Source organism: Trichomycterus rosablanca, chromosome 21 (genome assembly GCF_030014385.1).
Source record: "Trichomycterus rosablanca isolate fTriRos1 chromosome 21, fTriRos1.hap1, whole genome shotgun sequence".
NCBI lineage: Eukaryota > Metazoa > Chordata > Actinopteri > Siluriformes > Trichomycteridae > Trichomycterus > Trichomycterus rosablanca.
Window position 1 is genome coordinate 2731825 of NC_086008.1, and position 72089 is coordinate 2803913.

At 41.2% G+C, this 72089-nt stretch overlaps 3 protein-coding genes across 4 annotated transcripts; 1 reads left to right on the plus strand and 2 right to left on the minus strand.

The window, feature by feature from the left end:
• The first annotated feature begins 6141 nt into the window (after positions 1–6141).
• On the plus strand, positions 6142–10220 carry bmp10 (bone morphogenetic protein 10). The gene is made up of 2 exons (XM_063017929.1): positions 6142–6535; positions 7227–10220. Exons 1-2 carry the CDS (start codon positions 6142–6144, stop codon positions 8258–8260), a joined length of 1428 nt encoding a protein of 475 aa, XP_062873999.1. The 3' UTR covers positions 8261–10220.
• A 13765-nt stretch (positions 10221–23985) lies between these two features.
• ch25hl3 (cholesterol 25-hydroxylase like 3) lies at positions 23986–28341 on the minus strand. Its single transcript, XM_063018285.1, has 2 exons — positions 27902–28341; positions 23986–24343 (listed from the first exon to the last, which is right to left on the minus strand). The coding sequence occupies exons 1-2, from the start codon at positions 28339–28341 to the stop codon at positions 23986–23988; spliced, it is 798 nt and encodes a 265-aa protein (XP_062874355.1).
• A 15510-nt stretch (positions 28342–43851) lies between these two features.
• Positions 43852–71361, minus strand: erlin2 (ER lipid raft associated 2). Of its 2 annotated transcripts, none has more exons than XM_063018082.1 (12): positions 71299–71361; positions 69357–69466; positions 66779–66860; positions 64849–64895; positions 62352–62413; positions 62108–62233; positions 59152–59225; positions 54662–54720; positions 53616–53707; positions 52480–52569; positions 46132–46211; positions 43852–45994 (listed from the first exon to the last, which is right to left on the minus strand). In XM_063018082.1, the coding sequence occupies exons 2-12, from the start codon at positions 69458–69460 to the stop codon at positions 45827–45829; spliced, it is 984 nt and encodes a 327-aa protein (XP_062874152.1). In that variant the 5' UTR covers positions 69461–69466; positions 71299–71361; the 3' UTR covers positions 43852–45826. The 2 variants fall into 2 exon arrangements, with proteins under 2 accessions (XP_062874152.1, XP_062874153.1); XM_063018083.1 differs by lacking the exon at positions 71299–71361 and adding an exon at positions 70820–70888.
• Between the last annotated feature and the right edge of the window lie 728 nt (positions 71362–72089).

Here is a 72089-nt window from a genome sequence, read left to right on the forward strand (position 1 = left end):
AGGACTTCACATTTCTGTCGTGATCTAAGTATAAAAACTATTAAAAAGAATAGCAAAAATAAAAGCATTTATTTTGTGTTGTTACAAGTTAAATGCCACTCTGAATAGATGAGTTTTGAGAAGTGACTTGAATTTGGACAGGTCAGGACAATCTCGTAGGTGTTTGGGGAGAGCATTCCATAAAGATGGAGCAGCTATGGAAAAGGCCCTGTCACCCCAGGTCCGGTGCTTGGTCCTAGAGGGTATGGACAGTAGGTTAGCCTCAGAAGAGCGAAGGCTACGGGAGGGAATGTGCTGATGGAGCAGGTCGGTGAGGTAGGATGGGGCCTGATTATGGAGAGCTTTGTGAGTGAATAGAAGAATTTTGAATTGAATGCGTTGAGCAACGGGAAGCCAATGAAGTTTTTGGAGAACAGGTGTAATATGATCACGGGAGCGAGTATGAGTAAGGAGGCGAGCAGCTGAATTCTGGATATACTGAAGTTTTTTTAGGATTTTGTTAGATGTACCATAAAGGATGCTATTGCAATAATCAATTCTGGATGTAATAAAAGCATGAATCAAGGTTTCGGCGGCAGAAAAGGAGAGTGATGGACGTAGACGTGCTATGTTTTTTAGATGAAAGAAAGCAGTTTTGGTGATGTGATTTACATGGCGGTCAAAAGAGAGGTTGCTATCAAAAATTACACCAAGATTTCGGATGTTAGAAGACGGAGACAAAGTGTCATTATCAATGGTAATTTGAAAATTTTTTGTGGTTTTTGCCAGGGTTGTAGGACCTACGATGATCATATCTGATTTTTCACAGTTTAATTTGAGGAAATTAGCTTTCATCCACAATTTCATTTCAGTGATGCAATTTGTCAGAGTGGAGTGAAGTTCAGTATTAATGGATTTGGAGGAGATGTAAAGCTGAATATCATCAGCATAGCAGTGGAAATGTAAACCATGCCGACGTATGATGTCACCAAGGGGGAGTATATAAAGAATAAACAAAAGGGGACCTAACACTGAGCCTTGGGGAACGCCTTGGGACAGTGGAGCAATGGCAGAACTACAATTGTTGATATTAACAAACTGTTGTCTGTTTATGAGATATGACCTTAACCACAAAAGGGCAGTACCAGTGATGTTGACAGAGGATTCAAGGCAGGACAGAAGAATGGAGTGATTAATGGTGTCAAAAGCTGCAGTAAGATCAAGGAGGACGAGAATATTAATTTGTCCAGAGTCTGAGGAAAGAAGAAGGTCATTTGTGACTTTGAGGAGGGCTGACTCAGTGCTGTGCTGGGGGCGGAAACCAGACTGAAATGATTCAAATAGATTATTGGAATTTAGGTGATCTTTGAGCTGTGAGGCAACAACACGTTCCAGTATTTTCGACAGAAATGGAAGATTGGAAATGGGCCGAAAGTTACTCATAATGTTAGAGTCAAGTCCAGGTTTTTTAAGTATGGGAGTAACAGCAGCCAATTTGAGTGATTGAGGGACTGAGCCAGAACTAAGAGAGGAATTGATTATCTCTGTGATAAGTGATGAGATAACTGGAAAACAACCCTTAACAAGTTTTGATGGAGCAGGATCCAAAACACAAGTGGAGCTTCGCATCCCTGTTAAGATCTCAGATAGGTCCAAAAGAGACACAGGTGAGAACTGAGACAGAGGCTGGGTAATAAATTGAGATGAGATAGGCGGAGAAACAGAGATGACAGGGGAAACTGTCAGAAAATTGTGGATATTCTCAACTTTTGTTTGAAAAAATGAGAGGTAAGAGTTACACTTGTCAACTGTAAAGGAATTGGTAGTATTGTCAACTGGTTTGAGAAGTTTATTTATTGTGGAAAAGAGAGTCCACATATAGAAGCACTTTGTAGTTCTACAATTACTGACTGTAGTCCATCTGTTTCTCTGCATGCTTTGTTATCCCCTTTCATGCTGTTCTTCAATGGTCAGGACCCCCACAGGACCACCACAGAGCAGGTATTATTTAGGTGGTGGATCATTCTCAGCACTGCAGTGACACTGACATGGTGGTGGTGTGTTAGTGTGTGTTGTGCTGGTATGAGTGGATCAGACACAGCAGTGCTGCTGGAGTTTTTAAACTCCTCACTGTCACTGCTGGACTGAGAATAGTCCACCAACCAAAAATTTCCAGCCAACGGCGCCCCGTGGGCAGCGTCCTGTGACCACTGATGAAGGTCTAGAAGATGACCGACTCAAACAGCAGCAATAGATGAGCGACCGTCTCTGACTTTACATCTACAAGGTGGACCGACTAGGTAGGAGTGTCTAATAGAGTGGACAGTGAGTGGACACGGTGTTTAAAAACACTCATACCAGCACAACACACACTTACACACCACCACTATGTCAGTGTCACTGCAGTGCTGAGAATGATCCACCACCTAAATAATACCTGCTCTGTGGTGGTCCTGTGGGGGTCCTGATCATTGAAGAACAGCATGAAAGGGGGCTAACAAAGCATATAGAGAAACAGATGGACTACAGTCAGTAATTGTAGAACTACAAAGTGCTCCTATATGGTAAGTGGAGCTGATAAAATGGACAGTGAGTGTAGAAACAAGGAGGTGGTTTTAATGTTATATAACCTTTATATACACCAGTAAATACAAATCTAAGTTGCTGTATATTATGACCCGGTAGATTTGGTTATAATACCCGAAACCCAACAATACATTTATTTTTTAATAGTTTATGAAAGTAGTTTTTTGATACAGCAGTATGTGTTCCAATCATTCACAGAATGACATGGGAAACGTGTCTTCAGCTGTATGCACATCAGTGTAGGGAAGGCCTGAGAACACAACTGACCGATAAGCAAATGCCACCTTGGTTGGAAAGTGTCCCAACTCAATGAGGAGTGAGACACAAATAAAAATAATGGAACTTTTAATCACCGGGTTTAACATTCTTCCACCCATTCTTTCAAGAATCTATCATCACCACCTTTAACCTTGTGCGTCATCTCTAATCAGACACACGTTAGCCACCCTCTGCATATCTGACCCTCAACCTGCACCTCTGCACACTAAGTGTTGGTACAGTCTATCCCACATTTCTCTCTAATCTGGGAACAGTTTTAAGGCTTCTCAACGAGCACTTGAACACGAGAACATCTGTTCCCAGATCAGCCGAAAGTCACGCGCCGCCTCTCCGTCCCTCTGAGAATTTAAACTACGTAAAGCATCCCGGACGGATGGGGCTGCCTTTCACATGCCCTCACGGCTGCCAGGTCCCCGGACTGTCGCGATAAGTGTTTTCCAGCACTTCCGAAAGTGCTGTTTGTTTGACGTGTGGAGTGTAAGAGCAGAGCAACAGTTATCATGAAGGGACTGATACTTCAAGTGCCGCCGCTTCAGCAGCCAAACACTAACCGTGCAGAAATGTAACTGAAATGTACAGTACATGGGAGGATGTTTTCATGCTAAACTATGTCAATTATTTTTGCAATAATTCCACTGCTAATAAATCAACTAAACAAAGCTGCATATTATGAAACTAACTTTTTTTTTTGCTTGTGTATTTCTAACAAGTTCAGTACACTTAAAGCAGAACTGTAACATTTAGCTATTTTTAATAGTGTTCATAAAGTTCTATACAATGCCAGACCTTAAAAAAAGTCATCTCTGGCACTCAGGTGACACAGCAGAAACATCATGCTACCATACCAGTGTGCTACCAGGGCGCCAACACATACGGTGATTGGCTTGTCTGTTGGGTTAGATGCTGGAGAGATTCCTGGCTGGTCAATGACCCCTGCACATAAACGGGGAATAATGGAGAACAGTGCGTGACTCTACATACGCAATACTGATCAACATATTGATCCGCCTCGTGCAGGTGAAAAGAAGCGTTTGCATACTGCACACATGTTGCTCTCCTTGGTCAGGATCGGAGGTCAGCAGCATGAAGCAAAATGCTATCAGGTAATTGGATACGACTAGATTGGGAGGAAATTTGCAAATATTGTCATTTTTTTTTAACAAAGAAACAAAAATGCAAGTCGGTAACACCATGGTACTTGTTTCTTTGTGGGAATGTAAACAACCATCTAACTTAGCTTGCATTCCCAGCAAGTGAGCTAGTCCGTTTAACAGTAACAAAGTAAATTTACTAAAAGCAGATGAATACAAACAACTTACTCTTTACTGAAACTAGTGACTGAAGAGTGAAATTCACACCATTTTGGCTAAAACAAAACAAAAATGCTTATTTATGATTGAGCGCTCAGGTGTGCAGTGGTTAAGTAGACTAGATCAGCCAGTCGGGCATCTGCGTGGACAAGACTGACTAACGTCTGATGTATGTGGTGGGTGAGGGGGTGGCAAAAACAGCCTAGCCACTGGGAGGGTCTGGCTCTCACTGCCAGTCCCAAGCACGGATAGAAACAGGAGGGTTGTGTCGGTCTTTGTATGATGGAATTCTGTATACGTTACACTGTAAAGCGTCGGTGGCTCTAACATCCTCAGTCTAAAGAATAAATAATAATACATTGTACAAGTGTAATATAACAGTGCGGTATATTTACTACCACAAACAGTTATTTTTTTTTAAATAACATGTCCTGTAAGTATATAATTAATCACACAAATGTTTGTGTGTCTGCTGGTGCCTCTTTACAACAAATGATTTCCTATGGTAAGCCGCAGTCAGCCTGCAAACTTGCAGCTCATGTCTTAATAGAAGCACTGAAAGACTTAAACATGTAAAACAAAGCTGGTGTAGCTATAAACAATAACACACAGCAATATGTGCAGTGTTTTATCTTGCTTTAGCTTCATCCATGAAAATAAACTCTCTAAAAGTAAAATAGAAATTTAGTGCATTGTGAGAATCCTGATCTATTCTTCAGACTGCATTCCATGGGTGTGTTTGAAAACCTAGTGAGCTGCCTTGCTGTCTTACTGCCTACATAAGCAGCTGCCTCAATAGTGAGGATTTTAATAAGTCATCGACTCATAAGGCAAGTTATTCGAACGCCAATGCTGGGATTGCCTTCGGATGCTCACTCGTTCTTCACTAAAAAATACTGTTGAAATTTTAAGATACCTTAGTAGTGAGGATATTAAGGCATCTAGGATTTCGAACAGCCTCCTTCTCGGGAGTGCACAAAGGACGACGTAAAATGCTGTCCATGTACAGAACCCTAGGTTTTCGAACACACCCCATACTACTGCATGTTTCAGAGAATGATTTAAAATTAGATCAAGTGTCGGACACACTGAACTACAAAATAGATGGATAAAATACAAAATAATACACAAAATAGACACACATATAAGGCAGATGTGCTACTGGTTGATGATGCAAACTTGCATTTCAAGATCAACCTGCTTAAAAAATCTATTCAGATGGAAGGTCTGTGGAAATAAAACTGACCATACAAATCACTGAAATCATTTCACAGTCTTTTGAAAAGCTTAAATTTGCTGCATGTGTTATTTCTTTCCTTGACGCTTGGTTTAATTCACCAGCAACAGGAATTACGGCAGGTAAAGATGCGACTGCAGTTTTGAGGCAACTCCTGTACATTTTCCTTTAAAGCAGGCGTGCAATTTAGCTAGAGTTTGCGTTTGATGGACAAATCTATCCACACGTTGGAGCGCTTTTTAAACGCTTGAGAATTTAAATACTTGCAATTGTAAGAATCTTGTCAACAACGTTATCTTTGGCATCTTAACTCATATAATATTTAGCCGAGCACCACTAATGAACAAAACCAGAAAACCAGTTGCAGGAGAAACAAAAAAGCAAGAAAGAATTATGTTTACAAAGTCTTAATTAGGGAAAGCCCTCAGATAGCAGTACACACACACACACACACAAACACACACACACACACACACATACACACTGCTTTAGATAAGAGAGTAGAAGATATGTAGCCACGGAGAGAGAAACCAACACAGTCACCAACACAGTCACTGTGGAATCATTACGCCGCGCTTCAACCCAAACTCCTCGGACATCAAATGGAAGGTGTATCGTAACATTAGAAGTCTGGATTTGTGTTCCTACTTGGATATACCCTGCTCCTCTTGCTATGTAAAGCCTTCAGCATATTGGAAATTATTTTAGCTAATCGAAGCTATCCACTTCTATCGCACCTCTGCTCTGACCATGGCTTGTACTTGGGTTTGGAAATATTGGTTCACCCCTACAGTGCATTGTCTTTCCTTTCTTCTGCTCCTTCTGGGGCCTCGTTTTGGAAACGCCAGTCCTATCAGCTCCCCCGAGAGGCACCGAACGGCTCCGGGGCTAGACGAAGGCCGCGGAGGGGTCGTGGACCCCTCGTTTCTGGAGCAAGACGGTGAGGTGGATATGCAAAATCTGCTAGAGACTGTGAGAGGACAGTTTCTCCGAACCTTCAACCTGTCGGGCCACAGGCTTTCGATGCAGCCCGGTGCACACAGGGTGGAACCGCCAGAATACATGCTGGAGCTGTACAATCGTTTTGCTAACGACAGAACGTCCATGCCGTCTGCTAACATCGTGCGGAGCTTCGAAAATGAAGGTAGATTTTATTTCGTTTAGCATCATTTTAAATTCTGAAGTCTTTGGTGTAATTTGGAGAGAGAAATATAATATGATAATTACTAATATTGCTAGTGTGTTGTTAGATGATTGCTATGGTATTTCTGATGATTTTTGAGCAGTCGCTAGCTGGTTTTAATAGTGTTGCTATGTCATTGCTTAGTTGTTGTTATGGTATCTCAGATCTTTGCTGGTAGTTTGCTGTGTTTTGTAGTTGGTTGCTTGTATTGGTTGAGTTACTAGGTGGTTGCTATGTTTTTTCTAGGTAATGGACTAGTAATCGGAAGGCAGCTGGTTCAAGCCCAATCACTGCCAAGTTGACACTGTTGGGTCCTTGAGCAAGGCCCTTAATTCTCAATTACTTAGACAGTGTACTGTCACAGTACTGTAAGTCGCTTTAAATAAAAGCATCAGCTAAATGCTGAAAATCCCAAGGTATCCCAAGGAGTTGGTAGAAGGTTTCTAGGTGGTTGTTAGGGTGTTGCTAGTGTCCCTGGATTATAATTACATAATGAAGGGAACTAACTGTTGCCCCTCATTAATTTCTACATGTGAAATAAAACCCAGCATTAAATGCTCGCTACATGTCAATATCGAATGAAAAAATATATACAAGGTGTTAATGTAGGATCTAAAGCCCCAAATAAGGTGTGTTGTTGTTGTTGTTTCAGAGTCGTCTCCGAGCCTCGTGGGTCCCGACGGCGTGAGGCGACATGCGCTCGTCTTTAACATCTCCATCCCGCACCATGAGCGAGTCATGGCCGCCGAGCTCCGTCTCTACACCCTGGTCCAGACCGACCGGCACCTGTATGCTGGCGTCGACCGCAAGGTGACCGTTTACGAGGTTGTGCAGGGGAACGACAGCTGGCCGAGACAAGCAGAGGAGGAACCGGTGCAGCTAGCGGAGCTGGCATCGCGGCAGGTATACGGCACCGACAACGGGTGGGAGACTTTCGACATGACTGCCGCCGTGCAACACTGGCGCAATCTAGACTCCGACACCACCCACAAGCTGGAGGTTCACATCGAGAGTCTGAACTCGCACAACAGCTCGGAGGTTGAAGGTCCCACGACAGACGGAAACATGGAGATTGATACCGACCCGGGGGAGCGGCACAAACCTCTGATTATCGTATTTTCCAATGACCAGAGCACAGATCACAGGGGGGAAAGACAGGAGTTAAGTGAAATGATCAAGCATGAAGTGCCCAGCCCAGGTCTGAATGACAACCTGGAGTTGGAACTCATGGATCTTTGGGGAGAGCTGGGGACTATGGGGGGTGGAGAGCAGGACAAAAACGAAGAACCGGACGAAGCCGCCCTGCTCCAGATGCGCTCCAACCTCATCTACGACACGGCCTCGAGGATTCGAAGGAATGCCAAGGGCAACCAATGCAAGAAGAGCTCGCTATACGTCGACTTCAAGGACATCGGTTGGGACTCTTGGATCTTGGAGCCTCAGGGCTACGAGGCATACGAATGCACCGGGGTCTGTACCTACCCTCTGACCAATCACGTCACTCCGACCAAACACGCCATCGTGCAGACGCTCGTGAGCCTCAAAAGTCCGAAGACGGTCTCCAGAGCCTGCTGCGTCCCCACCAAGCTCGATCCCATCTCGCTCCTTTACCTGGACGATTCGGGTGTGGTCACCTATCAGTACAAGTACGAGGGCATGGTGGTGGCCGAGTGTGGCTGCAGATAGTCCTTAAGGAACGAGACGAGGGTTGTGATGTGTGGTCAGAAACTCCAAATAAAACGGAAAATAGAAGTTGGAGGAGAACAAGCTAATATCAGGATATAAGGAGCTCCGAAGCCTAAGGTCTGTTAAGGTGATAAACAGAATCAAAAGACTTTGTGACTGATACGAAGCTGCTTTAATTGATTTTCCAAAGGGACGATAACAAACGAGGGAAAGTTTAAGTTCGGAAGCTATTCTGAGATTATCTAACGCATTGCAAGACTAATTCCTTTATAGACTTTGTTTCTAAATGAAGACGACTATAATTCAAAGCAATTTCTAAGAAAGAATTCTTGCTTTTCTTAAGTTGCCTATTCGACTTGCTATGGAAATGTCTTGTATTTTGTCTCTCCCAAGGTTTAGAAAGGGTTAGAAAAGTTCTAAATCCATCTCATTACAGCAAAACTCTGGTTTTAGAGGGCCGGTGAACTCCAAACATTCAAGGGTCACGAAGCTGACCCCTGCAGAGGCGCAAGGCCTGTGAACACCGCCAGGATCCAGTCTCTTCAGCATCATATCAGCATTCCCCTCTGCCCTGAGTCAATACACAGCTTCCTAAATTCGATACGGGCCATCCAAGGCAAAGCAACGTGGTTATCAGAGAAGGAAGCGCAATGAAACAAACCAGAACGATGGAGAGCGAGATATTTTGCTGGTCGATGAGAAAAACTCTTGAACAGTGTTTCAGGCTGGTGGTTCGCATGAACACTGGACATTCTACAGTATTCTACAGGTTCTGGATGACAGAACTGAACATGTAACCTGTACTTGTACTTAATGCATACATGGCCAGATCAACCAAGGACCATTCATGTTTTTTTGTTTGTTTGTTTTGCTTTAAGCAATTTCAATCTATTCATTACCTCAGAACTTGCTTTTCTCTGTGTAATTTTTAAAGAATGCAGCACTTTGGACTAACACTGTACTATCAGGCCCATGAGAGAAGCAGGACAGCAGATGGAGGAAGTTCCACGCTCTTCCCAAGATCCAGTGCGCATCAACCCGAATCAAAAGGGGTGACGGTAGATGGGAGGTGGCGGGGTGGAGGTCACAGAGTTATCTTCGTCCTGTTGCTCCGCATGGCGTGCGAGCTAAGCTCCCATGACTCCGGCAGACAATGATAAGAAGGTGTCTGAGCTGAAAAACATGCAAGTGGCCATTCCAAGCAGCTATGGAGGTGGCAGCAATTCCACCGGTCCTAAACGTCGCTTCGATTTCCTGACCCCAATCTGGCGCGATGAGGGGGATTATTATTGTTTACGGCTCCTGTTTCCCAATTTGTTTGTGTTACCTCTATATCTGGCTCAACCTCTGTTGTTCTTCAGGCTAACTTTTCCTGTGTTAGGGAAAGCATTAGATTCAGTTTTAGCTCTTACATTTAGCTGTACAAATCTAAAAACATAAGACCTGAACAATAAAACCAAAACTACAAATTTTCCTTCAATGTTAGATGTCCATACAGTATATAAAACGTTTCTCTAACATCATAGAGCAAATCATTATAATATCACATCTTCAGAACATGCATATGCAGTGATGTTATGTTTGTAAATTTAAGCTGTTCTTCTTTTCAAAAACTGAATAAGTTAATGACCGTTCTGATAATCTAGCTAATATCTATCATCTATCATTCAGGATTGTTTTTAGATAGTTCAGCCCAACGTTCTAACACAGGCAGTATTAGATTTCAATTCTGGCTAGCTGAATGTTTTGTCTAGTTACTACATGTAGTGTACATCTATACATCTTTTAATGTATGATATTCTGTGCTACTTGCTTTCGCTTTTTGCTAATCATGTTTATTTCTTAAAATGAACTTTTCCAGTAAAAGAGAGCTCAAATCCCCTGATTGAAACAGATGATTTCTTTTTTGCGACTAAGGTTAAGCTATGAAATGTAATTTCATACTGCTGCTTTATAAAGAAAAAGCCTATTTATTGAGATTAATTTATTAAGTTTATTGTCGATTGAGTTTGTATATCATTATACTGTATGTATGTAAATAAATGTTAGCATATAAATATGTACATGTGCTTTAATAAATGTTTATACTATATTCTGCTTAAGTGGTGCTGTAAAGTCGTTATATTTAGCCTGTTTTCACATGGACCACTCCAATACACCAAGTATTTTACAACGTGACACCTCCAAAGATCTTTATTTAAACTTTGCTTGGATTAATAATGTACATGTTTCCTTCCAAAACAAATCCTAAACAATATAGAGATGACAGGAAGTTAATCTGTCCAAATGCAGCTGATGTGCCTTAAAATACAAATGTTTTAAGGATGTTTTAAACAGAAAATGATGCAAAGCACAAGTAGCACTTGTAAACCACTTCTCAGAACGGTAATCAAAGCAAGCGACTAATACACACAAACACTTCACAGTAAACAATTGAGAAAAATCACTCACGCACTCACTTTCTTAACCGCTTATCCAATCAGGGTCGTCAAGGGTGCTGGAGTCTATCCCAGCTTTTCAATGGGCGCAAGGCACACAGTAACACCCTGGACGGGGCGCCTGTTTATCGCAGGGCACACACACACACACACACACACATTCACCTGTAGGACAATTCAGTGTCTCCAATTAACCTGACTGCATGTCTTTGGACTGTGCGAGGAAACCCATGCAGACACGGGGAGAACATGCAAACTCCACACAGAAAGGACCCAGATCACTCCACCTGGGACTCAAACCCAGGACCTTCTTGCTCTGGGACGACAGTGCTACCTACTGAGCCACCGAGGCCCCACGATGGATTGGCATCCTGTCTGGATGTGTTACTCCATTACACCCAGTAATTCCACCAAAAAAACAGACTCAACCCTGCAACCCTGACCATGATAAAGCTGTGGTAAAAACATGAAAATGAAATAATAATAGAAAATTCATGCAGAGCTGCTTAGTTGGTCAATATTTACATATTTTCAGTATTTAGCAGACGCTTTTATCTAAAACGACTTACAGCACTGTGACAGTATACTGTCTAAGCAATTAGGGTTAAGGGCCTTGCTCAAGGGCCCAACAGTGGCAGCCTGGTAGTGGTGGGGCTTGAACAAGTAACCTTTTATAGTCGATTACTAGTCCAATACCTTAACCTAGGCTACAACTGCCTGTGTAGAATATCTGTGAATGTTTTTTGTTAAAAATGATTTTAATATTTGATTTTAGAACAAATGTACTGTAATGAAAGGTTCAAACGTTCCCAAATCTTTTTTTAACCTGTGTTTTTACCATCAATAATTCTGGAGTTGATTCTGCATAAAAATAGTATTTTTTAAAATATTTTTTACAGTTAAGTGATTATTTTGTAAATATAAAAGCACAGTGAGAACTGTCCGGCTGCATGAGTGGATGTTTTCAGTGTTATGTTTGGTGATTACATGATATTATGGGGGGTGGGAGCTAAATATAGAAATCTGGGGTTCAAACACCCTGACAAAAATACTAAAACCCTTCCTGTACTTCCAGTTTTTCCATTAGGAAGCTATTTACAACTTCACATCTGGACACTGTCAGCTAATGATGGACCACCCGCCGCTAAGCTGAAATAGAACGCTATTAGCATGTGTACTGGATAAACACGCTGCACACCAGCGGCGGATGATAGATCAGAATAACGTTAGCATTATGCTATAGAATAAAAACTTTAGAATACAAAGTTGTTGAAAGGACTGCTTGTCAATTAATGATGCTATAATAAATCTGAGCAACAATCACAGGACTAATTAGTGCTGCTTTTTATTTACAAACTCTGATGTAGTTATTCAAACAAATCAGTTTTAATGAATATTGTTTGCATATCAGATTCCTGCAGATCCCATTTATAAGTTATGTAAGCACATTAGGAGCAGCACGGTGGTGCAATGGGTGGCGACGTCATCTCACAGCATGAAGCAAGCATGAAGTGTTTTTTCTGTGTGGAGTTTGTATGTTCTCCCTGTGTCCGTGTAGGTTTTAGTCAGGCTAATTGGAGCGACTAAAAATTCTGTGCGTGTGTGTGTGTGCCCTGTGATGGAATGGCGACCTCTCCGAGGTGTTTCCTACCTTAAGCCCAATGAATCAGACCCACCACAACCCTGACCAGGATAAAGCAGTTGTAAAACAGACAATGAATGAATTATTGAATAAAGTCATTAATTTCACATGATAATTAGAGCATGTGTCTATCTATTTCCTCGGCTGCTCCCGTTAGAAGTCGCTGGCGGATCGTGATCCGCTTTATTAATTTGGCACAGTTTTTACGCCGGATGCCCTTCCTGACACGACCCTCCCTATTTATCCGGGCTTAGGACCGGCACTACAATGCACTGGTTTATGCATCCTAGCGGCCAGGTACCTATAGGACAATTCAGTGTCTCCAATTAGCCTGGCTGCATTTTTTTGGACTGTGGGAGGAAACCGGAGCACCCGAAGTAAACCCACACAGACACGGGGAGAACATGCAAACTCCACACAGAAAGGACACGGACTGCCCAACTTAGCCATCGTGCCGCCCATCATTAGAGCATGTGTGAAGTTGTGAAAAATAAGTAAAATATAACGTGAAGTGTCACACGTGTCCACACAGGAATTTTGTCTGTAAGAAAAAAATTACATTTAAACACAGCACGTTGTGACATGCACACATTTACTCCTTTAATGCCCCTTAAACAATAAAAAAAACTCAGGTACTGCTCTTATCATTACCCTTTTTGGCATTTTAGATCCATTGTGTATCAGCTTTGAAGACTGTTAGCACAGCAGAGCAGTTGTCATACTGGTCATAGACTCAAATTTGCAGGCCAAGCTGGCATGGGAAATCATTAAATAACCCAAACAAGCATGTGCCTAACTGCAAGCAGCACTGATGACTCCAACAATAAAAAGTAATTGAGACTAGGAAATGAGGTCCTGTTCTGTGAACGGACGAGTCAAAAGTGGAATTTTTTCACATCACTCCATTATAGGAACCTTTTAAATCCAGCCAGCATGGTCGTAAAAGTGTAATGGTGTGAGAATACTTTGCTGCTTTAGGACCTGGTTGACTTGGACACACCTGATAGAATCAAACAGTTTGCCCGGTACCAAAAACCCAGAAAAGAGAACGTCCAGTCTTGAGTCTGTCATCTGAAGTTCAAGAAATATTGGGTCATGTGGCAAGACATTGAAGAATGAATGAACGACTGAGATGGTGTGGAAAGATCTTAGACACTAAATTGCAAAAGTCCATAAGCGCTTTATAGTGGGCACATTCATGCGATCTGGCAAAATAAAACGTGGCCCAACATTCCTCCACAGTGATCTTCAGCAGTTGGAAACGTTTGGTTGCAGATGTTGCTGCTTAAGGTGGCACAAACAGATGTTAAGCTCAAAGGCAACTACTTTTTAACATGGATAATAGGTGTTGCATGACTGTTTTTCAATAAATAAAACGTTTAAACATTTATTCAGCTGCTTCCTCGTGTTCTCTGTCCTGTGTTACATTTGGCATCAAAATCTGAAACCATTTCATTTGAAATCAGAACGGAGAAACAATTTTTTAAGACTGTTTATTGACAAACATTACACCAAAAATAAATTACACAAATAAAAAAGAAGGAAAAGAGGACTTGGCGTTAACAGGAGACAGGATGAGCCCAGTGCAACGTGGATATTTACTTATGCTGCGGATATGCTCTAATTGCCCTTAATGGAGCGGGAGAACGGTCCGGCTGAGGGCCGACCCCATTCAGCCCACGGCCGCTTCAGGTGATGTGAGGGAGATAAAGTGATGAGGGAAGTGATAGAGTGTCGGCTCGTCGCCGGAGACGTCATCCGGGCCAGTGTCCATTTCCAGAGAGTACAGCGGGCTACGTGTGGGACTGCAGGAATACTTTACCCGCCCTGCAGCCATACTTCCTAATGTACACGTGTACACCCAGCTGTCCACTCCTGCAGGGCAAGTCTAGCAGGTACTGGCAACCCGGATTTGCATGAAAATTAGGGTCATTGTGAAAATGATGCACAGATATAATAATAAACGTCTCTGCTTGAGTGCACACTCAATCGTTCGAGTGATTAGTGCAGTAAGGGTGCTCGGGTGGGTTACTAATGTGCTGGTGTGGGGGAATACACAGGGAGTAGCATGCAGATGGCAGCAGACACATTCAAACCTTCAGTAATTGTCTGTGTATCTACATCCTCATAACGTCCAGTGTGGGTGTTGTGAGCGCAGCAGGCATCAAGAGAGCAAAGGTGAATTTAAGGATATTAATATTGTGTAAGAAAGGAAGGAATATGCCCATATACAGTATATAAACATGTTAGCTGTAAGGTGATATATTATTATAACATACATGTATCCTCTGGATTTATGTAGATGTAAGTTTATAACATACATGAAATACCCCATAATAAAAAGTGTGCATGTACATACAGTGTATCACAAAAGTGAGTACACCCCTCACATTTCTGCAGATATTTAAGTATATCTTTTCATGGGACAACACTGACAAAATGACACTTTGACACAATGAAAAGTAGTCTGTGTGCAGCTTATATAACAGTGTAAATTTATTCTTCCCTCAAAATAACTCAATATACAGCCATTAATGTCTAAACCACCGGCAACAAAAGTGAGTACACCCCTAAGAGACTACACCCCTAAATGTCCAAATTGAGCACTGCTTGTCATTTTCCCTCCAAAATGTCATGTGATTTGTTAGTGTTACTAGGTCTCAGGTGTGCATAGGGAGCAGGTGTGTTCAATTTAGTAGTACAGCTCTCACACTCTCTCATACTGGTCACTGAAAGTTCCAACATGGCACCTCATGGCAAAGAACTCTTTGAGGATCTTAAAAGACGAATTGTTGCGCTACATGAAGATGGCCAAGGCTACAAGAAGATTGCCAACACCCTGAAACTGAGCTGCAGCACAGTGGCCAAGATCATCCAGCGTTTTAAAAGAGCAGGGTCCACTCAGAACAGACCTCGCGTTGGTCGTCCAAAGAAGCTGAGTGCACGTGCTCAGCGTCACATCCAGCTGCTGTCTTTGAAAGATAGGCGCAGGAGTGCTGTCAGCATTGCTGCAGAGATTGAAAAGGTGGGGGGTCAGCCTGTCAGTGCTCAGACCATACGCCGCACACTACATCAAATTGGTCTGCATGGCTGTCACCCCAGAAGGAAGCCTCTTCTGAAGTCTCTACACAAGAAAGCCCGCAAACAGTTTGCTGAAGACATAACAACAAAGGACATGGATTACTGGAACCATGTCCTATGGTCTGATGAGACCAAGATTAATTTGTTTGGTTCAGATGGTCTCAAGCATGTGTGGCGGCAATCAGGTGAGGAGTACAAAGATAAGTGTGTCATGCCTACAGTCAAGCATGGTGGTGGGAATGCCATGGTCTGGGGCTGCATGGGTGCAGCAGGTGTTGGGGAGTTACATTTCATTGAGGGACACATGAACTCCAATATGTACTGTGAAATACTGAAGCAGAGCATGATCCCCTCCCTCCGGAAACTGGGTCGCAGGGCAGTGTTCCAGCATGATAATGACCCCAAACACACCTCTAAGACGACCACTGCTTTATTGAAGAGGCTGAGGGTAAAGGTGATGGACTGGCCAAGCATGTCTCCAGACCTAAACCCAATAGAACATCTTTGGGGCATCCTCAAGCGGAAGGTGGAGGAGCGCAAAGTCTCGAATATCCGCCAGCTCCGTGATGTCGTCATGGAGGAGTGGAAAAGCATTCCAGTGGCAACCTGTGAAGCTCTGGTAAACTCCATGCCCAGGAGAGTTAAGGCAGTTCTGGGAAATAATGGTGGCCACACAAAATATTGACACTTCAGGAACTTTCACTTAGGGGTGTACTCACTTTTGTTGCTGGTGGTTTAGACATTAATGGCTGTATATTGAGTTATTTTGAGGGAAGAATAAATTTACACTGTTATATAAGCTGCACACAGACTACTTTTCATTGTGTCAAAGTGTCATTTTGTCAGTGTTGTCCCATGAAAAGATATACTTAAATATCTGCAGAAATGTGAGGGGTGTACTCACTTTTGTGATACACTGTATATCCATAGGATTCATTTTAATATTGTATTATATGGTGTATCCATATATGTTAGCATAAATATTACATTTATAAATGCAATTTTATTAACATAACATTTATAAATATAAGCTGTATGCTAAGATATGTTTTTTCTTTTTTTAAACATTCATGTCATTTGAGGAAGACGCTTCCTTCCTTCTTACCAATGCCACAATATATATATTTAATATAATATATGTTCTTATGTATAAATAGTTATATATATTACATATCTGTCAAAAAACACATCACACATGCATATTTCTATGGGCCACACATATACGTCAATATATGAAATTGTTCCAATTTCTATTAAGATTCATATATAGTTTGCACAAATATGGGCATATATTTTATATGGGTCATTCCTACAATTCGGTGCCTTTTGTGTCCCCAGTACTGATCATTGTATTTATTAAGTTAATTTTAAACAATACAATTTCTAAACATCTTAGTGAAATAATGAACACTTCCAAATACTAAACACTATGTTTTCTACCCCCCAAAATAAAATGACTGTATACATACTGTTTCTATCTCTTAGATAGCAGAGGTTTCCCCACATCCCCAGTGCTGTACATTCTGATTTAGTGATGATATATGAGGTTTAATCATGAAAATATCTCAGTCTTTCATTACAGTTTAAAGGTTTGATTAAGTCCCTCTAAACCTCAGATTTATTTTTCTTTATGAGTTTGATTTTATTGCTGATTATGAGAGTTTTTCACATGTCCCTCAAGTTGCCGTCCACCCTGTTATCTCTTACTACTGTCTCTTAAAATAAAGAGCTGTTTTACATACTGATTTTACTTATTAAACTCCTCATTTTAATGTTGTTTTATATTTTATATTTGTAAATTTACATTTACATTTTTGGCATTTAGCAGATGCTCTTATCCAGAGCGACTTACAGAAGTGCTTCCACAGTAAACATTAGTAAGCATTCATGTATTGTGAGAAGTGTGTGTGTGTGTGTGTGTGTGTGTGTGTGTGTGTGTGTGTGTGTGTGTGATCTTTAATAGTAAAACCAGTACAGCGAGGCCACCCAGTGGATCACTAACAGAGCCACAGTAAAACCAAAACCTGTTAGCAAATTATGTGAAGAATAAAAGCAGATTTCTGAGTAAAATAGCTTATTGTTACATTTTCCCCCACTTAGACAGGCGTCTTTTAATATATTAATCATTACTGAGGGACTGTGGGTCATGACCTATTGTCCTGTTATTTCTGACTTTCATTACAAACAGCTGTGCTTCAGATAAATTCTTGTTAAATCTTGGATCCGAGATATTTAAGCTTTTTCTGGACAGAACACCCCTCCACATCTGTCCATGTGACTATTCCACACACTCCACAGACAAAAGTGTGTGATTCTCCATACTTGGTTCTCTATTGGGGTGGGCGTCTGTAGCGGCGAAAGAAAGTCATACCTGGGCAATTGGATACGACTAAATTGGGATGCAAAAGTAGACAAATTAACAAACAAACAAGCTTTGTGGACAGGCTAGTTGGTTGTACAGTGGTACCTTGACACTCAACGTCAGTTGGTTCTGGGAGTGGCGTCTAGTTTAAAAGGCGCTGAGTTTCAAGGTATTTTTTCCCTTTAGGATATATGAGAATCCTGTTAATGCGTTCCATGGTCCCGTAAAATAATGGGGTTGTTTTTGACACTTATACACTAAAAGTGACACAAATATAATATAAAACAAACAGCAGGGCGCCCAAGTGGCACAGCGGGATATTCCGCTAGCACACCAGCTCTGAGATTCTGAACTCCTCGGTTCGAAACTCGCCGTTGCCACCGGTCGGCTGGGCATCATCTAGCGGGCATCATTGGCAGTGGGACTCTAATTGGCTACCGTGTCTGCTAGGGCTAGAGTTTAAGGGTACAAATTTCTCGATGAAGGGCGCCAAGTTTCAAAGATTTTGAGTTTAGGGGACGTCGAGTTACAAGGTACCGCTGTATATGTGTGTGTGAGGGATCATGGGAGGCGAGTCCTGAGAATCAGACCATTAATTGAAACTTTAAAGGTTTCTCTGGCTTTTTCCCCCCCAAAGCTCTGCATTGTACAACATCTTCACAATTAAACATAACCAAATGTGATGTGGTGATGATGATGATGATATAATCCACCCCACACTATGAACACCACCGGTTCAGAACGAGGTTCTGTGTACTTTATTTTCCATGCTGAGCCAAAGATAACACACTGAATCTTCTAAACAGATTCAGTAAAACCCCTAGTGAGCTTGTCTGAAGAGCCCCAGCGGGGTATTACATATACACGGAAACAAAAACAGTGTGAGGAACTTTAAGGCTGTTTTTACTACATTATACAACACCTTCATATGGTAGACATCGCAGTCTACATAACAGCAGGGGGACATTCTCTACATAATGAACCATAATTAACCAGTCAACATCAAAACAATCATCCTTTTGCTCCCATGATGAATAAAAACATTTACAGCCCACTTGTTTTATAGAGTCGCTAATTTTTAACAGCCCTCCACATAGCACCAGTGTATTGCAATACTCACTCACTCCTACCTAGAGGTAATTTAGAGTAGCCAACCCATCTACGGGCATGTTTTTTTTGAAAGGTGGGAGGAAATCAGAGTGGCAGGAGAAAACATGTCTGTTCATATAAACACTAACCCATCAACAGTCAGACTGGCCCTAGTCGTCCTATTATTTTTAATGAGTTCCATGTCTTTCTCAATAAGGACTTACTACTAATCCCCTAATGAAACTGCTCAGGCGTTTGGCATAACTCGCTTTTAAAATGAAAACACTTTCGTATGAGCTTCTCATAATGTTTTTAGTATAAATACCTATTAAATTGTGCCCATTTAATATGGTTCTTAACTTTCCTGATATCAGCACGGCTTCACATACTGTGAAAAATGACACACCGTTTTTGTATTACAAATATGGTTTTATACCCGGTTTGATCCTATCTCACTAACGGATAGCTTTTTATCACTATAGGGAAACTGTGGCCATACCTTGCTCTACTCTGTATTCCTCAGGGATCAGTTTACGGCCCTCTTCTGTTCACAATTTATGACATGCTTTGTCCAAATGAACCACGGCGACGGTCTCAGCTTTCACGGCTTTGATGATGACATGAAGATATATTATATATTATACATTCCACAGCCACCATTGACACTTGATTCCGTGCCAGAATTAAGCACCGATTGAACAATATTAGGGCCGTGCAAAGACCTGTGGAGGGTACAGGGCACTGAGCAGTTTCACAACTTTATGCTCATACCATGTTTAATATAACCACCATGTTTAGTATAAATGACTTAAAAGGTTAATGCATCTGGACGATAAGGAAAAATGGTTCTGTTTGCATCTTAATTAAGAGATCAGGGTTTTCATTTGATTCAATATGGTTTTGATTTATTGTGTGGTACTTATAACTACATAAAGGGACTTTTGTAAAATGCAATAAAAACAATTATCTGTATTTGTTAATACATTTGAACATTTATTTAACTGACAAAAATAGAAAGACCAACCTCCACCGACCATTCTCATCGTATTTTGTAAATATATACAAGTTAGAATTTGATGCCCGCAACACACAAACACATAACTGATAAAACTTTAACTGAAGACACTAAATGTTATCGTTTTCCAAGTGGAATTCTTGACCATTTTTGCTTGATACGAGACCTCAGCTGCTCAACAGTCTGTGGTCACCATTTTCAATAGGAGGCAGATCTGGACTGCAGGCAGGCCAGTCAAGCACACACACTCTATATCTACAAAACTCATGCAGAACAAGGTCTGGCATTGTACTGCTAAAATAACCATGCATTTTTCTTCTAGATAGAAGCAAATGTCTCTCTAAAATCCCAATATGCACATCCACGCTGTGATGCAACCCCACACCATGACATGTTACTTTTGCACCTTTCACTGATAACAGTCTGGATAGAAGTTGCTTTGGGTTCATTGCTTTAAACTCTTTATTTTCAGTTTTAATAGCATCTGTACAGCACTGGTAACATCAGTTATTAGGTTTTTTGCTCCTTCTTTCTATGTATTTATTTTTTATAAGAATGTTGTAAAACGAATAATTTAGTAGGAAGTTCGCAGTGGCTTCCGTCGACTCCTTATTCTAAATTCCTTAAAGAATCGACTCTTGGTGAACGAACATATCAATAAATTGTAGGTGTTCTAATTTTTTGGGACGCGTTTTATCCCTAATAATTGAAGAGCGGTGACTTCATATTTTAAAATAAAGCAATGATACACAAAAGCACGGCTCGGATCATGTTCATTATTTGCGTGATACTGCAAAGAATATTACCGGAATCTGGGAAGTGGGAATCGATTCTTTTAGCGATCCACTCGGTAGTCATGCGAATCAAACCGAGACGCTAGTTATTGACTAAATGTTTATATTTAAATTAGCCATCTAGCCATAAGTAAATAAATACACAAACTCACCAAGTATCGTTGGTTAAAATGTCCTGGACAGGAACAAGTAATATATTATCTTTATTCAGATTTTAGCAGTGAAACTTCACGGTGTAAATCACATTCGCCTGTTAACTGCCATTTTACTACATTGGCTTGAGTTACTAAATACCAGAAACTCTAAAAGAACATAAACTAGCAGTGAAAACGTTTATTTGCTATATCCTCCTGACTACCAGCAATTCAATTTTGTCCTTTCTAGAGGACATATTTAAACTTGAATATCACCCACACCAAGCATACTACTGGGCTAACTCTTTTTGTTCTCTAAAGAGGACATTTAGAACTTTTAAATGATACCAAATTCATGGTGGTGTGGTTTGGGGAACTGCCTCTTGCTCTTTAAAAAATATGGCGTCCATCAACACAATCACCTTTAATGGAAAGAAGAAAGGTAAATGCTTAATAATTATAATTGAGCACATTAAAATGTCTTAAAATGTTGTTGTATTATTTTATATGAATCTCTGAAGAACACTTGAAACCATTTTCTAAAGTAATAAAACTATTTTTTACCATGATAGGAGAGTGTTTAAAAAATGAACTCCACAATGGACATTTGTATTGATTACCTCAGTTTTGTTCTCAAATTTTTCAACTGAAATGGAAGGGATTCACTGTCAGAGGCAGAGAGAATTTTACTGCAGATTGTTGATGAAAACTCAGATATTGAGTTGTCTGATGAGGAAGAACAAGGTGCAGTGTTTGAGGCAGATGATACAATTAAGATAGGACAAACAGAGGCAGAAAAGTCAGAGCAAGTAGAACCGTCCCCATCCAGTTGCTGTCCACTCTGGGTCAGGACTACAGTGGTACACATTGACTTTGTATTCTCAAGGTATTATATTACCATTTACATTTACACATATACATTTTTACTTACATTTTTTAAGTCACAAAAAGATTTATTCCGCTAATTCGTTGTAAAGACGACTGTGAAAGAAACTTATATTCTACCCTTATTATTTTCTTAAAATTTAACCCTCAACTGAATAATCCTCCTATTCCTATTCAGAACAATTATTTATTTTGAACAGCACATTGATGATGGTGTGTCAAATGGCTATGTGCACAAACCAACGTGAAGTCCTTGTGTCTGAAGCAGCACTAAACACCAATCCTGAAAAATTTTAGATATTCTTGGGTATCCAAATATTCAGATGTTTTGGGCCTCTAACACCAGAGTTTAAATAGTGGTAGAATCCATGACCAAAAATTAATTCTATAAACTAAGGAATTCCTAAGGAAGATTGTCAATAATCTTGATATTTCCAGTGAGGACAAAAGCAGACCTCTTGTGGAAAGTCAGGTCTCTTCTGGACAAAGTGAGGCAAGGATGTCTAAAAGAGCCTAGAACAGGAAAATTGTCCATTAATGAGCAAATGATTCCATTTACTGGTTGCGGCCCAATTCGCCAGTATGTACACGCCAAACCATACCCTACTGGATCGAAGGTGTTTGTCTTGGCCACACCAAGTGGCATGGTCTTAGATTTTGTGGTTTATGAGGGTAAGACCACCTTAAGAGTCACAGGGGGATGGGGCATTGGAAAACAAGCTCTCCTTCATTTGCCAGAGACCGTTCCCAGAGGAACCCACCTGTTTTGGAAAGGTTCTTTACAACTTTCAATACCCTGGACACCCTGATGGAGAAAGGGTTGGCAGGTACTGGAACTCTCATGAAAAACAAAATTCCAAAGGAGTGCATCACTATAGGGGATCAAGCCATGAAAAAAAAAGTCGTCAGAAGAGGTCCTGAACATGCTTTCATCAAGTGGTTTGAAAACAAGCCAGTGGTCATGACATCCTCCACCTTTTCTTTGGAATTTATGTACAGTGATTATTACAATTATGATTCAGTTTCATATGTACCGTGTTCTGATGTCCACTGTAGTGGACACATTATATTTTTAAAATAAAAACATTTTTAAAAATAAAAATGTTTTAAGTATGCTTACTGACTTCCAGACAATGTGGGAAATAAAAAAAAACAAAGAATTGGGAGAATTTTTTTTCCCTGGCAGTCAGGAGGATATGGTTTACATTTGACGTGTAAATATGACCAAATTACTGATTGTATGGTTTAGAAAGAGAAATTCAGCGACAGATAAATCATTAAAAGTAAAAAAGAACCGATTCTCCAAATCAGGGCAGTTGAAACAGAGAGTCGGTTCCGAAGAACTAGACTTTTTAAAGCCTTTAATTGAAGACTCGACTCTTTTGCTTTGGAGTCGATGCCAAATTCTTAATAAATTAAATTGTTGACTCGACTCTTTTTGGAGTTAAACGTTTGCAATCCGAATTCATGGTGGATTTACTTTTTCAGTCAGGACTACATTCAGTACAGGACCCAAAATTGTTGCCAGTCATTGCACATTTCCACAGTCACTCACAGCATAGTGCAGTCTAGAGTTCTCACCAATCCACCTACTGGCATAATTTGGAAATGCAAGGAAAACAGAGTGCCTAAAACAAACTTATATAGGTATATGTACAGTATAACATGCAAAACCACCCACAGACACTGGACAAAGATGGCCAAAGATGAGAAACAAACACCTATATACAATCACTCTGTCCGGGGTGAGTGGTCATTGTCCTGCTGGAACATCAACATAATTTCTCTTCATAATTTCATCTACTTTCTGTAAAACACCAGAGCACAATACTACCAGTGTTTTGCTCATCAGTAAGTACAGTGTTGTTGGGTTTGAATGCGTCATCTCATCTTCTTCATACACACTTCTAATAGCTGTGGCAAAAGCTTTGTTTGATATAACCACAAAACTCTCCTTTCAAAGACTTTTGTTTTGGTTATTTGGGCCACAACATGTGGGACAGTGGACACAAAGTTCCTGCTGGCCACACACACATTAACGCACCTCTATGTGTCAGGACTGCACAGCTTCAGGCTGGGAACCCATGCTTTATAGTGTGGCTTATTAGGTGTAATTACATGTTTTTGCACAACACATTGATTCACTTTAAGCCATATGTACATGAATAACAATTCCACATTAAGTGAGGTGGTCCAGATCAAAGCTGTACAGACCCTACCAGATACCATGACTTCCTAATAAAGCATGATGGTAATACACACACCATAGCAGATGTAATGAAGTACTAACAAGTTTTAACTGCTGTCCCAAATATCAGGTCCCAGTGTTTAAAATAAGGAGCGTAGTTCTTATTAAAATGTTGATGATGAGCCTGGTGGAACGGCGCTCCTCCAAACCAGGGCAGTAACCTGTGTGTTGCCCAAGGAAAGTCATACCCACAGTGGTCCTCTGCCGCCAGCCAGATGTTCAGTATATAAAACAGGACTTCGCTCACTGGGTGGCAGCCCACTAGCAACGGGCAGCAGGAAGCCAGAATCTGCTGACCTACGAGTTCCGAGATGCTCGAGTCCTGGGCCGCTAGTGCAAATGTTTCTCTGTTTGTGTGATGAGAGCTATGGAACATCTGGTACAGCCACGGATACCTGAGGACCAGAATGGGTAGAGGGTCAATCAAGGCAGTATACTGAGGCCCAGATTTACTATATCTTGCACTACAATTAAAGTCAAAAGTTTACATACACTAGCGAGGGACATTTGTTATTGCAGTCTTGGGATTTCAGCTATTTTTGCAAACTAAATGATGACAATAAAAAAAGATCACCTTTTTGTTCAGTTAAACAATTGGTTATTTTTTGTGTTTATTGTGGCCTTTCTGAAATCTGGTCAAATCTGTTGGGTCAAAAAGATACATTTAACACTCTTAGCCCTACTTATTTTGTCCAGGTTTGCAACCTGCACTGTGAGCTACTAAGCTTGTTACCTAACCATTAATGATGTGTGTCATTTTATTTATTTTGCAGTAACCTAAGTGCTGCATGGCATCATGATTCAGTGACAAAATGTATTTTAGTTATTAAAATCATTTAATACCCCCCCCCCCCCCCCCCAATCTAGTCGTGTCCAGTTACCCTGATTGCTCCTCTATACTGATTCGACCCTTCACCGCTGACTGAGGACGCTTCTCAACTCCGGCACGTACAGTCAGTACAGACTGCATTTTTCACCTGCACGAGTCGAGTTCATACACCTGACGGGCACTGTGTACGGAGGGCCACACCCCCATCAGCATTATTCCTCAGCCCTGTGCAGGCGCCATCAGTCAGCCAGCAGGGGCCGCAGTCGCACCAGTTATGAGGACCTATGATCCGACTTTCTTACCCTCTAACCCTGAATCGTTGTTCATGCTGCCGCCCAGCCCAGTCGGAAAGGCAGAGCTGAAATTCGATACGATGTATTCGAATCCCCAACTCTGGTGCGCTAGCGTACTTTACCGCTGCGCCACCTGAGCGGCTCTGCAACTGTTCTTTTTCTATGGCTGAATAACTGAAACTCTTTTTGCTTTGGATTTTTCTTTGTCGAGTGATAAGATAAGAAAATCCTTTATTAGTCCCACAGTGGGGAAATTCACAGTTTGATCAGCAACAAATTGACAGAAATGTAGGATTTGAGCAGGTTTATATGATGATGTAAAACTTGCTTGATTGTGAAAAGTGACTCTTGTGTTCCAGCAAATTCAAGAACTCATAGCAGACCTCTATTTGGATAAAAAAATATATATATTTATATTCCCTGGCAAGCAACCAGTGTTCCACGTTCTTTGAACATTCTAGAACTTTTTACACCACTGAATTATCCATCCAAGTTGCTTTATGTATATTTTATTTATGAATATAGTATATAATTTATTATTAGGATTTTAACGTCATGTTTTACACACTTTGGTTACATTCATGGCAGGACAGGTAGTTACTCATTATACACGATTCATCAGTTCAAGTTTTTAATGTCAAACACAGTCACAGGACAATTTTGCTTCTCCAGTTCACCTCACTTGCACGTCTTTGTACTGTGGGAGGAAAACGGGAGCTCCCAGAGGAAACCAACTCAGACATGGGGAGAACATGCAAACTCCAAACAGAAAGGACCCGGGCAATCCCTGTCAGACTTGAACCCAGGACCTCCTTGCTGTATGGAGACAGTGCTAGCTACCGAGCCACCGTTACATTTACATTTTCAGCATTTAGCAGATGCTGGCATCCAAAGCGACTTACAGAATGCAGTCTAAGCAATGAAAAGTTAAGGGCCTGGCTCAAGGGCCCAACAGTGGCAACCTGGCAGTCGTGGGGCTTGAACCAGCGACCTTTTGATTACTAGTCCAGTACCTTAACCACTAGGCTACAACTGCTTGATTGTAAACAGTGACTCCTGTGTCAGAGCAGAGCTGTATTTGGAGTAAAAAAACAAACTAGTTACATTTCCTCCTGTCATAAGGTGATTGTTTAAGTCCTTGGCAAAGCAACCACTGTTCCATGTATTTTGTAGAAGTCATGCATCATATAAGCTCATTCAATTTGCACTACTGTTTACAATTGCACTGGTCATACCAACAGACTCTAATCTGTTAGGTGCCTTATGTCACTTTACTGACGTTAATATCGGGACCTATATATTTTTTGGGATTTCATATTTTAAGTTTCAGTGTGTATATATTTTGCATTTAGTGTGTTTATTATTATATTTTTTATATATTTTAGTTTTAGTTTAATTTAGGGTCTGATTTTAGGGTCTGAGAAATGTAATTACAATCCTCTGCATGTCCTGTACATATTGCAATATTAACAATAAAGCAGACTTTTACGACATTCTAGAACTTTTTACACCCCTGGATTATAAATAAAATAAACTGTATGTATATTTTATTTATGATATAAATGACTAAAGTACCAAGACTGTCAGACAGACACAAGTTTGTTTGTTTTACACAATTTATATTTTCAGCATTTAGCAGAGGCTTTTATCCAAAGCGACTTACAGTACTGTGACAGTACACAGTCTGAGCAATTGAGGGTTAAGGGCCTTGCTCAAGAACCCAACAGTGGCAACCTGGCAAACCAACGATCTTTTGATTACTAGTCCAGTATAGGGTTGCCAACCGTCCCGTAAAATACGGAATCGTTCCTTATTTGAAAACTAAACGTGGTGTTCTGTACTGAACTGATACTGGACACACTCTTTATTCCGTGTTTTTATCAATGGGAGAGAAATGCTGCAGATTAGAGACTTCCACACTGGAAGAAGCTGAACTACAGCAAAAATTACCCTAAGAAGAAATCTAGTTTGGTTAACTAAAATTACTCTGTGGAAGTAAATATCAAATTGACAGTGTACCTGTACATGTGATATGAAATTGTAACATGCCAGCAAAAGATGCCAAACAGTATTCCAAGTTTATTCCAAACAGTGCCCACTGTAATACATAAACTAAACAAGAATAAAAAAAAATACCCAAGGATTTATGAAAAAGTGTGAGAAATGTTCAGCATTTTTTATAATACCAGGTCTGTTTTATTTTTTTTTTAAAGTAAAATTGCAAGAATTCTTGAATCAGTACATGACCATGTAAAGATGGATTATGTAAAAATGTTGTTGCACTATTGAGAAAAAATTTGACATGATGTTCTTTATGTTGTTTTGCCTAAAATATGGTTCTGCCAGCCTAAATTAAAGATTTTGATAATGTCCCGATGACGGTGTAAGACATGTCATATATTTGTAGGTGCAACCCTAACCACCAACCCACCAGCCCAGGGTGTTCCTTACTTCCAGTTCTGAAAGTTGGCAACCCAGTACCTTAACCACTAGGCTACAACTGCCCAACACGCGTGTTTAATGGTAACACGCGTGTTGGGCAGTTTAAGGGTTTTTTGTATTGGTATCAAATATGTTGGAACGTGACAGCTTCACGTGTGTGTGTCGTTGTAGGAACGTTGTAGCCTAGTGATTAGGGTACTGGACTAGTAATCAGAAGGTTGCTGGTTCAAAACCTGCTGTTGGGCCCTTGAGCAAGGTCCTTAACCCTCAATTGCTTAGGCTGTATACTGTCAGAGTACTGTAAGTTGCTTTGGCTAAAAAAGCGTCTGCTGAAAGTGTGTGTGTGTGTGTGTGTGTGTGTGTGTGTGTGTGTGTGTGTGTGTTCGTACCTGTGCACGGTGTAATGGACCACGAAGAACAGCGTGTCGAACACGAGCAGACAGGAGAAACTCTCCAAGCACGCGACCAGAAGCGACGGTACCGCGCGCTGCGTCTCGAGCAATACGAAGCGCATCCGCGCGTGATGCAGACATGCGCTCGCGGGGAAAACCACCGCGGCGTATTTACAACCGATCCGCGCGAGGCACCGAAACCAGCGGCTCAGACTCACCGGCTTCGCGTGCAGCCTGTACCGCTGAATCCAGCGCGCGCGTGGACTCAGCAGGTCCAGGACCAGAAACGGTACCGAGAACACCAAGTGCGCGGAGAACGCCAGGAACGCGCTCCAGAGCGGCACCGAGCGCAGCCTGCGATGCTCGAACATCCAGGTCCAGACGGGCTGCAGCACCGGGTCCTCGCTTCCACCCAGGGAAATAAAAGCGTCGGTCATGCTGAGATGGTCAGTCATGCACGGTCACGTCGGGTAACATCATGCACGCGCCTGCGCTCGAGATATAACCGGAGACGGAGTGTAGTACAATTGGCATAACATCCAGGGGCGTGGATTTGGATATTTGGGTACTTGCCAGTGTCTGTGTACCCCAACCCCAAATCAGAAAAAGTTGGGACAGCATGGGAAATGCAAATAATAAAAGAACACAGAGTTTCCTACATTTACTTTGACTTTAAAGGGCAGTTGTAGCCTAGTGGTTAAGGTACTGGACTAGTAAGCAGAGGGTCGCTGGTTCAACCCCCACCACTGTCAGGTTACAACTGTTGGGCCCTTGAGCAAGGCCCTTAACCCTCAATTGCTTAGACTGTAAGTCGCTTTGGATAAAAGCGTCTGCTAAATGCCGTAAATGTAAATATGATGTCAGACAGGATGAACCTGAGATATTTCATGTTTTATCTGCTCAACTTCATTTCATTTATTAATAAACATACCATGACAGATCCTGGTACTGACACACCCCCATACCATAACAGACCCTGGTACTGACACACCCCCATACCATGACAGACCCTGGTACTGACACACCCCATACCATGACAGACCCTGGTACTGACACACCCCCATACCATGACAGACCCTGGCTTTTGGACAAGCACTACACTACAATACGGAGTTACATGCACAAGGACCATCCAGACTGTTATCAGTGAAAGGTGCACTAGGGGTGCATCATTGTGGTTGACTTGCATCTCTGTCAAAGTATCGCTGACTGGGATTTTTTACTGGGATTTTAATCAGTGCCACTTCTTTTCCCGGAAAGTCCATGGTCATTTCTGCGAGACAATGCCAGGCCTCATTCCTCATGATCTACAACAGTGTGGCTTTGTAGACACTGTGTGTGTGTAGTTGGCCGTGCTTGACTGTACAGGGCACCAGTGCAGGGCATCACCCACTGACTCAGTAACATTTATGGCAGCTAATGAACAAAGATGGTCTTTACAGAAAAATCATCAATAAAGAAAACCTCATCACAAAAGTCAAAGTCTGAACAAAACAACATCACGTCCAACTTTCCATTTCACTCATGACCTCCACACCCATGCCACCCATGCCAACTGAGACCGGCCACTCTTTATTGTCTAATGTCAATGTGTTACTCATCTTCAATGTCCACTTTATCCTGGTCAGAGTCCATCCCAGAAACTCTGGGCACAAGGTTGGCACAAGTGCTGCATGTATTTATGTTTCTACATTGTCCCGGGCTGTGTATTAAATTCATTAGTGTGTTTTTCAGTCTCTTGGTATAAACAGAAGCTCAGACAGGATCAACATGCTTTCGGTTGCTTTAGAAGCTTGTTTTTGTTTGGACAACCCTTGGCACAGCAGCGTAATTTACAGGGTATACCACTGCGCTTTTATTCCTGCAGTCCAGAACAGATAAACAAAGGCCAACACTATGTGAACACACTTTCTAATGACTGAGTTCAGGCTACCAGGTGTATAAAATCAATTTAACAAATAAACATTATGCTTTCGAAGCGAGGTTTATATTAACAATATGGTTTGATGACTTTGGTGTGGGGGAACTCCAGTCGCCTGGACAGAGACAAAGACTTTGACCACACTGAACATCTCTGGGATGAATTGGAATGTTAACTGCAAGGCATACATTCTCATCCAGCATGTGTGTCTGACCTACAAACCTTGAGGAAAGCATAGAGACTGGAGGCTATTCTCATGGCAAGGAAGAAAGGTGTTGAATGAATATTATTACCCATGCTTTTGGTATGGGATATCCTATTGACCACACTGAACACCACTGGGATGAATTGGAACGTTGACTGCAAGGCACTGAACACCTCTGAGATGAGAACGGTAGTTACTCATTACACAGGATTCATCAGTTCACACAAGGAACTCAGCTCTGCCATCCGGCTGGGCTGGGTGGCTATATGAACAACGATTGGCTTGTTGTTTATCATAGGGTAGGATAAGCCGGACAGGGACTTAATAACTGAGCGAATTACGATCTCTGCTGGCTGATTGATGGCGTCTGCACAGAGTCGAGGAATAATGCGTTGATCAGGGTGTGGCTCTCCGTGCACAAAGCTGAATCACATATGAACTCACCTCGTGCAGGTGAAAAGATGCAGTCGGCTACTACACACGTGTCGGAGGGGGTGTGTGACAATCTTGGGACTGGGATCAGTTCCAGTAGAGAGGAAGCATAACACAATTGGGTAAAAATTAGACACGCTAAAAATTGAGAGAAAAAGGGAGAAAATGCTCACCAGATGTAAATAATCATACAAATAAAATGTCAGAATGCACAAGCCGTGCAGCACTCACACACTTTGAGTCACAGTTTTCAATTCACGGAAGTCACTGACCGAATATAAATAAACGGGAGCAGAAGATTTTCTCTCACACAAACAATGATGAGATTTATGGAGAACACGGCTGACTCAACACGGTCCGAAAGAAGTGTGATTTCTGGAAAATAGAAGAATTACAAGAAATTTATCTCTGTGTCACTTTCTTTTGAACTTGAAAACAAGTGTCTCATTTTTGAGAATGAAATGAAGAATAAAGTGTGTAACAATTCTCGGACGTCTGGTTTGACTGAACAAGGCCGCTCATGTGGAGCTTTTCTTTCTTGTGGTTCTCACTCTCTCACTCACTTTCTTAACCGCTTATCCATTTAGGATCGCAGGGGGTGCTGGAGACTATCCCAGCTTTCCAATGGGCGCAAGGCACACAGTAACACCCTGGATGGGGTGCCAGTCCATGGCATGGCAGACACACATACACACACACACACATATACACCCTACATTTCTTGTCGTTCTAGTGTCTCTAAACTCATGTGTTGGGAAAATAAGAACACACGTTTATGAACCTCACTTCATTAAAACTACATTTTTGAACTTGAAAATGAGCGTCTCATTTTTATAGAATAAGTTAATAATGGAGAATAAAGTGTGTAATATATTCTTGGACGTCTGGTTTGGCTAAAGGCCGCTCACAGGGAGATTTTCTTTCTTGTGATTCTAGTGTCTCTAAACTTAAGTTTTGGGAAACTAAGAACATGTTTATGAACCTTGCTTAATTAAAATACATTTACGGCCTTTAGGAGACGTTGTAATCCAAAGTACAGCGGTACCTTGTAACTCAATGTCCCCTAAACTCAAAATATTTGAAACTCAATGCCCTTCGTCGAGAAATTTTACCTTTAAACCCCTGATTTAATTTCAAATTAACAATGAACAGCCACTTTGTTCAGCGCTTGGCTTGATCGGTGCGGTAAAACGTCATCAAAGTGTACACATAAGACAAAACTGCATTTATTTGGAATAGCCATCAGATTCACTCTGAAAGCTCCACGTGTATCTGTGTTTATCTGGATTTTCCTCCGTTTCACTTTTAAACTTGTGTTACAACTCAAGCTTCTGAGAAATTATAAGAATCAGTTTTTTATTACAGTGTTTTTTATATTATATTTGAGTTATTTTCAGTGTATAAGTGTCAAAAACAACTCCATTATTTTAGATGAGCCTAAATATATGCAGTTCCACGGGAACATGGACGCATTAACAGGTTTCCCAAACATCCTTATGGGAAAAATAACTTGAAACTCAACGTCTTTTAAACTCCACGCCACTCCCAGAACTAAGTGACGTTGAGTTTCAAGGTACCAGTGTAACTTACAGTTGTGACAGATACACTGCAGGTAATTGAAGGGTTTGGACCTTGTTCAGGAGTAAACAATAAACTCTTGTTTTGAATGACTGTGAAAAAACTTCTGATGTCTGTAGTGTGTTGGCGAGCTGTTACATAACAGGAAACCGGTCTGTTGGGAAAGTTGGGGGCTTTTTAGGAGAGCATTTCATCCGAGACTTTAATAAAAGGACAGTATTGATATCAGTCCAACAAACAGGATTAAGTGTCTCTTCGTACAAGACATTAGTGCGCTATGAAAAGTGGAAAACTTTACAGTGAAACTTATTGAAACAAAACACAAAACCGAGGGCAAACTTCGTTCACTCGTTAGGTTTGACCGATGTGCAATTAGAAAGTTCATCCCAGCTTGAATAAGATCCTAAATAAACAGGACACATTCATTAAACAGTCCAGCAAGTCCAATTTATTTGCACAGCACTTTATAAAATTAACTTTACAGATTCCTGAAACCTATGATGGCGTATTAGGGCCACTGTAAAAAATATATGAGAATAAAGTCAAAATATTATGGCCAGAGAGTGTGCAGCCGTCGTAGGCTTGTCAGTTCAGAGAAGCTCGGGTCTTAGTACCTGGATCGGCATGCATGCACTGAGGGCAGCTTATAATTAGTGTTATTGTGGTTATCCAATAACCCACAATTATTTTTGGGGGGCTGTTTGTATTGTACACTTCCATCCACATGACACGAAGACTAAACATGTCAATGCAATCATTTATAGCGATGCCATGCGGCTTTAGTTTATCATACGAGTCCATAAGGCTCGGTTGAAGTACTGGCGACGACGCAGACACCGAGCGCGCCTGTTGTGCAGTTTTTTTTAATAAACACAGTTTATTGCAAAGCAGTTTCAGCATACTAATAACAAACTGGTGCTGATGTGCAGGAGATCGAGGATTTCTTTATTTGTGAAACTGAATATATATGAAAGAATAACAAATCATGAACATCCCTCATTTTAACACAAGGAGGTTGCTATGGCCATCATATTTTGACTTTAATCTCATACTATTTCGACTTTATTCTCATACTATTTTGACTTTAGCCTCGAAATCAAAACTTAAAAATATTTTTTACAGTGGCCCTAATACGCCGTCATAGGAAACCCCCTAAAGAGCAGCTCAGGATTACAGTGGCGAGAACAAACTCCTGAATATCGTCCAAAAGAAACCTGGAGAGGAACCAGACTCAAAAGAGATGAAATCCTCACAGGGCAGCCTGAAGAAAACTGGGATTGAAGTTTAAGATTAAATAAACAGATACTAAAACAGATATAAAATTTAAAGCATAATGTATGTAACATGTTTATCATACATCAGATGGTGCCTGTGCTTTGGACATTTTACTAGAAAGAAACTGTGGGAAAATGATGCACAAGAAGGAAAATAACATGCAAAAATAATCTGTAAATACAGTTTTTCATGATTTTCCTTGATAAACACACCAGGATAATTCAATAAAAAACTGTTCTGACCGTAAATCACCAACATGTTTTATGAAATAATAAAACAAATTATGTACTTTCTTTTCTTTTCTTTATTTATTGTCTCTCTAATGTGCACCAGTGTTCAATTTGAACAATATACATCCAAAACTAAGTGGACACCCGACCATGAGCTTGATGGACATCCCATTCCAAAACCATGGTCAATAATATATATACCCACATTCACATTTATGGCTAGAATATTATTATTATTATTTATTAGGATTTTAACGTAAAATTGGTTACATCCATGACAGGAACGGTAGTTACTGGTTACACAAGATTCATCAGTTCAAGTTTAATATCAAACACAGTCATGGACAAGTTTGTATCTCCAGTTCACCTCACTTGCACATCTTTGGACTGTGGGAGGAAACCGGAGCACCCGGAGGAAACCCACACAGACACAGGGAGAATATGCAAACTCTATACAGAAAGGACCTGGACCGACCCCACCTGGGAATCGAACCCAGGACCTTCTTGTTTCTCACTCTTCTGAAAAGGTGTTTTACAAGATTCTGTTGGAATTTGTGCCTGTTTATAAAAAACTATGTGGTCAGGCACTAATGTTGGACTGAAAGGACTGTCTCACAATCAGCGTACCAGTTTATCTCCAAGGTGTTTGGTGGGGTCGAAGCTAGAGCTCATGCGCAGCATTGCGATCATGTTGTAAAAGAAAACAGGCTTCCTCAAACTGCTGCTACACAGTTGGAAGCATTTTAATTATTTAGTTTTATAGACCTTTATAGAACTTAATACCTAGGAAGGGTGCTTAACATTTCTGTCTATATAGAGCAGTTCCTCAGTGAGAGTGTGTTTATATAAATGCAAATAATCCCATTATTATCTGATCTTATTCAAGTGCTGATGTAAAAAGCGGGCTGATATCACAAACTGGATTAAAATTATCGTATTTCAAGGTAAAATTGAGCACTGAGCCGTAACCGGATCTTTTTCAACATCTGTGCACTTGTGGACGTTTAAACAGACAGTAATAAAAGCTCCTCTGTATTTGCTTAAGAATATAAAAAGTTAAGAGTACAGAAAACATTCTATGTGATTCTCCGACATGAAACTAATATTTACATCCGGTGAGGTGCCTCAGGACCAGACTTGCTAGCGGCCAGTAATCCCCTTTCACACCAAGCTCAAACAAACCAACTCCTACATGACACGTCCAGTATTTAAAGTAAGGAAATAATTTTATAATAATAATAATAATAATAATACATTTTATTTATATAGCGCTTTTCAAGATACTCAAAGACGCTTTACATAAGACAAATAATCAAAACAAATACGTACATACACCATACAAATCATAGTACAAAATCAAAATAGTACATCAACATCAAGAATAATTAAGATAAAAACAAAGAGAGCAGCATAAGACAGTTCATTAAAAATTAGCTAAATTATGAGAGAGAACAACAAATATAGAACAATTTCTTAAAATTAGACAGAAACAGGACAGATTTACATGCAATCAGGAAACTGAAAACTTTACAAGTTTTAGGATCTAGGACTTCACATTTCTGTCGTGATCTAAGTATAAAAACTATTAAAAAGAATAGCAAAAATAAAAGCATTTATTTCGTGTTGTTACAAGTTAAATGCCATATTGAATAGATGAGTTTTGAGAAGTGACTTGAATTTGGACAGGTCAGGACAATCTCGTAGGTGTTTGGGGAGAGCATTCCATAAAGATGGAGCAGCTATGGAAAAGGCCCTGTCACCCCAGGTCCGGTGCTTGGTCCTAGAGGGTATGGACAGTAGGTTAGCCTCAGAAGAGCGAAGGCTACGGGAGGGAATGTGCTGATGGAGCAGGTCGGTGAGGTAGGATGGGGCCTGATTATGGAGAGCTTTGTGAGTGAATAGAAGAATTTTGAATTGAATGCGTTGAGCAACGGGAAGCCAATGAAGTTTTTGTAGAACAGGTGTAATATGATCACGGGAGCGAGTATGAGTAAGGAGGCGAGCAGCTGAATTCTGGATATACTGAAGTTTTTTTAGGATTTTGTTAGATGTACCATAAAGGATGCTATTGCAATAATCAATTCTGGATGTAATAAAAGCATGAATCAAGGTTTCGGCGGCAGAAAAGGAGAGTGATGGACGTAGACGTGCTATGTTTTTTAGATGAAAGAAAGCAGTTTTGGTGATGTGATTTACATGGCGGTCAAAAGAGAGGTTGCTATCAAAAATTACACCAAGATTTCGGATGTTAGAAGACGGAGACAAAGTGTCATTATCAATGGTAATTTGAAAATTTTTTGTGGTTTTTGCCAGGGTTGTAGGACCTACGATGATCATATCTGATTTTTCACAGTTTAATTTGAGGAAATTAGCTTTCATCCACAATTTCATTTCAGTGATGCAATTTGTCAGAGTGGAGTGAAGTTCAGTATTAATGGATTTGGAGGAGATGTAAAGCTGAATATCATCAGCATAGCAGTGGAAATGTAAACCATGCCGACGTATGATGTCACCAAGGGGGAGCATATAAAGAATAAACAAAAGGGGACCTAACACTGAGCCTTGGGGAACGCCTTGGGACAGTGGAGCAATGGCAGAACTACAATTGTTGATATTAACAAACTGTTGTCTGTTTACGAGATATGACCTTAACCACAAAAGGGCAGTACCAGTGATGTTGACCGAGGATTCAAGGCGGGACAGAAGAATGGAGTGATTAATGGTGTCAAAAGCTGCAGTAAGATCAAGGAGGACGAGAATATTAATTTGTCCAGAGTCTGAGGAAAGAAGAAGGTCATTTGTGACTTTGAGGAGGGCTGACTCAGTGCTGTGCTGGGGGCGGAAACCAGACTGAAATGATTCAAATAGATTATTGGAATTTAGGTGATCTTTGAGCTGTGAGGCAACAACACGTTCCAGTATTTTCGACAGAAATGGAAGATTGGAAATGGGCCGAAAGTTACTCATAATGTTAGAGTCAAGTCCAGGTTTTTTAAGTATGGGAGTAACAGCAGCCAATTTGAGTGATTGAGGGACTGAGCCAGAACTAAGAGAGGAATTGATTATCTCTGTGATAAATGATGAGATAACTGGAAAACAACCCTTAACAAGTTTTGATGGAGCAGGATCCAAAACACAAGTGGAGCTTCGCATCCCTGTTAAGATCTCAGATAGGTCCAAATGAGACACAGGTGAGAACTGAGACAGAGGCTGGGTAATAAATTGAGATGAGATAGGCGGAGAAACAGAGATGACAGGGGAAACTGTCAGAAAATTGTGGATATTCTCAACTTTTGTTTGAAAAAATGAGAGGTAAGAGTTACACTTGTCAACTGTAAAGGAATTGGTAGTATTGTCAACTGGTTTGAGAAGTTTATTTATTGTGGAAAAGAGAGTCTTAGGATTTGTTGATCCAGCATGTATGAGTTCGGAATAGTAAGTGGATCGGGCTGCCGTAAGAGCGTCTTTGTAATGTTGAAGATAATCAGAATAAATCTGATAATGTACTGTTAGACCGGTTTTCTTATAAAGTCTTTCAAGCTGGCGTTTACGGGATTTCATTTGGTGAAGCTCAATTGTGTACCATGGTGCGGAATGACTAAATGAAACAAATTTGGTTCTCAAAGGAGCCAGCTCATCAAGACATGAGGCGAGTATGTCATTATAGTAATCGACAAGGTCAGATGAATTACTAGACAGTACAGGACAGACAGACATCTTTTTAACAAGAGAATCTGAGAAAGCAGAGGGAGAGATATATTGAAGATTCCTGAAGGATATTTTACGTTTAGCTCTAGTGATGGGCCTAGTGACCTCAATGTCCATGATGATTGTCAAATGATCAGAGACAGTAAGGTCATGGCTGGACGGCTGATGAACTAGGACACCAGTAGAGCAGACAAGGTCAAGAGTATGACCTTTTTTATGAGTTGGAAAATGTATATGTTGTGTGAAATTAAAACACTGTAACAATTCCAAAAATTCCCTGGCAAATTTACAGTTGTTGTCATCAATATGGATGTTAAAATCACCCATAAGCAGTACAGAGGATGAGAGGGCACTAAGCTGGGTTAAAAAATCTGAAAAATCAGAGAGAAAGGAAGCGTTTGGCTTTGGCGGACGATAAACTACAGCAGTGACCAGAGGAGTATTTTGTGTTTGAAATAATCATGTGATGGTAATACACAATAAACAAACTCTGTTAACAAAGCCACAGTGTCAGTGATGTGAAGCACCACTGCAAAAAAAAAGGATGTATGGCACAGTCAAGCCCAAAACTTAAAAAACTGTTCAGCTAACATATTATTTAGGGTTTGAATTTTATTAATAAGACTATTTCAATATTTTTATTATAATTTTTTACTCCATATCTCCCAACTTAGTCATTTCCAATTCCTCGACTGTGAATCCAGTGCTGCTTGCACAAACCCTGATCTGATCAAGAAGAGCCTGATCACCACACACCCCCTACGACTTCCTATCACCCGTCAGTGTTGAGTTTCCACACAGAGCTGTATTGTGTACAGAGAGCCACGCTAAGCTCCATGTGACCTCCCCCGGAACAGTCCCAGAGATCTCAGATCATAGTGGCAGTGGGAAGAGACCTTTATATTTTTGGCATTTAGCAGACGCTTTTATCCAAAGCGATTAATAAAGGGCCCAACAGTGGCAACCTGGCAGTGGTGGGGCCTAAAACCTTTGGATTACTAATCCAGTACCTTAACTGCCAGGCTACAACTGCCCTGCTACAAGAGACCCAGCCTATAAAGTCTAAACCACTATAAAGAGCTGAACAAAAGCTAGGTTTAAAGAAACTCCAGTGACCTGCACAGGGCCCTGACTTCAGCCCCATTCAACAGCTCTGGAATGAACTGGAACATCAACTGAGGCTTTCTTGACCAACATGAGTGTCCAGCCATATGAATGCCAATGCTAGACTGAATGGGCACAAATTCCCATAGACATACTTCAAAGTCTTGTGAGGCACCTTCTCTGTTGTTCTAGCTGAAAAGATCTAAAAAGATTAATGAGAGTAAGCGACAAGAAAGACCAACTGCTCACTATAACACCAGTGAGAAAATCATCACACACACACACGGAGGGCAAACAAGGACAAACTGTTTCTAGACATACGCGCACACGCACACACGCGCACACACACGAGTTTCCTGGGAAAACGAAAGTGTTACATCAGCATTAACTTTCTGTGTTACCATCTGATCTAATTTACATTCAAAAACAGACTTGCCGTAAATTACTTCACTATGGCTCATTTTACCAGCACTGACACAGACTCTAGTCAAAGCACAAAGCTGCCAATGGTGCGCACACACGCACGCACGCACGCACGCACGCACTCACTCACTCACTCACTCACTCACTCACTCACTCACTCACTCACTCACTCACTCACTCACTCACTCACTCACTCACTCACTCACTCACTCACTCACTCACTCACTCACTCACTCTCACTGGAATTCTTTTTCCAGCTGACATAATGAAGAACAAAACTGCAACAACCAATAAACAGTCAAAATGCAACTCAAGCCATTTTTATAGCCTAGTCTAGCCTAGTGGTTAAGGTACTGGGCTTGTAATCAGAAGTTCACTGGTTCAAGCCCCAGCACTGCCAGGTTGTTGCTTTTGGGTTTTATTTTTTGTATACTGTAACTGTTATGTACAGTGAGGAAAATAATTATTTGATCCCCTGCTGATTTTGTAAGTTTACCCCCTTACAAAGACTTGAACAGTCTATAATTTTTATGGAAGGTTTATTTTAACAGAAGAGACAGAATATCCACAAAAAATCCAGAAAAAAAACATTAAATAAAAGTTATAAATTAATTTGTATTTAATTAAGGGAAATAAGTATTTGATCCCCTACCAACCAGCAAGAATTCTGACCCCCACAGACCGGTTATGTGCACAAAAGGCACACAAATTAGTCCTGTCCCTGTATAAAAGACTCCTGTCACAGAATCAGTTTCTTCCGTTCAAATCTCTCCACCACCATGGGCAAGACCAAAGAGCTATCAAAGGACATCAGGGACAAGATTGTAGACCTGCACCAGGCTGGAATGGGCTACAAGACCATCAGCAAGAAGCTTGGTGAGAAAGAGACCACTGTTGGTGCGATCATTCGAAAATGGAAGAAATACAAGATCACAGTCAATCACCCTCACTCTGGAGCTCCATGCAAGATCTCACCTGGTGGGGTAAGAATGATTCTGAGAAAGGTGAAGTCAGCCCAGAATTACACGGGAGGAGCTTGTCAATGATTTCAAGGGAGCTGGGAGCAGAGAAATGCTGGATATGACCCCAAGAACACCATCCCCACTGGGCATTTCTCTGCCTCCAAACACGGCGAGTGGAGTTGATGCCAAAGAGCTCAATTTTGGTCTCATCTGACCATATCACATTCTCCCAAGCTTTCTCTGAATCATTCAGGTGTTCATTGGCAAACTTCAGACGGGCCTGTACATGAGCCTTCTTGAGCAAAGGGACTTTGCGGGCACTGCAGGATCTCAATCCATTACGGCGAAGTGTGTTACTAATGGTTTTCTTGGTGACTGCGCTCCCAGCTCCCTTGAGATCATTGACAAGCTCCTCCCGTGTAATTCTGGGCTGACCTCACCTTTCTCAGAATCATTCTTACCCCACCAGGTGAGATCTTGCATGGAGCTCCAGAGTGAGGGTGATTGACTGTGATCTTGTATTTCTTCCATTTTCGAATGATCGCACCAACAGTGGTCTCTTTCTCACCAAGCTTCTTGCTGATGGTCTTGTAGCCCATTCCAGCCTTGTGCAGGTCTACAATCTTGTCCCTGACGTCCTTTGATAGCTCTTTGGTCTTGCCCATGGTGGTGGAGAGATTTGAACGGAAGAAACTGATTCTGTGACAGGAGTCTTTTATACAGGGACAGGACTAATTTGTGTGCCTTTTGTGCACATAACCGGTCTGTGGGGGTCAGAATTCTTGCTGGTTGGTAGGGGATCAAATACTTATTTCCCTTAATTAAATACAAATTAATTTATAACTTTTATTTAATGTTTTTTTTCTGGATTTTTTGTGGATATTCTGTCTCTTCTGTTAAAATAAACCTTCCATAAAAATTATAGACTGTTCAAGTCTTTGTAAGGGGGTAAACTTACAAAATCAGCAGGGGATCAAATACTTATTTTCCTCACTGCACATAACAGTTACAGTATACAAAAAATAAAACCCAAAAGCAACAACCTGGCAGTGCTGGGGCTTGAACCAGTGAACTTCTGATTACAAGCCCAGTACCTTAACCACTAGGCTAGACTAGGCTATAAAAATGGCTTGAGTTGCATTTTGACTGTTTATTGGTTGTTGCAGTTTTGTTCTTCATTATGTCAGCTGGAAAAAGAATTCCAGTGAGAGAGAGTGTGTGAGTGTGAGTGTGTGTGTGTGTGTGTGTGTGTGTGTGTGTGTGTGTGTGTGTGTGTGTGTGTACCATTGGCAGCTTTGTCAGTGCTGGTAAAATGAGCCATAGTGAAGTCATTTACGGCAAGTCTGTTTTTTTCCCTTTCTTTTACCAACGTAGACATAAATGTAAGTTTTTGCATTTTGTTTATTCAGTATGGAAGCGTATTGCTGCCACACAGATGAAAAAAAAAAAGCCGCTGGTATGTCGTTATAATGAGATAGTATGTCGTTATAACGAGAAAAGAACGCCGTTATAACGAGAAAAGAACGTCGTTATGAGAAAAGAACGTCGTTATAATGAGAAAAGGATGTCATTAAAATGAGAAAAGGATGTCATTATAATGAGCTAGTGTGTAGTTATAACAAGATAGTATGTCGTTATAACGAGAAAAGGGAGTCATTATAGCGAGAAAAGGATGTCGTTATAATGAGCTAGTATGTCGTTATAACAAGATAGTATGTCGTTATAATGAGAAAAGGGAGTCATTATAGCGAGAAATGGATGTTATAACGAGCTAGTATGTCGTTATAATGAGAAAAGGGAGTCATTATAGCGAGAAATGGATGTTATAACGAGCTAGTATGTCGTTATAACGAGCTAGTATGTCGTTATAACGAGAAAAGAATGCCGTTATAACAAGAAAGTAACTCGTTAAAACGAGAAAAGGATGCCTCTGGAGCAATGGAAGAAGGTCATGTGGTCTGATGAGTCCAGATTTACCCTGTTCCAGAGTGATGGGCACATCAGGGTAAGAAGAGAGGCGGCTGAAGTGATGCACCCATCATGCCTAGTGCCTACCGTACAAGCCTGTGGGGGCGGTGCTATGATCTGGGGTCGCTGCAGTCGGTCAGGGTCTAGGTTCAGCAACGTTATGTGCCCAAAGAATGAGGTCAGCTGACTACCTGAATATACTGAACCACCAGGTTATTCCATCAATGGATTTTTTCTTCCCTGATGGCACGGGCATATTCCAAGATGACGATGCCAGGATTCATCGGGCTCAGATTGTGAAAGAGTGCTTCAGGGAGCACGAGACATCATTCTCACACATGGATTGGCCACCACAGAGTCCAGACCTGAACCCCATTGAGAATCTTTGGGATGTCCTGTAGAAGACTTTGCGCAGTGGTCCAAATCTCCCATCATCAATACAAGATCTTGGGGAAAAATTAATGCAACTCTGGACAGAAATAAATGTTGTGACATTGCAGAAGCTTGTGGAAACGATGCCACAGTGAATGTGTGCCGTAATCAAAGCTAAAGACGGTCCAACCAAGTATTAGAGTGTGTGACCTTTTTTTGAGATAGTATCTTGTTATAACGAGAAAAGGATGTCGTTATAACAAGATAGTATGTCGTTAAAATGAGAGAAGGATGTCGTTATAACGAGATAGTATGTCGTTATAACGAGAAAAGTTTGCGTGACAACATACCCAGCTTGCAGACATTTAAGATGCTGTAGCTTGTAACCTTGCAGCTTGCCGTGCTGATGAAGATTCTCCGTTAGGAATAGTGCAGTCTCTACGATATCTGACCGGTTTTTACGTCTATATAAAGACTGAGATTTAAGAATCCTTCGCAGTGTTCGAATACTAATAAAAAAAATACCATCTATGCTGCTCAGTGACACCAAAATTTCACTGTGGCTTAAGCCAAGCATGAAGTCAAATTTGATTCATTCAGTCAAGTGCGCCATTCAAGGTGAATCAGATACACAAAAGAGCATAGACGTATTTCCTGTGATTGTGATACACATTGTTTTAATGGATCCTTTTTTTTCATTATAACGAGATACTTTCTTGTTATAACGACATACTGACGGCTTTTTTTTCATCTGTGTGGCAGCAATACGCTTCCGTAATTTAGCAAACTAATTATTTAGTTAATAAACTTAATGAATGTAATACTGTACATTTACACTCAGATTTTCGGCAGCATTTTCTCCAAAGTAACTAAATAATTGACTAAAGACACTTTTAAGCCTTCTTTAGTATATTAGCAATTTACAACCTGATACTTAAGACAAAACAGATTTTTCTGCTCCAGGTTGTGAAAGTGTGCAGAGCTACAGACAACAGGTTGAAAACGGTTGCTACATCACTGCAGATAAATAGTTCTAATTTTCATTCCACGTTAATGAGTTTTGGTTTTGAGGACTTGAAGAAACGTGGGGGTTCAAGACTTCACGCCAAATAATTCCTTCATGCATCAGAATGAGTCAAAGCAAAACTGAAAGGGTCAGATAATTACAAAAGGAATTTTAGCCCACTTATCTTCCCACGTGTGTTTTATCAGCAGGCCGGACACTCCTGCACAGGCTCACTGTGGTTTCAAGATGTTGTGATTTAGAGAGAAGAGCTCTCATCCAATTTCAATAGAAGTACAAATCCCATTAAAACGGCATTTTCCCCTCATATATTCTAAAAAAAATATTTATAACGAGCTTCAACAACATGGTAAGTGGGTGCCAATAATATTTACCAATTTTTTTTTTTTTACCATATTAGCTCTCACTGTGGTTTGGTGAAGTCCTAAATCCTTGGAAATAAATGTGTAACCCTTTTCCAGACTGACTTATTTTCAGCAACGTTAACAATATGGGGAAGACCCGTTTTCCTGTTCCAGCATGACTGTTGCCCCCTGAACATCAAGTGAAGTCCACAAAAACTGGAACATCAATGCCTGATTTGAAGCTTGTGAAGCCCATGGTTTTAAAATGTAATATCCAACAAGTTGATAGTCAGGTGTCCACATATTTTTGGCTATACAGTGTAGATAATCCATACTATAAATTTAACTAACTATTGTGTGTGTGTATAAATTAATTTTAATCAAAAACAACATGAGTCACATTTAAAAGAAGATAATTTGGACTTTAATTTTGTTCAGGATGTGAGGAACCAGACCGATATGACATGATACGTGCTGAGGAGATCTCCTGGACTATACTAGTAGTCCTGAGAAGACCTCCCAGACTATCCCAGAAGTCCTGAGGAGACCTAGAGGTGCTGATATGACCTCCTGGACTATACTAGTAGTTCTAAAAAGACCTCTCATACCCTAGTAGTCCTGAGGAGACCTCCTGGACTATCCTAGTAGTCGAGAGGTGACTTCCTGGACTATCCTAGTAGTCCTAATAAGATATACCAAACTATCTTAGAGGTCCTAAGAAGACCTCCCGGACTATCCTAGTAGCCCTGAGGAGAACTCTTCGACTATCCTAGTAGTACTAAGAAGACTTATCGAACTATTCTATTAGTCCTGAGGAGGAGACCTCCCGGACCATCCCAGTAGTACTGAGGAGATGTCCTGGACTATCCTAGTAGTCTGAAGGAGACCTCACAGACTATCCTAGTAGTCCTGATAAGACCTCCTGGACTATACTAGTAGTCCTGAGGAGACCTCCTGGACTATCCTAGTAGTCGAGAGGTGACTTCCTGGACTATCCTAGTAGTCCTAATAAGATATACCAAACTATCTTAGAGGTCCTAAGAAGACCTCCCGGACTATCCTAGTAGCCCTGAGGAGAACTCTTCGACTATCCTAGTAGTACTAAGAAGACTTATCGAACTATTCTATTAGTCCTGAGGAGGAGACCTCCCGGACCATCCCAGTAGTACTGAGGAGATGTCCTGGACTATCCTAGTAGTCTGAAGGAGACCTCACAGACTATCCTAGTAGTCCTGATAAGACCTCCTGGACTATACTAGTAGTCCTGAGGAGACCTCACTTCTCGGACTATTCTAGTAGTCGTGATAAGACAACACAGACTATCCTAGTAGTCTTGAGGAGATCTCCTGGACCATCCTGATATTTTTTAGGATACCTCACAGACTATTCTAGTATTCCTGGGGAGACCTTTCAGACTATACTAGTAGTCACGAGTAGACCTCACTTCTCAGACTACCCTAATAGTCCTGATAAGACCTCTCAAACAATCCAAGTAGTCCTGAGGCAACTTTCCCAGACCATGCTAGTAGTCCTGATGAGACCTCACAGACTATTCTAATAGTCCTGAAAGGACCGCTCATGCACTCCTAGTAGTCCTGAGAAGACCTCCTAGACAATCCTAGTAGTCCTGAGAAGACCTCCTGGACTATACAAGTAGTCCTGAGGAGACCTCACTTCTCGGACTATCCTAGTAGTCCTGATGAGATCTCCTGGACCATCCTAGTATTCTTTAGGATACCTCTCAGACTATCCTAGCAGTCATGAGTAGACCTCACTTCTCAGACTATTCTAGTAGTCATGATAAGACTATCCCAGTAGTCCTGAAGAGATCTCCTGGACCATTTTAGTATTCTTTAGGATACCTCCTGGACCTCCTATTAGCTCTGAAAAGACCTCCTGGATAATCCTAGAGGTCCTGAGAAGACTTCCCAGACTATCCTGATAGTCTTAAGGACACCTCCCGGACTATCCTAGTAGTCCTAAGAAGACCTTTTTAATCCTAGTAGCCTGGAGGAGACTTTGCTGGACTATCCTAGTAGGAATTCCTAGTTAGACCGCGCTGACGAGGTTTGTACCATAATCATTCGCATCAAGGAACCTTTTTCATATCAACACATAAATAGTTTAGAAGATAATTCGCTTAGACTGTTTACAGATAAATTAAAGATGAACTAACATTAAACTGTCAATATACAAAATCGTTCTATATGCATAGAAATTCATTCATTCATTCATAATTCAATAACTGCTAAACCTCCCAACATCTCCAATCTTTCAGCTTGCTCAGCCGTTTCACCAGAAGAGCCGTGATGTGCCCGTGGCTTTACTGATCACCAGTCCCAGGGTGGCATTTTCCTCCCCTGGTGCGAGTCCAGGTCAGTCCAGGTTGAGCAGATCCTCAGACAGAACGTCCGTGATCTTGGACGCCCTTTTGGACCCGGAATCCACGAACACTTTGGGAATGTCGGTGCCGAAGTAGATCTTGTTGTTGGCCGCGATCGACTGGAACTTGATCAGCTGCAGGTACTGAGGCGTCAGCTTAAACTGCAGGGCAGAGAGGGGTTAAAGGTTAAAAAGTTGAGAGAGAAACGATAAAAGGAGGTGTAATAAAGTGGTGTAGAGATCCAGTATGATTTACTGGTTCTGTTTGAGGGGTCTGGATACCCCTGCTGGGGTCGCACCTTATTGGCTTCTGCTGCTTTCTGGGAAGTGTAAAACTCGGCATCTGCTTTCGCTTTCTGACGGGCTAGAAAAGCGCTATCTAAGAGAGAGAGAGAGAGAATAATTGCGAATTATTACGACTCCACCTAATAAACAACAAAACAGTGCACCCCATAAACACGAAGCTGCTTATGATACTCGGCTGTTATGCTGTAAAATAAAACTATTTATAAACACCCTCACACTCACCCATTACCTCCGTCTCATTATGCAGACGCCATCGATCGGCCAGCAGGGGTCATAATTGCAGCAGTTATGAGGAAACCCTGTTTAGCCACTGACCAGCCCCTTACAGACACGCAGCCAAACGTGTGTTTTGTTTATGTGCCCGACTGGCTGATAGCAAAGCTGAGATTGGAATTAGGAAGCTCTGCGCCAGCCAAGCGCCCTGTCCAATCACTTTTTAATACCCAGCTCTGTTATTAACGCATCATTTTTTACAAATACAAATTTCTTTATGTATTTTTTCCCCTTTTTCTCCCCACTTTTTAGCGCGTCCAATTGCGCCATGCTTCCTCTCCACTAAAGTCGACCCCCGCTCTGATTTCACACTTTATTGGCACAAGTATGCTCACACACACAAGAAATTTGACTCCGTATAACCAAAGTCAAATTCCTTGTATGTGTGGAGCATACTTGGCCAATGAAGTCAGATTCTAATTCTTTGATTTGAGGAGAACGCAGCTAACCCACGCCCCCTCCGACAGGGGCAGCAGCCGTATGCATTTTGTCACCCACACTGGGCGAGTGCATATATGCGAATCAGCCTTGTCAAAGTCAAAGTTGCTTTATTGTCAAAACTGCAGTATGTATAGGACATACAGAGGATTGAAATTGCGTTACTCTCTGATCCATGGTGCAACATTTAACATTAATTAAACAATAAACCTAGAATAAAAGAAGAATATAAAAATAGAATAAGAATAAGCACACTAAAGTGCAAATATATATACACTGACACAAATGTGTACGGGGAGACACACCCTGATCAACCCACTCCTTCCCCGCCTCTGTGCAGGCGCCATCAGTGGTACAGTGATATCAATCGAAAGGTTGGGAGTTCGAATCACTTTTTAATATAATCCAGCAGTTCCTACCAAAAATGAAGAGAACTAAAAAACCCAAATGCCTTCCTAGCAATGTCAGGTGATTTTAATCATACTTCACTCTCTGATACACTCCCTACTGTTTGTGGAATGCCCCACCAGAGACTACAAAACATTGGACCTACTGTATGCTAATGTCAAGAAAGGGCAGATCAGATCACATCCTTGTTCTCCTTACCCCACCTACACACCCATTGTTCAGGAGCAGCCTGCAAGGACTCGCATTGTAAGGAGGCTCTGCGGGATTGTTTTGAGGCCACCAACACTGCGATTTCCCTTCGGGGATCATTAAAGTAATCAATCAATAATAAACCTGAATCAGGATGTTTTACAGATGCTTCCATCTACAAATCTATTACGTATTAAGAAAATCCCTGGAGTCTGTTTAGCACAGTAACTGATCAGCCCTGATCTGACTTGATAATATACAATCTGATTTCGCTTTAGTGATGTTTGCTTTCTGTTCATTGTGTAACTTCGGTGTTTTCAGGATCTGTGTGGTCCGACCCATGCCAGACTGAGCTTTTGTTTTCTCTCAGGCTTCGAGTAAATCCCACGTTTTAATAAAAAACGACAGCAACAGAACACAATCTCAAAATCAGCTAACACACACTGCATGTAATGAAGTCGGTGAATGTGTGTAGATAATGAACTGTATAGATTCCGCTGGGATTTTCCTAAAATAGACCTGATATACAGGTCCTTCTCAAAAAATTAGCATATTGTGATAAAGTTCATTATTTTCCATAATGTAATGATAAAAATTAAACTTTCATATATTTTAGATTCATTGCACACCAACTGAAATATTTCAGGTCTTTTATTGTTTTAATACTGATGATTTTGGCATACAGCTCATGAAAACCCAAAATTCCTATCTCAAAAAATTAGCATATCATGAAAAGGTTCTCTAAACGAGCTATTAACCTAATCATCTGAATCAACGAATTAACTCTAAACACCTGCAAAAGATTCCTGAGGCTTTTAAAAACTCCCAGCCTGGTTCATTACTCAAAACTGCAATCATGGGTAAGACTGCCGACCTGACTGCTGTCCAGAAGGCCATCATTGACACCCTCAAGCAAGAGGGTAAGACACAGAAAGAAATTTCTGAACGAATAGGCTGTTCCCAGAGTGCTGTATCAAGGCACCTCAGTGGGAAGTCTGTGGGAAGGAAAAAGTGTGGCAGAAAACGCTGCACAACGAGAAGAGGTGACCGGACCCTGAGGAAGATTGTGGAGAAGGGCCGATTCCAGACCTTGGGGGACCTGCGGAAGCAGTGGACTGAGTCTGGAGTAGAAACATCCAGAGCCACCGTGCACAGGCGTGTGCAGGGAATGGGCTACAGGTGCCGCATTCCCCAGGTCAAGCCACTTTTGAACCAGAAACAGCAGCACTGGACTGTTGCTCAGTGGTCCAAAGTACTGTTTTCGGATGAAAGCAAATTTTGCATGTCATTCGGAAATCAAGGTGCCAGAGTCTGGAGGAAGACTGGGGAGAAGGAAATGCCAAAATGCCTGAAGTCCAGTGTCAAGTACCCACAGTCAGTGATGGTCTGGGGTGCCATGTCAGCTGCTGGTGTTGGTCCACTGTGTTTTATCAAGGGCAGGGTCAATGCAGCTAGCTATCAGGAGATTTTGGAGCACTTCATGCTTCTATCTGCTGAAAAGCTTTATGGAGATGAAGATTTCATTTTTCAGCACGACCTGGCACCTGCTCACAGTGCCAAAACCACTGGTGAATGGTTTACTGACCATGGTATTACTGTGCTCAATTGGCCTGCCAACTCTCCTGACCTGAACCCCATAGAGAATCTGTGGGATATTGTGAAGAGAAAGTTGAGAGACACAAGACCCAACACTCTGGATGAGCTTAAGGCCGCTATCGAAGCATCCTGGGCCTCCACAACACCTCAGCAGTGCCACAGGCTGATTGCCTCCATGCCACGCCGCATTGAAGCAGTCATTTCTGCAAAAGGATTCCCGACCAAGTATTGAGTGCATAACTGAACATAATTATTTGAAGGTTGACTTTTTTTGTATTAAAAACACTTTTCTTTTATTAATCGGATGAAATATGCTAATTTTTTGAGATAGGAATTTTGGGTTTTCATGAGCTGTATGCCAAAAGCATCAGTATTAAAACAATAAAAGACCTGAAATATTTCAGTTGGTGTGCAATGAATCTAAAATATATGAAAGTTTAATTTTTATCATTACATTATGGAAAATAATGAACTTTATCACAATATGCTAATTTTTTGAGAAGGACCTGTAGATTTGTAGATGGAAGAATCCGTAAAACATCTGGATTCAGGTTCAGTTCGGCTCGTTATTGGCAGTGTCTGTGGGAAACGGCTGGATTCTACTGAAAGGTCCTGCATTCATTTAAAAATATCAGGTATTGTTTTTAACTCTTCACATAACGCCTTTTTAACCATGGCAAATGCACCGAATACCATTTAATGACGCTATACACCGATCAGCCATAATATTAAAACCACCTCCTGGTTTCTACATGTTATCAGCTCCACTTACCATATAGAAGCACTTTGTAGTTCTACAATTACTGACTGTAGTCCATCTGTTTCTCTGCATACCTTTTTATCCTGCTTTCATCCTGTTCTTCAATGGTCAGGACCACCACAGAGCAGGTATTATTTAGGTGGTGAATGATTCTCAGCACTGCAGTGACACTGACATGGTGGTGTGTTAGTGTGTGTTGTGCTGGTATCAGCTGGTGTGAGTGGATAAGACACAGCAGCGCTGCTGGAGTTTTTATATACTGTGTCCACCCTATTAGACACTCCTACCTAGTCGGTCCACCTTGTAGATGTAAAGTCAGAGACGATCGCTCATCTATTGCTGCTGTTTGAGTCGGTCATCTTCTAGACCTTCATCAGTGGTCACAGGACGCTGCCCACGGGGCACTGTTGGCTGGATATTTTTGGTTGGTGGACTATTCTCAGTCCAGCAGTGACAGTGAGGTGTTTAAAAACTCCAGCAGCACTGCTGTGTCTGATCCACTCATACCAGCACAACACACACTAACACACCACCACCATGTCAGTGTCACTGCAGTGCTGAGAATCATCCACCACCTAAATAATACCTGCTCTGTGGTGGTCCTGACCATTGAAGAACAGGGTGAAAGGAAGTAAAAAAGGTATGTAGAGAAACAGATGGACTACAGTCAGTAATTGTAGAACTACAAAGTGCTTCTATATGGTAAGTGGAGCTGATAAAATGGACAGTGAGTGTAGAAACAAGGAGATGGTTTTAATGTTATGATATTAAAAAAACAAATGGTATTAAAATAAAGAGACCTCGATGTGATCTTAGCTAGAACAGTTGTCACTCTTCTGAAAAGGCTTTTGTGCCCGATCGGTCAAAAGGTTTGTACGGCTGGGCACTAATGTTAGCCAAGAAAGCCTGAGTTGATGTTCCAGTTCATTCCAAATCTGTACAGTAGGACAGAGGACAGAGTTTCTCATGTCTTTATAGAGCTTTGCATTGTGCACAAGGGTAGGTAATATAATTGAAAACAGATCATTTCCTTTATTTCACTTATTTATTACACCTGATAGCAAGTGCCGTAGCTGAAACTCATGCATTCCTCAATCGTGAGGGTGTCCTGATATATAGAGGACCTTCATATCGCAGATAAGTGATGAAAAGTCAAAACTGAAAAGTATTTAAGGAAGGTGTTGGTGCACTACAGCTCCTACTGGAGGGTTTGAACACCATGTTCCTAAAGATCTGCCTTATATTGGTGTTTTAATAATAGTGGTGAAAAGCACTGTTCTCTCTTTCAATGAGGATTTTTTTGTAAAAGTTTCTGCACTTTTTTAAACTCAATTTATTAAGAATTTCAAACACAAACTCCATCACTTTTCTACACAGTCACCTACCGATGCATTTTTCAGCGTCACACCAACTTTTTAATGCCATCAGCAAAAAAGGTTTTTGGCTGAGTTCGTAGCGACTGTTGCACCGCTGCTTTCACATCATCATCACATGAAAATCTTCTTACCCTTAAGGCTTCTCTGAGCGTCCAAAGAGGTGGAAATCAGATGGAGCTAAATCCGGACCATAAGCGTCTCTCAGTCTCTCAGACACAACCGATTACTCCTCCTCCCAACCTCACCGCTTATAACCACAATATATGAAAGTGAGGAAACTTTTTGAAGATCCCTCGTATTTCTTGATTTGTTTATAGTTTGAATTGCTTTATATTAATATACATTTCATTTGTAGTAGGTGTAATTAGGTATTACGGTAGTATTTTACTATGCTTTTTATTCTAAAAACTCTTGTTTACGCTTGACTTCATTTCGCCGAAAAGCGGAGATGCAGATGGATCCAGTAACCACGCTGCTGGCTACTGGGTGCTTCGTTGTGGGAAAGAAAGTGGTGGGCGTGTTCACCTCCCGCTGGTTTCGCTCTTGTCAACACAACTTTTCGGATTTCCTGACCTTTGATAAAAGCATAAATTCTCCCGGGGAGCCCAGGAATCCTCCCATATCTCGCTGACCCGCTTTGCATCCGCTCTAAGTGGCGACTTGTGGCTTCTTTTTCTTATTCGCTCTCACGTTCTTTGGTCCGATTAAACGGAATTTTGGTCCAAATAAGCGAATAACATTACATGTACATAATAGGATTTGTTTCGGTACTTTAGGATTCGGTCCGAATAAGCGGCTGGTCCGATTAACCGGTGGTCCGATTAATCGGATTCGACTGTATATATACATACACACACATTTATAGCAAGCAGAGTGTAAACCAACTTCCTTGTTCTTTTGGTCATACAGGTCTCCAGACCATCCATCCATCTGTCAGTCCGTCCGTCCATTTGTTTATTTGTCCATCCATCCGTCCGTTTGTCCATTCATCCATCCATCTACCTGTCTATCTGTCCATCTTTCTATCCATCCATCCATCCATCTAACTACCTTTCAATTCTACCTGTCTGTCGGTCATGCAACTATCCATCCGTCCATCCAACTATCCGTCCGTCCGTCCGTCCGTCCATCCATCCATCAGTCTACCCAGTCTATCTGTTCATCTATCTGTTTATCTAATTTAGTTTTTATTCTAAAAACTTTGTTTTAATGAAGGATACAGTGTTAGCACACCTAACTAATCTACAGAGCTGCTTAAGATTCATTCATTCATCAAGACTATGATAATATTTACCACATACCTTCGATTTCTGAGATCTTTTTCTCCGTCTCCTTCTCCATCACTTTCTGTTCAAATTTAATCTCGGCCACTTGAGCGATCTTTTCCGCCTCTACATAAACCACAACGAAACGTTTTAGTCATTATCTGTGCATTTAAATGCCATTTACAGGAATTCAGAGGACTATTATAATCATAATTAAAATAACTTTCATATTTTAATTAGTAAGGAAAACATCAGATAAGTGCTGGTGAAGTTAGATAAATGAAAAAAAATTTATTTGTCTATTTGGTTTGTTTGTTTATTAGGATTTTAACATCATGTTTTACACTGTGGTTACATTCATGACAGGAACGATAGTTACTCATTACACACGATTCATAAGTTCTCAAGGTTATATCGAACACAGTCGTGGACAATTTAGTGTCTCCAATTCACCTCACTTGCACGTCTTTGGACTGTGGGAGGAAACCGGAGCACCCGGAGGAAACCCACACGGACACGGGGAGAACATGCAAACTCCACACAGAAAGGACCCGGACCGCCCCACCTGGGGATTAAACAGTTAATCAACTGTCTGTTTACCTTAAAATGACTAATTTACCTACTTATACTGTGGTACTGCTAAGCGTAGTTTCTTTTTTCCCCATTTATGCATTTTTCTAGTCGTATCCAATTCCCCAGTTGTATCTCCAGTACTCACACACGCTACGCCCCCTCCGACACATGTGTAATAGCCAACCACTTCTTTTCCCCTGCACCATGCAGGTTCACACAGGGATTAGTTTCACCTACATACAGTCACACACTGATCTCCATTATTCCCCGCCTCTGTGCAGGCGGCGAATCCTTTATCCTGCCCTGCGCCCAGGGTTTCTCCAGGTTAAACCGGACCCGCTGTGACTCTGACCAGGATAAAGCGGTTGATGGAAGTGATGTGACTTTACTACACAGCTAAATTACAGTTTGCGCACATCAGTTTAGTACCATTAACTTTATTTGTTTACTTTAATCTTTACTTAAATATTTACTATGCAACAACTTCCTCACTGCACTACTAAATTTATTTGTACTATGAATATAATATAAGATGTATTAATAATAATAATAAAACAAATATGCAAGTTTAGAAGGGGTGTGTTATGAGCTTTTCTCACCAATCACAGCTCGTTTTCTCTCAGTCTCCGCCTCTTTCTCCACCACCTTCTGAGTCTGAGCAGCAATTAACAACTTGGTCCTTTCAGTCTCCCTGACACACACACACACACACACACACACACACACACAGTTCTTTAAGTATAAATCCTGTACTATGTGCAGCCTGACTCCACATGCACCAGGTTCGAATTCACACATCCTATAAATCACTGGTTTAATTTTTAGAATTAAAATTCTATAGAGTTTAATGTGAATTAAACCTGATTTCCATTACAAGTCTGCTGAAGCCAGTAAACTGTTAAACTGGCCGGTTTACTGGTTAGTCATTTTGGCTAGTTTGTTACACCAGTGATTTATTTTTCTCTTTTACATGCTGGCGACTCACCAGTTCAAACACCGCTCTGAAAATTCATAACCAGTAAAACATGTGTCCTTTAAACACACACACACACACACACACGCACACACACACACACACACACACACACACAATACGATTTCCTGTATGCACTGTAACAGGCTGTGAGAATGTGAGGTCTGAGATAGCTGGTGCCAAAAGTACCTTCTCACATTGAGGTAAATGTCTGTAAAATATCAAATGATCATTCAACACAGTTTACAATAACATAATAAAGTACTTTAAAACAACTGTTCTTTCATTTTCCTTTTTCTTTCCTTTTTAACAAGGGTCTGGAGACCTATATATATGTAAAAGTAATTGGACTGCTGACCATGGGCTTGTTGGATATTCCATTTCTAAATCAAATGGTATTAAAACTGAGGAAAGAACATTTAACAAAAAAAAAATCTATCCATCCATCCATTAGTCTGTCCATCCATCCATCTATCCATCTGTTCATCCATCCATCTGTCCATCCATCCGTCCGTCCATTCATCCGTCTACCTGTCTATCTATCTATCTATCTTAAAATACTTTACAATGTTTTTGTAAACTGTGTTAACTGTGTTATTTTACAGGCATTTACTAGATACAGTATTGATGATTAATGGCACATTGCTAGTCAGACTGAGATGGTAAACTTACATGAGCTCATAGTTCCTGCGGACGGACTCGGGTATGTTGGGTTTAGTAACACGAACCGCCTGAGATACAGATAAAAAATAGGAAGAAAAAAAGATGTTTAATCACAAACTAAGTGACAATAAAAGACAGATCGGTGTACAGAGATAAAACCCTGCACACCTATGACAGCATCAAGACTCACAGAAGAAGAGACGACAACACAGAAGGAAAAGTAAAACCAGGACCGTGGGTAGATCGTAAACCTCAGGGATGTGAGGCACATAATGGCTACTATTAACTGTGTGAACGTTAAAGCTCATGCATCACTCCTCAGACAAGTTCTAACACGGGACTCATTCATTTCACTCTGGGAAACGGAGAGTAAACGCTTCGTTAAAGAAACTCCTGCTGAGTCTGCTGGATGCTCTTAGCACAAATAGTCTGGCAGCTGACAGGATTATTCAATTTATTACACAATTATGGTGGTAAAGGATAAAGGATGGAGAAGGATGTTCATCACACTCACCCACAACTGAAGTAAATTAGGAAATATTTCAGCCACAGATCAAGCAATCAAGCACTAAGCCAATGTGAAAAAAGAAAATCTATTTTTGTAGGAAAATCAGTTTAAGTAAGAAGTCTTTTTGTATTTTAGACACAGTTTGAAACATACTTAAATAATAATATCATTTTTTTCCATTTTCATTGATCACTTTATCCTATTCAGGGTCACAGTGGGTCTGGATTACCCTGAAACACTAGGTGCAATGCAGGAATACCCTGGACAAAGCGCCAACCCATTGGCCATCACACATCAGACCATCAGTCAATCACCCAATCACGTCTGTGTAGACGTTCCGCCAGCCGATAGCACTGCTGAGATTCAAACCAGAGGTGGTGGTTGGCTCGAGTGTTTACCAGGGCTCTGTGTTGAGCAACTGGAGCTTGTTTGCACACAACTAGTCAAACCACATCTTTATAGACCTTATACAGAGGGGACTTTATTATTTTATACACTGTTAGCAAAGGATGTGGTGAAAACAACTACATTCCACATACACTATATGGCCTAAAGTATCTTTAGAAGCCTTCACTCCAGCACAGCTCACAAAGGAAAACATGAGAGACTACTTTGCAAAATGCCTAGCATCTTATGATAGTATGGTTGTAAAAATACAGCACAAACTGACCCCTGTAGTTCGTCCGTTAACTACCTAGAGCCAAACCATTGCCAGTCTGCAACTTTAAACTCTTCAAACTCTTGAGATTTTGATGCAAGTTGAGCAGGACTAATCTTGTCCAGTGCAGATCATGCAGGCTTATTGTTTTTTTTTTTACGTAAAAACTGGACAGAAATGTAACTTTGATGTCTGGGGTGAATTAACAGAATTACAGTAAAAGAAAAACGTGTACAGTTGTTTTTATTTAGCATGAAGCACGCAACCAGATTCTAATACTTGGGCTTAAGAAACACAAAGATCCAGCTTTACCTCGCTTTTATAAAACTGATCCCATCTAACAGCAGTGACGATGTGTTATAGAATTGAAAAATATTTAATAAGCTTAGGAGGGAATGTAGTCGATCAGCCAGGACATGTTTGTCGCCCCAGGTAAGGAAAGAAGAAACTTCGTGTTTGTAACATATTATTGAACTCTTCAGTGTCGTACATTGGGGATTTTCAACTGATAGTCTACAGGGACGTGCAAACTACGGCCCACGGGTCATCTCAGACTCAGACTCAGCTTTATTGTCATTCAACCACGTACATGATAGAACGAGATAGTATTGCACAAAAACTGCAGCAGCTTATGTTGATCTAAAGTGCATAATTGCAAAAAGTGTAGTAGCAAAACTAAGCAGCAACAAATCACAAGATGGTTAAAGTGACTGTGCCAGTTGTGTTCAGTATGGCAATGTGTATAGTGTTTATAGTCTTTATCTGTGGCATGTTACCACTTTTGAAAAGGCTTGCGAAGTATTTTAGAAATAAAATTAAACCTGTGCAGCTATTAAGTATGTGTTAGAATTTAGTGTTTGAACTCTGGGTGTCACTATCGCGATCACTGTCACAAAGCTAAAACGCTCCCCGTCTTCTTTCCCCCGACTCAAAACATTAACGTTGCACCTACATTGACGTTCCCGATAACGTTTTTGGATAAACGCGGCGGCTCCAAACTGAAAAACTAGGCGACAAATGCGGAAGATTTGAGGCGCGCCGGGAAGATTAATATTTTATACTGAGTTCAGAGGGAAATGGGTATGTTTAATTTAAAGGAGTATAATAATCTTCCAGTTAGGATTATAAACTGGTGAGTGAAATCGGCAAAATCTTACATCATTAGTCACTCAAATAAACAGGAAGTGGGATTGTTAGTAATCATGTAGCTCTGGTATATTTTTATTTGTTTTATTACAAAAGGGTCTGTGGCCCCTTGTTTGTGTATTTTTTTACTCCATCTGACCCCCAACAAAAAAGGCTTGGACACCCCTGGCCCCAAAAGGAAAAGACTGGACCCCCCTGCCCTACACAAACGACTGTAATACATTATTAATGCAGATACAATTAATTAATCACTGAAAAACTAAAACATTTGCTACTTAAAGCACTTTATGTATAAATGTCTGGTTTAGTGCAAGACATCAATATTCTGTCAGTGCTTAGTGCTCGTTATTTCTTCTGCAGATTTAGACAGAAAATACAGAGACTGATGTGGATTAGCAGTTTTGTGCTTGTGTGTTCTAGTAGAGCTCTGCGGGGGTAAGTCTGGTAACATACTGCAGTAGGAATAATTAAGACAATAATTAGGACATTTTATGCAAAGCAACTTAAAGTACTGTGACAGTATACTGTCTAAGCAATTGAGAGTTAAGGGCCTTGCTTAAGAGTCCAACAGTAGCAACCTGGCAGTGGTGTGGCTTGAACCAGCGACCTTTTCATTACTAGTCCAGTACCTCAACTGCTAGGCTCCAACTGCTCTGAAGACTGAAGGAACAGTTTTTCTGCGCAGTAAGAGAAGAAAGGTGTTCTCAGGGTTCTGGATTGCATTAAAAATGACTTTTTAAGAGCGGCTGCCAAGTGAGCAGAATGTGTGCTTGTTCAGAAAAGCAAAAGGGGTTCGGATTCCAAAAGGACACTCACTATTCCAAGCCCAACTTGGGAAACTAAGCCTTGTGGTTACTTACAAGACAATGTTTAGCAAAACCAGAGCTAATGATTCAACCTGACTCACCAACAAACCAACACAAGATCTGTAGTGACAATGTTTGGTCGGAATTTCAAAGACTGTGGGCAGGGTAATAAAACGTACAGGAAATATGACTCTGGCCGGACTGTGTATTAATCACAGTAACTAGAATAATAATCTAACAGAGCAGTGTGAGATTTAGAACGATTCACAGCTCAGCGGGGGCGCTGGTTTTCCCGTCATCGCCGTCACCTAAAATTTGAGCTTAAAGTCGAAAAACCACAGTAGAGTAAATAAAGAGCTCAGTAAAAATTACAGAACAAAAGGACAAAACCTATAAAGAATGAGGTACAAGGAATAAATAAGAAAGCTTTCATTACACGGCTAACAGTTCAGGAACAGAAAGAAAAATGTTCATCTCTAATTATTATTTACATTTAAAGCATTTAGTGGTCACTTTTACCCAGTGTTACTCAATACAAGTCGAGCAACTGATTGTACTGAAGTGAGGGCCTTCCCAACAGTGGAAACTTGGTGGTGGTGTGGCTTGAACCGGCAACCTTCTGATTACTAATCTAGTACATTAACCACTGAGCTACCACTGCTCTGTAAAATAAAGCAATCAAGGATCGAGGACAAGTGGGTGATGTGGCCTAATACAGAGTTTTTTTTTGTCCATGATTTTTACCACGACCCAGGCAACACATCAAAACGCAACACTAAATATACTTCATTAATAAAAATGATAGTAATCTGTTCCAACTGTGGTTTACAGGGTGTAACATAAAGCCTCCACAAGTGGGCGTTCACGTACAACTCCACACAGAAAGGACCTGGACCGCACCACCTGGGGATCGAACCCAGGACCATCTTGCTGTGAGGCGACAGTGCTACCCACTGAGCCACCTTGCCACACCCCCTTGCCTACTTAAGTCTACAGACACAGTTGGCCATGTGTGAAGGAGGGATGGTTGAACTGGTTTAAAAACTGGGACTCCTGTTGTCTGCTCGATGCACCAGCATGAGTAATGGAGGAACACACAGACTCGCTGTGAGAATTCCCCACTGACTGGTGTAATGAAGCGGCCGGAAACTGCATGTGCTATCGAAGGGGGCGGGTGCAAGGGGATGATGCAAGTAGTAAAGGAATTATAATAGGTAACTGGAAACTAATACATTGTCAAAAAAGGGGAAAAAATTTGTGTTTTGCCTCCAAAAACCTGATGTAACTTGATGCAAGAACAGAACATTCTAGAATAAAATAGGATAGAACAAACAGAACAAAACAGTATGGATGATTATTGTTAAGAGAAATAGAAATGTACCTGAATTATAAGACCTGGAGCCATGTTAGTGAGATCTTCCTGCAGGGTCAGCTTCAGATTCTCATCGATCTGATCTGAAACACACACAGAATGCAGGGCTGATAAAATATATCTTATAATTAACATTATAACAGCTGCAGGAAATCAAAAAGTGCTATTCTACGGGGTATAATATGTATTAAAGGTGAATGAAATCTGAATGAGGATCATCACGATCAGCATTTACTACTATGAAAAATAATAACTATAATAATACAGCTGTAGCCTAGCGGTTAAGGTACTGGACTAGTAATCAAACAACCACTGCCAGGTTGTCACTATTGGGCCCTTGAGCAATGTCTATAACCCCTTAATTGCTTAGATTGTATACTGTTACAGTACTATAAGTCGCTTTGGATAAAAACGTCTGCTAAATGCTGAAAACGTAAATGTAATAAATCTGCACCCTGCCTCTATTCGTGATGAGCTGCCGCCCGTGCAGGCGCCTTGACAGTTCAGCAGAGGCCGCATTTGCCTCAGAGACGAGGATAAGGAACCCTGTTTCAGCCACCGTTCCCCCTACAGATACACAGAAACTCATGTGTCTGTGTAGATCAGTGGTCCCCAACCACCGGGATGCGGATCGGTACCGGTCTGTGGGTCATTTATTACCGGGCCGCACAGAAAGAATAAATAATTAGAGATCGCTACAAGAGCAATTCAATTTCCAAAACTCTTCAGGTGTTATTGTCTCCAATCACCACTAGGTGGGAGTTATTCTATTTTAAATCCTCCCACCCCTGCAGGCCCGTGAAATCATATCTTACATGAAACCGGTCCGTGCTGCAAAAAAAGGTTGGGGTAGGTGACTGGCTGATAGCAGAGCTGACACTTGAACTCGAGAGCTCGAGATCTCGGCACTGATGAGCTAACGTGTTTACTACTGCGCCACCTAGGACCTCGGTTAACCAATAACAGATAACAGTCGTTTAACTGTCAAAATAAATTGGCATTCCTGTTGCAGTACCTTCTGAGAACGCACACATACAGTAAAAACTGTAAATGTGTGTATTATACCTGAATCACTGCTAATAAGTGGAACACGATGTAGGAAAAACTAGGACTAGCGAGTAATGCAACCCAAACTGTAACCACACTGTGCTGGAATTAATGATTCGCTAACTCATTTTACACTAATTTTACCCGGACCACCTTATAAGGAAATGCAATAATAATGTTAATAAATGTCAGATATTTTAACATTTCAAAAATGTGTCTGAGTTTTAATAACCTCCTCTGACTGTTGACATACCTAATCCAAACTGAGCTGCAGTAAAGTAATCATGTGACTCAGGCGTGTGGTAAAGTAACAAAAATCTTGGAAACATCCCTAGTGTCTGGACTGCACAGTACAATGATTATGTTCTTCTCAGAACCCCAGAGTAGACAAGCCTGTCTGACCTTCGATGTACCAAGTTCTCATGAGATTAAACTGGTTCACAGGGAGCATTTAAGTAAACAATGCTGAATAAAAGCCACTGTGCAACATTAACCAAAAATAAACTAAATGAAACAAGCAGGATACTGCTTGTGCTGTTTGGGATTCAAGTTTGTTTGTTTATTTGGTTTTTCTAACGCCTTGTTTACTCTGTTGAGTTATTTCAAGGCAGGACCGGCTATTTGGGGCAGGAATTTATTGCGTTTATAAAAAAAATGTCCTCAAGTTTGTATTTGTAAGAAAGTTTATGATCATGTTTGCATTGTTTCTGGTAAAGATATTGATTATAGAGTCAGTTGTTTTCAGTCTCTCTCTCTCTGATGGCTTGGCATAGGTTGCATACAGGGGGCTCCTCTCTTCTTATCAAATATGAATGTGTGAGCTGTCCGTTTTTCCCGAACTGTTGTTTGATGAGTCGTTATATCAGTTTATTATTGGTTTGCGAGTTTCATTCTGATTGCCACTGGTTTAGTATGTATACTGTTATTAGAGTGAAGAGGTCGGAGAGTGGGAGTTTGAGGTCTGTTATCTGTTCGCTTGTTTTCCTTCTTGCTAACTGGTCCACTTTTTCATTTTCTGTAATCCCGCAGTATTTTATTTCAAAGTTGTTTGGGATTCAAGAATAAGACATTGCACTTGTTCAGAACCAGAACAGCAGCAGACTGAACAAACGCCTCTGGCTATCAGGAGTCCAGTTCAGAGCTTGTGGCTCGAAACTGTGATGATCGATTTTAAATTAAACCATTAGATTAAACCCCATTTCCAAAAAAGTTGGGCCATTTTCAAAAACGTCTAGCGGTAAAAGCACACGCTGTTCACCAGAGCCGAGATCTCGAATACATCGCATCGAATCTCGGCTCTGCCTGCTGGCTGAGGCTGAGCGGCCACACGAACGACGATTGGCCTGTTGTTCAGATAGGGGGCGGGATTAAGCCGGATGGGGTCTCTCTCTGGTTGGTGGCGCCTGCACGGAGATGGGAAAGGAGTGCTGTAAGATAAGATAAGATAAGATAACACTTTACTGATCCCGAAGGAAATTGCAGTAGAGGGTGCGGCTCTCCGTACACAGCGCTGAACTGCACCGCACTCGTCAAGTGTAGGTGATAAGATGTCCGATTGCTGTGCACGTGTCGGAGGGGGCGTGGAGCAGCCTCGTCCTCCCCAGTCAGGAGCAGGGACCAGCATTAGTGAGAGGATGATTGACGGGCAGAAATTGGATGCGCTCAAGTGGTCAGTCTAGCTGACATTTCAAACTCGTGAGTTCAAATCTCGGGCAGCCATATGGACGATGATTGGCTCGTCAGTGAGGGCATAACTGCTGCAATTATGACCTCTGCTGGTTGATTAATGTCGCCTGCTCAGTGAGACCGGGGGACAATACGAATCGAGTAACTGAATATGACTAAATCCAGAGAAACATTGGGAGGAAAATGTATAAACAGAACAGAAAACGAGGTATCAGGAGGGTGGATTTCTTACCAAACAGTTCGATGTAAACCTCCTGAAGAGTGTGTACGCTGCAAAACTGGTTCAGCTCGTGGTGCACTTTGTTAAAGATGAGAGATTTGTCATAATCCACCGTGAAGTTCTTCACAATGTCATAGACTGTGGGCAGGGACGAGAGTCGAGACAAAACATATAAAAACAAGCCCAGACATCAACACACTGCCGTATCGTTTAAATGCTTCCTTACAGAACTAAAATCAAATGAACGTTACTTTACCAGCTGAGGGTACGAGGTAGTTCACCACCTCGATTCGGTCGAAATAGATGATGACGCCACCGCTGTGAAATAAAAAAGAGACAAACATGACAGGAACCTGAGAGGTATCTTTTGAGAGTCCGATCTAACCAGTTTAAAATAAGGAGAGTGATCATCAATGTCCCATCTTTTATGTAACATGTGCATTTTATGTATGTGCATTCGTTTTATCTAACTGTAAGTCTTTGTGCCGGTCTGCCAACCTCTCCAACCGTCCACCTATCATTCCTTCCCTTCCAACAATCAATTTTATCCATCGGATCCATTCATCCATTTAATCTACTCATTGTCAATCAACTGTTTCTTTTGAAGATTGTTCCGTTCATCCATAGTTTTACCACATATGTCATTCTACACATCCATACGTCCATCCTATCCATCCATAATCTAATTATTCATTCATATATTGTTCTACTCACTCATCCATCCATCCATCCATCCCCTTTGTGCATTGTTCCGTCCATCCATTGTTTTACCACCCATCTGTCTATCATTCTACACATCCATCCATCCATGCATGCATGCATCCATAATCCAATTATTAATTCATATATTGTTCTACTTACCCATCCATCCATCATTCCGTCCCTTCCAACTATCAATTTAACCAGATACACTGATCCATACATCCATTTAATCTATCAATCCATCGTCAATTTACACATTGTTCCGTCTATCCATTGTTTTACCACCCATCTGTCATTCTACACATGCATCTATCCATCCACCTGTTTATGCATCCGTCGATCCATCTATCTATCTGTCTGTCCGTCGATCCATCATTCCATCCCTTCCAACTATTAACAATTTTATCCATCAATACACATCCATCCATTTAAACTATCTCTCCTTTGTCAATTTATTGTTTTATTTAAGTATCGTTCCACCCACCCATTGTTTCACCACCCATCTGTCATATTACCCATCCATCCTTCCATCCCTTCTATTAATTTTATCCATCGATACACTGACCCATCTATCCATTTAATCCATCCATTGTCAACAGATTGTTTTATTTGTGTTGTTTCATCCATCCATTGTTTTACCACCCATCTGTCTGTCATTCTACACATACAGTACATACATCTATAGATCCATGCATCCATAATCCAATTGTTCATTCATGTATTGTTCTACTCACCCATCCATTAACATTCCGTCCCTTCCAACTATCAATTTTATATTAATACTGTACACTGATCCATCATCCATTTAAACTACTTATTCTATGCAATTTATTGTTTTATTTATATATTGTTCTGTCAATATATCAATTTATCCATTAATACACGAAACCATCCATCCATTTAATCTATCAATCCATCGTCAATGGACTGTTTTATTTTTGCATTGTTCCGTTCATCTATTGTTTCGCCACCCATCTGTCATTCTACACATCCATCCATCAGTGCATCCATCAATTTTCATTCCATCCCTTTCAACTATCAACAATTTTATCCATCGATACACTGATCTATCTATACATTTAAACCATCTCTTCTTCGTCAATTTATTGTTTTATTTAAGCATCGTTCCACCCACCCATTGTTTCACCACCCATCTCTCATATCACCCATCCATCCATCCATCCATTCATCAATTTGTCCATCCATTCATCCATAATCCAATTATTCATTCATATATTGTTTTCCTCACCCACCCATCCATCATTCCATCCCTTCCAACTATCAATTTTATCCATCAATACACTGATCCATCCATCAATTTAATCTATATCCAATCATTTGTTTTATTTATGCATTCTTCCATCCATCCATTGTTTTACCACCCATGTGTCATTCTACATATACATCCATCCATCCATCCACTCATCCACCTAACCATGCATCCGTCGATCCATCCATCCATCATCCATCCCTTCCAACTATTTTATCCATCAATACACTGATTCATCCATCTATTCTATCTATCTATCTATCTATCTATCTATCTATCTATCTATCTATCTATCTATCTATCTATCTATCTATCTATCTATCTATCTATCTATCGTCAATGAACTGTTTTGTTTTTGCATTGTTCCGTTCGTCCATTGTTTCACCACCCATCTGTCATTTCAGCCGTCAATACATCCATCCACCCATCCAAGCATCTGTAAATCTGTCCATTCATACATCATCCAATTTTTCATTCATATATTGTTCCACTTATCCATCCATCATTTTATTCCAATACATCATTTCATCCATTCATTTTTTTCGTTGATTATTTAATCCATCTATGTATTGTTTCATTTAACATTCCAGTGATAACGCTATAAGGCAACACTAATTATTTATCTATTGTTGTGTTTATCCATTCATCCATCGATCCTCCCTCCTGGTCACTTTTTTTTTCATTCATCATCCATCGTTCTATCCAAAACTTTATCCATCCACTCATGTCTATTTATAACAGACTGGTGAGCATGTTTAACCGCTAAAGCACTCAGACTTACCTTGTGCCACAGGGAACATTTTTCACTTCATCTGTCTGAAGCGTGGTCTGTAAAATCGAAGCAGAACGTTTTTTTTTTGTTTTTTTAAACCAACATTAAACATTTTTATGCTTTAAATGCTCCATACAGACGTACGATTCAAGGTCCTGAGGAATGAACGTGAACAAACTGGGCTAAAGCACATGTGTGGATTTATTAACCGTGAATGTGATGTGAAATCCATGCAGTCGTGTTATTTTATCCACTAGCTCAGCTCAGCTCAGCTCTTTAAGCTGAATCACTGCATAAACATCGATTTTTTTTCCCACTATACTACAGATTAACAGTTCTGATCAACGCACACACATCATGTCGGTGGTGTAAATGAGCTGAACCGGCTGAAATGCTGATGCATGTTTTCAATAAATCTGTGTGGTTTGCTCTGAGACATAAACCCCAAATGAAAGAAACTTGGAACAGTGGTGAAAGTTCCCAGAAAGGGTCGGCCTCCCAAAAATACTCATCCAGAAACTCACCAAAGAACCAAAACCAACATCTAGTGAAGTGCACTGACTCAGATACATTTACATCTTCGGCATTTAGCAGACGCTTTTATCCAAAGCGACCTACAGTACTGTGACAGTGTACAGTCTAAGCATTTGAGGGTTAAGGGCCTTGCTTAAGGGCCCAACAGTGACAACCTGGCAGTGATAGGGTTTGAACCAGCAATCTTTCGATTACTAGTCCAGTACCCTAACCACTAGGCTACAACTTCCCTACAGTCAGTGTTCATCATTCCGATGATAAAGACAGACTGGGAACTAAACATGTGTCAGTGGGAGAGGTGCAGGTCAAACTGGGATAGGGCATAAGACTTCTGTGCCACCAAAGTGCCCAAGTTAATGCCCATTTTCTAGTGGGTTGCAACCCTAAAATGGGTTGCAAGAAGCAAAAAATAGGTAGTGGAGAAAAATAATAATAATTAAATAAACTTGTACGTGAGCACCCCCGTGTGGAGACTTTATGTTACATCTTGTAAACCACAGTGGGACCATGTTATAATATAACAGCAGATAAAGTAAGATGCATTGTTCGCGTTACATTAAACACAGCCGTGGACAATTTTGTAGCTCTGACTCCCCTCCCTAGCAACGTCTATGGACTGTGGAAGGAAACCGGAGCTCCCGGAGGAAACCCACACAGACACGGGGAGAACATACAAACTCCACACAGAAAGGACCCGGACCGCTCCACCTGGGGATTGAACCCAGGACCTTCTAAACATGGTGGATCACAGATTTAGGGTAGGAAAAGGGGGGCACAAGTCTAATTCAATAATGAGAGCTGTGGGCAGCTGTAGCCTAGTGGTTAAGGTACTGGTCCAGTAATCAGAAGGTTGCTGGTTCAAGCCCCACTACTGCCAGGTTGCCACTGTTGGGCCCCTGAGCAAGGCCCTTAACCCTCAATTGCTCAGACAGTATACTGTCACAGTACTGTTAGTCACTTAATGATTAATATAGCTGCATAAAAAAGTTTTCTTATTAAAAATATCACAGGATTTGATTTAGGCCGTACAAGTTGTGTATTAACGTTGAACAATAAGTGATGACGGGTGCGTAGACACATTTTGATCACCCTGCCAAGTCCAAGTTAAGGAGGGAGTGTGGAGTGTAGGAGTGTTTGTAGGAGTCCTGAGAAGTTGTTTGACTCACTGTAATAATGATTACCAAATGTCATGGTTGATATATCATGCTGGGAATACTATTACAAAGAAAACACACAAAACCTATACTTTAACAGGTACTGACAGGATTTCCTGGCTGCTACTTCTCAACAAGAAGTGGCATAAAGTTCAGTATGTTTGTTATCCTGTCTCTAAGTATTTTCATTTCCAAACAAAGTGTTTATGTGTTAAATGTAAAACTGTGGAAGTAATAAAGGTGAATCCTACCTGCACAGGCTTGTAGGTGGTGATGAAGGGCAGCATGAGGTGAAAGCCCGGGACGCTGGTGGATGTCAGCAGAGCGCCGCCCCTAAACAAGCGGCACAAAACAATTCAGCCTGGGAGGCTTTATTTTTTCGGGACGATCCTGTTTATCAGCTCCACTTACCATATAGAAGCACTGTGAAGTTCTACAATTACTGACTGTAGACCATCTGTTTCTCTACATGCTTTTTAGCCCCCTTTCATACTGTTCTTCAATGGTCAGGACCACCACAGAGCAGGTATTATTTAGGTGGTGGATGATCATCAGCACTGCAGTGACACTGACATGGTGGTGGTGTGTTAGTGTGTGTTGTATGGTATGAGTGGATCAGATACAGCAGCGCTGCTGGAGTTTCTAAACACCGTGTCCACTCACTGTCCACTCTATTAGACACTCCTACCTAGTCGGTCCACCTTGTAGATGTAAAGTCAGAGACGATCGCTCATCTATTGCTGCTGTTCGAGTCGGTCATCTTCTAGACCTTCATCGGTGGTCACAGGACGCTGCCCACGGGGCGCTGTCGGCTGGGTGTTTTTGGTTGGTGGACTATTCTCAGTCCAGCAGTGACAGTGAGGTGTTTAAAAACTCCAGCAGCGCTGCTGTGTCTGATCCGCTCATACCAGCACAACACACACTAACACACCACCACCATGTCAGTGTCACTGCAGTGCCGAGAATCATCCACCACCTAAATAATACCTGCTCTGTGGGGGTCCTGTGGGGGTCCTGACCATTGAAGAACAGCATGAAACAGATGGACTACAGTCAGTAATTGTAGAACTACAAAGTGCTTCTATATGGTAAGTAGGGCTGATAAAATGGACAGTGAGCGTAGAAACAAGGAGGTGGTTTTAATGTTATGGCTGATCTGTTATAATGTGTTCTTGTAGCCAGTGGTGTTTGAGTGCTTGGTGGTTATAACTGTTTGGCTCCTGCTTGTTGCTGATGATAGTTTATTTTTATAACTGAATAATTACTTCCATTTCCATACTTGTGACTTATGAGAATAAAAACTGTATTTAGAGAAACGTTTGGCTGGTGTGCACAGCGCCATCCAATGGAAAACACTGTTACTGCAATTGATCTACAGTACATTCATTTCTGCCTCTGTTTCATCACAATAGCTAGGATCTCCCCCCATGTCAGTGCAGACATTCAACCGGTCGATAGCACTGCTTTGATTCAAACCCTGGAACCCTAAATCTCAGCACTAGTGAGCTAGTGTCCTACATTTTTCTGAAAACAACCTGTTATTAGGTTTATTATTTAATTACTCATGTTTTTATACTGTACAGACTAAACAAAATAATGTTAATTAAATAGTTTGTTTCTTTATCAGGATTTTAACGTCATGTTTTACACTGTGGTTACATTCATGACAGGAACGTAGTTACTCATTACACACGATTCATCAGTACACGAGATTATATCGAACACGTCTTCGGACTGTGGGAGGAAACCCACGCGGACACGGGGAGAACATGCAAACTCCACACAGAAAGGACCCGGACCGGACCGCCCCGCCTGGGGATCGAACCCAGGACCTTCTTGCCGTGAGGCCACCGTGCCGCCCGATTAAATAGTAATATTTATTTATTCAAAGGCAAACAACTTTGTGCAATGCAGTAAGACACTCTGGACAGGACAGGACAGGACAGGACAGGACAGGACAGGACAGGACAGGACAGGACGCGCCACCCTTCCCGACACGGACAACCACCCACGTCTGTACGTAGACGCCCGACCAGCTGATAGCACCGCCAGGGATTCAAACCCTAGATTCCAGCAGTGGCCTCCTCAGCACCTCGTGACTTTGTGTTACCCACATTTCTCACGGCGAGAAGGTCCTGGGTTCGATCCCCAGGCGGGGCGGTCCGGGTCCTTTCTGTGTGGAGTTTGCATGTTCTCCCCGTGTCTGCGAGGTGAATTAGGGATACTAAATAGTTTAATATTAAAAACTTAAACTGATGAATCTTGTGTGATGAGTAGCTTACCTGTTCTGTCACGAATGCCAGAATGTACCGAATGTTCGAACTGCTGCCCTCGGGTAGACGGTACAGGCAAATCAAAACAAGGACTAATAAATAGACTGAGAGACAGTTTTTACAACAGGGCCATAGCTCTGTTAAACACAAACATGTGACACAACAGGCGTCATTCAACGGGTCTTGTGCAATTTCCCTTCATTCACTTTACTGGGACATGTGCAACTTTTAATTTAATTTGAATAGGACATGTGCAATAGCTGCAATAGCTTCTGTTTTGTTTAAGTACTGTTTTATATTTTTATATTTATATTTGTATATAGTACTGTTATTGTTTGCTGTTTTTTCTTGCACCAATTTCGTTGTGCAAGTGTACAAGTACAATGTGCAATGACCATAAAGGATTCGTACTCGTATTCGAACGTAACCAAAGTGTAAAACATGACGTTAAAATCCTAATAAACAAATAACGTTCACACACATTTTAAATCTCGCTCTTATTTATTAACTTGGTCTGGCGCCCCTCAGGTACAGTTTCCCGGCGTGCAGCGCTCACCTGTAGTAAACACCCGTGTGTCCCTCTTCGATCTTGTGCACGGCTGAAAACAGAGCGGCTCCTCCGACGGCCAAGATCACCGACACCACGGCAGCCGCGCTCATCCTGACCTGAGCACAGAGGACGACGGCGGACAGTGTTACTTCATCCTAATTCCCTCGCTCCCAAAAGTATGTGGACACCTACTCATGAGCTTATTGGGCATGCTATAATAAAACGATGGGCATGAATCTGTAGAGTCTGTCCCTTTTGAAGCTAGAACAGCCTGCACATTTCGGTAAAAAAGTGTGTCTGTGGGAATTTGTGCCTATTCAGACAGAAAAGCGTTCCTCATGTGTTTAGAGAGGTTAAACACAGGGCTTTGGGCTAAGGTGAAACGGTCAGCAGGGATCCTATTAGGGCCTGTATTTCATATCATGTGGTAGACAGCATACAGAGCAACAGATAAGCTACAGTCTGCTCACTGCAACATACCGGTAGGTTCACCTGCAGCACTCAAGTAAAGATCAAAGTTTACACACAACAGGGCGTGTAGGTCAAAGTACGCAATGATTTCCGCGACCGTTCCTTCTCTGTGACTGAATGAAGCACATAAAACCGCTCGGACGATTCACTGGCTGGTAAATAAAGTCCTCTAATATCATTTAACATCCCCAGGACGTCTGGTGACTCTGTGCCCATATACACCCATCAGCCTTGTTTCTACACTCACTGTCTATTTTATCAGCTCCACTTACCATATAGAAGCACTTTGTAGTTCTACAATTACTGACTGTAGTCCATCTGTTTCTCTACATACTTTTTTAACCTGCTTTCACCCTGCTCTTCAATGATCAGGACCACCACAGAGCAGGTATTATTCAGGTGGTGGATGATTCTCAGCACTGCAGTGACACTGAATGGTGAAATACAGTGTCCACTCACTGTCCACTCTATTAGACACTCCTACCTAGTCGGTCCACCTTGTAGATGTAAAGTCAGAGACGATCGCTCATCTATTGCTGCTGTTTGAGTCGGTCATCTTCTAGACCTTCATCAGTGGGCACAGGACGCTGCCCACGGGGCGCTGTTGGCTGGATGTTTTTGGTTGGTCGATTATATCAGTCCAGCAGTGACAGTGAGGTTTTAAAAACTCCCCTGATCCACTCACACCAGCACAACACACACTAACACACCACCACCATGTCAGTATCACTGCAGTGCTGAGAATGATCCACCACCTAAATAATACCTGCTCTGTGGTGGTCCTGTGGGGGTCCTGACCATTGAAGAACAGCATGAAAGCAGGCTAACAAAGCATGCAGAGAGACAGATGGACTACAGTCAGTAATTGTAGAACTACAAAGTGCTTCTATATGGTATGTAGGTATTTATGGTAAATAGGAATAGATTGACTTCAGCCAACAAAACATCCAACGGATCAGTGGTCTCCTGTCAAGGTTAGGAAGAAACCCCAAAGTCACCTTATCTACAAACCACCAGAACAGGTTTGCAATGCTGTAGAAAGTGGGTGAGACATCAGTGACACTGTTTACAGCCAAGCAAGCTTCCCAAGCGATCAGCAGCAACTTTTAGTCGAGCATTGAGAGGCTGATTTTGACCAGAAAATAATACAATAAAGTTTGTTCAAACAATTCAGTCACAGAAAAAGAACAAATGCAGAAATCAAAATGAAGGTGTGAAATGAAATGCAAACATAATGTTTAACAAATATTAAAGTGATACATTAACATCACACCGTCACCTGGACTAAAGGTATAACTAGCAACACAGTTAGCATTTAGCTAACAAGCTAGGTAGTTTTATGAATTAAAACACTTCTTTTCTAAGCGTGTTTTGCTTTTATTCTTAACCCTTTCATGTAAATGACATTTATATGTCCCTAATGAGCGATTTCACTAAATGTAACTATTAATACTATTTTAAAAAGACGATAAATTACCTTTTAAGGTTGTCGGTTAATCCCGACACAACGGCTACAATCAACACCTGAGTGCACTATCTCTATTCCATCGTCGAGGATCTTTGTCACAGCGACGCACGTTTACGTCTTGCGTCATCAGCTTATTTTTTTTTACTTGCAGTACATATATTTGATCACCAGATGGCGACAGAATCCTTTTTTTTTTTAGCCTATAGGGCTACGGTCACGCCATCAGTGTTTACTACAGTTCGGTTCATTAAGTTCTATGTTTTTGTCACGTTGTTATACGGGTTAATTCATTCATTCATTCCTTTTCATCAAGGCGTCTGAAACACTGGACACAAAGCAGAAACGCACCTTGGACAAGGCAGCAATTTAGTTTCTACGTTATTCCCCTATTCGCGCTCACCTTACGCCAAGTTCACACTATACGACGATCTCTGTACACTTCACGCTACACGACTAGATCTCTTGTAATCTGGAGTCTATTAATGCCAAGTTCACGCTACATGACTTTTCAAGTCGTCAGGTCTCTGTACAGTTCACACTACACGACTGGATCTCTTGTAATCGGGAGTCTTTTAAGTCGGTGTGGCTTTCACACTACACGACTGATCGGCGATAGGGGGTCACACACTACACCATCTATCACTAACTGGAATCGCAGGCGAGCTTCTCTGGTCTCACAAACTACGTTCTGTCACGAAAACACACGTGAGAAGTGACGAGGGGTTTAATGATACCACGTCCAAAAATGCACGTCAACAAGTAGCGAGCGATCAAAGTTTGTGCGCTGATGTGCAGCGTTA

Bases quoted from the DNA above. Each gene is read 5' to 3' on its own strand.
- erlin2 (XM_063018082.1), bottom strand. From the start codon at position 69,460: ATGAGCGCGGCTGCCGTGGTGTCGGTGATCTTGGCCGTCGGAGGAGCC. The intron at 62,414-64,848 runs GTAAGTCTGAGT...TTTATTTCACAG, and splicing joins AATGTTCCCTGTGGCACAAG to CGGTGGCGTCATCATCTATT. The intron at 62,234-62,351 runs GTAAAGTAACGT...CCCTGCCCACAG, and splicing joins CTACCTCGTACCCTCAGCTG to TCTATGACATTGTGAAGAAC.
- ch25hl3 (XM_063018285.1), bottom strand. From the start codon at position 28,341: ATGACCGACGCTTTTATTTCCCTGGGTGGAAGCGAGGACCCGGTGCTG. The intron at 24,344-27,901 runs GTACGAACACAC...TCTGGTCCTCAG, and splicing joins GTCCATTACACCGTGCACAG to GTATCCGTGGCTGTACCAGA.
- bmp10 (XM_063017929.1), top strand. From the start codon at position 6,142: ATGGCTTGTACTTGGGTTTGGAAATATTGGTTCACCCCTACAGTGCAT. The intron at 6,536-7,226 runs GTAGATTTTATT...TTGTTGTTTCAG, and splicing joins GCGGAGCTTCGAAAATGAAG to AGTCGTCTCCGAGCCTCGTG.